A 72,089-nucleotide genomic window follows, 5' to 3' on the forward strand; every position below is an offset into this window, starting at 1 on the left:
CAACAAAGCTCCATACACTAGTCAAAACAGTCTAAGTCTAAAACACACTCCGTTCAATTTTAAAGGCAGAAAAAGTGCCCAATTTTAGGGTTTAACAAAGAGACTATTCACTTTTTAAGGGTAGCTCAAACACAAATCACCTCTTGGGCGAAGAATAAAAGACTTGACTCAAGCTGGATGTTGGGCACGCTCCTATACTTTTTTAGGTAGTGAATCTAGGCATTGTTTTGAAATGATAAAAAACACAACATGATAAACTAAAGAAATACTAGAGGAAAACAACTTTAACCGAAAGGAGGTGACTATGCAACACTCATACAACCTAAGTGATTTCTTTTTTCCTTTTTGAAAAATTGGGGAGACTATGATGGTAGAACTTAATGAAATTGACTAAGTATAACTTTTTTGGGGTGGCCACAATTTTTCGGCATTAACTATGCGAAAGATACACAACCAAATAAAAAAAACGCAAAACTTGAAAACAACATTGAAACAAGATATTGCATATCTTGAATGAGCACATAATGGAGTGATTAAGTCTAACAAAAACTCTATAATAAGAAGATAAATCTGGCTAAAAAACTTAGATTTTAGGCAAAAAAAAAAAAAACTCAATTCACGTCAAAGCATTGAGAGATAGTAGAAGAGAAAATAGGAAAAAAAAGATTATTTGCGGAACTGACCATTGGTATTTCTGATATCAATATCCCAAAAAATATAGCTCAAGCCAAAAAGGTTTGTTGCTCAAGAAACTACACTCAAATATATTTAAATTTATATATAATTTGAAATAAAAATCTTTGATCTTGAATCATTGATGACCTCTTGATTTTCTTCATTCTATAGCTTAACCCTTGTCGACTCCATTGTGAATATCTCCTTTAATATAGATCGTACTGACATGAAAATTTCTTCTTCTGAAACTAGAATTTGATACCTTTCGTCAAAGTATAATTTTTTTCTTAAAATATACTTCTTTTGAGAGAAATAATCTAATAGATTTTGGACCCTATAATCTAACTGAACTGAGTACTCTTTCTTACCTTTTTGAAATTTATATCTCCCTTTAGAAAATTCATATTGATAAGATAAGGTATAAAATAGACTTACAAATATGTTTTTTGACATATAGTCTCCATATAAAATCTTAAAAGGACTCAAAATGTGGAGCTTTCTGCTGCTTATCGAACCTCTTTTGTTGTTTGACATTTGCTACTTTAAATATCGATTTCTCTTTGTAGAAAAATCTGATTTAAAAATTATTTTTGAGGTTGAAAGTAGACTCAAAGATATTTCCTTCAATGTATAATTTTTAAAATGAAAAGGGAGGATTATAGATAGATAGATCAGAAAATGATCACATTATCTCTATGGGTTGGCCGAGTAAACTCATATAACCCAATCGGATACCATGTTGAATTTTTGGAAAAGAGAAAAACTTCACTGACTTGATGTAATTTGAGTGCGTGAGCTTCTATTTATAAGAGAGGAAACAAGTAGAATCCAATTACAATTAAACTACCCTTGTCCCAATTACACCCAAAGCTAAATACTAAAAGATAAGTCCTAGAATAATTGAACAATTGAGGTTAAATATATGACTAAAATAACTAAAACACCTTTAACTGAGACTCTTCTATGAGACCTCCCCCTCTAATACTCCTATATGATTACACCATATTAATTCTAGCTTTGTGAGACTTCTTACTGTGAGAGTCATGTAAGACTCTTCCATATATGCTCTTGAATAATAGTAAAACTTAATAGAGTTGACAATTTTTAAAACTAAGTATTTCATATACCTTACCTTCAAGAGACATGCATCTCAAGGTCTAAAGCTTCAAAATGAATTGAGCCAACTCAAGACCACAAACATCATGGAAAGTCTACTCTTGAAGAAATACCCTTGAAGAAGAAGGCAATGTGAAGAGTAGAGTTTAGGAGTCATTGATGTATATCAAAACTCAATCCATGTAAGAGAGAGTCATCCAAACTCCTATTTAAGGTACAATGTTAAACATAGAGCTTCAGGACATTCATTGCATCTGTACATATTTCAAAACATTATATACATTTTTTTAAACTATTTGAGCACTTAGGATTATTCATTTTCATACTTTCAAAGTTAAATTAAATGAATTGACATTGGAATGATCGATCAACCTCTAAAAATAATTGATCATCCAGAAGTGCATAAGCCAAGTTTATAAAGCATGATCGATCAACCTAACTCGATTGATCGATCATCTAGAACATGGCTATTTCATGCTATAAAGCATGATCGATTAGTCCAAGTGGGATGATCACCTTGCATTATGCAATAGGAAGATTTTGATCTATCAATCCATCGATCAATAAAGCATGATTACCTTGCATTACAAAGCATGATCAATCATCCTACTTAGACTGATCGATCATCTCACTTGGATTGATTGATCAATACTATCTAGCCAAGCAAATTATGTATTGAAGGATTGATCATCCCACATGACTAATCAATCGGACATAAGCTTCCAAGTCAGAGACATAAAGCATGATTGATCATAGGAAGTTCACTGATCAATCATATTTGCATTGCACTGCCATAGGGAATTTTGATTGATCGATCATACCATGGCCCTAATCGATCAACTTAACATGTCAGGCCCAACGGGAATATTTTGATCGATCAATCCATCGATCAATAAGTTACATCCAGACAGAAAAATAGTTGTTATACACAATTGATCAATCAACCCAAACACTAACTTTTGCAAATAGATAAAAACAACTAGTTTGGCTTGGGGAAGTTATAAATACCCCACCAAACCTCACATAGAGAAGTTAACGATCATTTATTGGAAAATCTTTAAGCCTTTATTCTCAAATTTTTGTAATTCTTATCTAAAGTGCTTTTGAGTGAAAGAGAGTCATCATCTTGCAAAATTTTCTATTATTTCCTTACATATCATTTAGACAAGCTCTCATACACACATTGTGTTGCAAAAGAGTGGATTCTTAGATCTCTCAAGGAGAAGATACTCTCCAAGTGAGGGTGTAAGTGATTTTTCCTTTCTTTGATTTTATTGTGTGAAAGGTTCATCTAGAATATGTTTAATCTAGATAGAAAGGGTCAGCTAGAACTAGAATCTAGTCAATCTCTTGGGGAGAATGTATTTGTAAAAGTGTGTATTTGAGCTACGCGTGACTTAAAGAAAGCCAAAATCTCTTTGGGTAAATTCAACCTATTAGAGCTTCCATAGTGGAATTTTTCATGCAAGGGTTTGTGGGTGGTAAATACCAATAAGGGAACATAGATAACAAATTTTTTTGCGTCTCTTATGGTATGTCATTGATTATTTACATTGAAATTGCTATATTGCATGTTTTACATTACATGCCTTACTTAAGTTTTTAATTTTTAATTCTTAATTCACCTTCCTCTTGAGAAGCCACCTAGGTCAACATTCACTACAAAAACAAAATCTCATTTCCTCTCTTCTTGTCACACTTGAGCTTCTCCTTTCACCACCTTCCTTCTCTCTTTTCTTCTTCTTTCACAACACACTTTCTATCTCTTTTTCTCCCCTCTCTCTTAATCAAAGGTTGTGTTAGTGGCATCATAAGATTCAACATGGTATCAAGCAGAGGTCTTAAGATTCTAAGTTGTTTTCCTGCTTGGTTTACATAGAAAGCTGCATGGGACAAGTTATTGCTGAGTTACTGAAATTGATCAAAACAAATAATTGTTTCAACTCGGTTTTTTGTGATCTTCTATATCTGAAGTCTAAAACACATAGTATACACGTGTAACACTTTATTTAGCAACATGCCTCATGGGTTTTCATCAGAATTTAGTCTGATTCATTAACCCATGAATGCACATTATCATTTGCTTAAAGATTCTTACGTATCTTGCACTACCTGAGAGCTATAGAAGTTAAAGCTCACCGTTACTCCTTCCAACATGGGTAGATTAAACTAAGAAAGTGTCTGGCTTCATCTGCTTGATGTTTAATCTAAATCTACTGCATCTCTTTTAATGAATTGGCTGTGAAATCGTATAAGTGCAGTTGAAGTTGTTCCATACATTGCTGCTAAGGTTCTCATCAAAGACTGCTAAATTCAAGTGCCATTGCTGTTCTGAAATCTGAGAAAGAACCTCAAGGAGTTTTGGAAAACTCCTGCACAGTGTAATGGTGTTTTGAGGATCGGATCAATCTAAGTCTTCTTAAATTTTGTTTACCTTGCTCTCCGGCTTAGCCTACTCGAGCTTCAGTTTGAGTCCTACTTGAATAAGGACACTACATTGAGTATTGAGTTGAGTCTCTTCTTGGACAAGATTTTCCGGTTTTTAATCTTATCGTGATGGTGTCCCTCTTGACTTAGGACACAGCACTTCATCACTTAAATTACTGTTATTGCATTCAGGCAATCAAGTTGTAGTGTTTTGGTTTGGTTCGAAACTTTAAGCCTTGTTAAAGGCTTTGGTGAAATTTTGGTTGGGTGCTGCATAGGTCTCAGTCAAGGTTCATAATTTTTTTATTAGTCAAGGCTGTAACTCATGGCTGAAGAGAATTTTTTCACATATGTTTGATAAAATTGAGTTGCATAAGATTACCTCCTTCCCATTGAAAGGATTGACAAATTACTTGAGCTGGTCTCAATCTTTCAAGCGATTTCTTGTTACCTGAGACTTACCTAATCATCTAATTAAGCCACCTCCTATTGGGGATAAACATTATATTCTATATCATAAATGGCTTAAAGAACACACTCTTGTGATTAGCTGGTTGATTAATACTACGGAAGAACATGTGACAAATAATGTTGTCCATCTTGAAACAACGAAACTTGCTTGGGACACTTATTCAAAACTTTACTCCAGTGTTGATAGTTAACAAAAGTTGTATGATGTTTTTCATACCATGTATAATACCAGATAGGAAGAGAATTTGCATGAATATTTTGCTAGATTCAAAGAACTTATGCAAGAATGGAAGCTTGCACAACCATAATCTATTGATATTGTAGTTCATGAGAAACAAAGAGAAGCATTATTGGCTACCATTTGCCTTGCAAATTTGAAACCATACTTTGAAGTGGCTAAAACTCAGATTCTTAGCTCTATTACATTATCCTCATTGGGACATATGTGCTATGATTGTTCGATCCTAACAGTAGCCTCCACAACCTCAGTCATCCCAGTAGATAGGTCCACAACCATGTACACCCAAAGAATTAGACCAATTGTACAATTTGATGATAACAAATTGGGTACCTTCAAAATATGCTACTAATGGTCTCGTCAGTGTATTTTAGGCACAAGGCTTCTAGTATAAATATTATGAGAACGATAATAAAAGCTTAAGACAAAAGAATGATAAATCAACTTTCCAAATCAAGACACCAAGAAAAACTACATTGAAGATCATTTCTTTGAAAAAGAACTTACTCAAAGAATAAAAACAAAGACTTGAAGACCTAGAGTCAAAGACAAATAGGAAATCTCAAGAACTCTAGTTACGTAGGTAGATAGCCAACCAAATTTCGATTCTTAAGCAATATATGTTATGGAGTTTTAGGGCATGCAACATTTCAAAACCAAGTTTAACCTAATGCATATGAATGTTTATAATTGTAAATCCCTCATAATAGCATACATCATGATTAAATATAAAAATAGTATATTGACATATGGCTTGATCGATCAACCTACATAGGCTTGATCGATCAATTATGCCATGTCAAGCAAATTTCACATGGAATGATTGATCATCCCATTTGACTGATCGATCAGACAGAACCTTGCCAGTAAGAGACCTAAAACATAATCGATCATAGAAAAAATATATTGATCAATCATACATGTATTGCACAGCCAGAGGGAATTTCAATTGATCGATCAACCACTGGTAATGATTGATCAACTTAACTTTTCTAGACCAATGGTATTATATTGATCGATCAGTCCATCAATCAATAATTCACTGTCTGATAGAAAAATAGTCGTTATGATCGATTGATTGATCAATTACTTTTTAGTGATCGATCAAATAATGTACTTTTTTGAAAACAGGCAAATAATGGCTAACTTGAGTTGAAAAACTTATTAATAGCACTTCAAGCATCTTGATGACAAGAGTTGAGCTTTAACTTGCATATCCAAACTCTGCAGAATTAATTTGAGCACCAAAGTTCCAATTTTACCCTTTTGGAGAGAATAACCTTCATTTTTTCTAATCTTCCTACATCTCTCAAAAATTCCAAAGCATGCTTAGTTCCATCAAACTCCTTCACTTCAATCATACATGCTTAAACATCTAGAAGCTTGGTTCTTATTTGGAGAAGGGTTGTCTCCCATATTAAGGAGAGATTGTAAGTTTATATTCTATTTTTTATTTTTATTTCTTTTACAGGTTCTCTAGTGCCTAGAAAGCTAGAGAAATTGGTTTCTAGAACCAGTAAGCTAGAAGGGGAGTGCTTGACTAGAGCCAAAATCTAGTCCTTTGTATTGAATCTAATGGGAGATTAGAAATCGTGTAATCGGGATTACATGTGGCTTAAGAGTACCAAAAACTCTTTGTAATTTTCAACTATTAGAGCATATAGTGAAAATTTTCCAAGCAAGGGTTCTTGGGTGGTGACTACCAATAGGGGATAAAAAATCTTGTGTCACTTGGTTGTGTGCATGTGTGTTGAATGTGTTTATCTATATCGCCTTTATATGGAAAATGAGACTGATGCATTTAAATTGATCACAACTTGTATGAACATTTAGCTTAGTTAAAATTTTAATTTATAATCTCAAATTCAACCCCTTCTTGAGAAGCCACTTGGGCTAACTAGCTCTAGTCTATCTTCTGATGTTGTGTTTGGTCCACCATATGATACTAGACTTATAGTCATCCGTTAGGAGTCCCCCTCCTCTAGCTCTTAGCCTCTTGCACATCTCAAAGATTGTCTTCTACTTGTGTCACCTTTTTGGCAGTCTTGTCTGCCTCAAGTTTCCCTACCACTTATGAATAGGCTTCCCGTGATCTAAGGTGAAAAATTATCATGGATGATATGCAAGCTATGTATCACAATAACACTTAGGAACATCTTTTTAATGTTGCAACTCTTGTTAACCACGTTCATCATTTCAACAATATGACACCTGCAATAACACCATATTCTCAAAGAATACTACAAAGTACATGAGAATATAAAACATATTGAAGGGTCTATTATCATATGTCCTTCCTTCTAATCTACATACTTATACACATCTCCTAGTATCTTAAGGTACAAATTCTCCAACTGCATGAACATAAAATAGCCCAAACATACTTTGTCCCTTATACTACCCAAATCTCCCATATGTGACTCCATATGTGGTTCTGCTCATGTATGAAGTAAGCTATCTAGCTCCCCTATTCCTCTAAAAATAATATCCACATAGATGGGTGAGCTTTTGCCCAAGAAGTCCTACTCATAGTCATTAATGAATTAAAGTAAAATAAACAAATAAAAAATCGAGGGAACTCATGTTTACAAGGTTCAATACTATCTTTTTTTGTAACCAAGCCATACAATTGAATTTACTTATATTCTTACTATTAACATAAGTCATTCATCACAAGGACTAAAAATCATTACGCAATATCCAAATAGGGAATTGATACCTCACAACAACAATCCATTTACAAGTAAAAACTTGATACAAAAAATGAATAACTTATTCACTTAAATACAATACCCACATTTTTTTTTCACAATACAAAGATCAATGTAATAGTTCGTGTACACGAACATACCCTTGTTGGTTACTTGACAAGGTCCTTTTTCCTCACTGTAGATGAGATGCAATATTTTCATAACTAGATTTAATAAGTCCACATTTATAGTACTAGCTAGTTGCATAATCTTATCCCTCAATCGGCATCCTGAAAGAGGTCTTGATTCATTCCCCACTTAGCATCCCAAGTGAAGTCCACATCATCTTGTCATTGTCCTGATTAGGTCATATAATCCCCTTCTGGTTACCCAGTTGAGGCCAACACTCCTCACTCTAGTGGGGCACACTTTTCCTATTTTGGTCGAGGCCAAGACTCCATAAATGGGCACAACAATCTTCTTTTGGTCACCACATTGAGGCCCAAACTTCCTACTACAGATGGTGCACAATTATCCTCACTGGGTCACCCTATTGATGCCCTAACTCCCCACTATAGAATTGGTACAATTAACATATTAACTATTTTTTATATATAAGCACACACATAACCCCACATACTAACGGGCCAAATACTTACAGTCTTACAAAAGAATGCCCACAATTCCACACTCTTGAGTTAGTTGAGGTCAAATAAGACTGTCCATTCAAGTCCCTTAATAAGACTCTTAGCCCAAAATCCCATATTGTGAAAAGGAAAATTTAATCATTATCTCATTTTTATTAACTAGTTTTTTGAATAATAATAGTCAAATTTTCATTTTCATTTTTTTTCTTTTATTTTCCAAGGGTTCCAAATGGACCTTAAGGGATTATAGTCTCTCATTCTAATGAATCAAAACCATTTAATCAAAATATGAGTTTTCTTCCCACTATCACCATCTTTGGGGTCAAATTTCTAGCAAAGCACATGTCGTGTCACCAAGAGGAGACCATCGATGGAATCCTCTCCCTTTAGTGAACATTTTCAAACAATTCGTTGTTGTGTTTTCAATGTCATTTGGAGTTTATTTTTGTACTTTTTTGGCAATTTCCAGCAATTAATCAACTTTTTCGGTAATTTTTGGCAAGCTTCATTTTCATATTAAACCCAGTTAAGAGTGAAAGTTGCCCTACCATGATTGTAAAGGCATCTTAGATAATACAAAACTGGCCTTGATAATTTTTTTAGCGGTATCTGCACTCTCATCCGGGAGCCCCATCCTTCGCCAGAAGAAATAATCTGTAGTTCGCAGAAACTATACGATCAGAACTGTTTTGCTCTCTTAAAAGGTATGGTTATGACACTTCTCGATGCGGGAATTGGAGAATTGTTCCTCTGTTCTCAACCCACTATGCTGCGAAAATCACTAAAAATATTTGTCCCTTTTACAGAAAATTAATACGTTGTCGGTCAACACTTTCCTTCATCGCCAACTTCTGTCTTAACCACAGGGATGCTGCCTGCGATTAGGCCTGTCGTTCTTCGTTCTTACACTGCAAATCTTTCGTTACTTTCTGTTTTGTTAACCCAAAGCAGCTATCCTATATGTATTACTTATGATTCGGTTCAATCAGTAGATGAAAGTCTGCAAATTCCAGTATTCTGCCAGAGACGGCAAATCGGTATCGTTTTGACATCCATCCATTAAAGTCTACCATCGTGAGCTTCCAGAAGTTCGAACTACCATCTACGTTACGTAACTCGCTTTTATTTTCTAGATGATGCCTTCGAGAGATGATTAAGGCGGCAAGGTGAATGACTGACACAAGAAACGCATCATTTCATAATTTCGTGCGGTAGGGTTAGTTGGGGTAGATGGTCTGCGAAAGCTACCGGCGTAACTTAAGGAGCAATTCTGACTAAGACATTTTGAATTCCCCGACAGAGCTCCCAGGTCTGTCAAGCTGTTCTTTATTGTAAAGCCTTGGACTATTTCCTTTCATTTGGCGGGGAAGACGATGCAACTTCATGTTTGCACTGCAAGTAAAACGTTTGAAGAAAATAGTTCACAGCAGTCAAAAATTACAACGACTCGGAAAAGCATTTGGAAAACCTCATTTCTGGATTGTGTGTGAGGATGCTAAGACGAGGAATTCCTGAAATTTTCTTGAATATGCTTCCCTCTTCCTATTCCTGATGAACCTGGTTTGAACAGGCTAACGGTCAACCATAGCACATAGCCAAGTACCACCAGCTTAACTACTTCAAGAATTCAAGACATTCCATGGAGGAAACATTGAATTCAAGACATTCTTCCCTAGAAGGCAAAGGTGAGAAACATTATCTCCAATAATCAAGGAGTATCAAAGGAAAGAACATAAGGAAATCTCTACAATTAAGGATTCTTCAAACAAAAAAGGAAACAATTTGAAGTCCTCTTTAAACTCAAAAGTGTAAACAAGAGTGATTTAGCTTTATGATATAAAGACATTCCATGGATAGAAAATGGACAAATCAATCAAGTAATCAATTACATTTCTTACATTTAGCAACATTTTGAATTCAAATTTTTTTGTATTAATCACCTCAAACCTGGTTGAACAAGTCTTTTAGTACCACTTCTAGTGTCCTACAAGACATGTTCACTAGAATATCAAGCAGACAAGCAATGGAGACTTACCTACACAGGAACCCTTTGGTTGGAAAAGAAGTGACAGAAAATATGAAAAAGAAAAGAAAATGGGGCACCTAGAAAGCAATGAAAATTTCCAAATTAACACCTTTAATGTCTCTCATTTTGTTACAGCAAATGAAATTCTAAATATAAATTTAATTTTAGGAAACAAATCAAAATGAGAAAGTATAGATTTATATGGCTTAAATATAAGATATGGGAAAACATCTAAAATTTGGTACTGCAACCTCAGTAGCCAACAAGCTTCCCAGTTCCAAATTATCCAACAAAAACAAAAGCATGGAAAATAGCACACTTAATGCATCAATCAGCTCCATAAGTCCTCAAATCCATCAAATATTATAGTTGAATTAGTCCAAAGACACCACAAAGGAAAAAGCCATGTCCCATTATGCGACTAATCTTGAACAATCGTCTCCTTGAAATTAAACTTTACTCCAACAACCTGGAAGATAAGAGGCAAGGAAACAAGGCACCATCTCCTCTAATTAACAACTACCAATTCCAAGTACCCAAGTAACCATTTGTGTAAAGGATGGTCTCTTGTTTATTTACTCAACTCGACTGTAATCGGGTAAAAACATGTCTAGAGTAAGGTCCAAGAGATAAACCATAAATTTTTAAGATTCATTAAAAATAACACTTACGACCACTGACACCTGCACAAATGTAAAACAAAAAACATAAAATGAGTAGAGTTTAATCAAAGGTTTTCCTGAACTAAACTATTTATTGCATTGAGAAGTGTTGGGTTGAATTATAAAGCCTATCTTCTCACATCACTGATAAAGATTTTTATCCTATATCAGTGTAAAAACATAAATGGAATTTTCTAGATGGATAATTGGGTAAAGTCACCAGTTCTATTTCCAACTCCTGTAAAGAGACAAGTGATGATACTTTTACTCTCACTGTGAGTCTCCCTCTTTACACCCCAATGGCAGAACAATAGATCCAAATTGTCTGCAAAATAGTTGATGGCTACACTATCTCAAACTTTTCATCAAAATATAGTGAAAAAATTATCCTAGACCATGATGAAAGAATACTTAGAACAACATTTTGATGTTTAAGATATGATTAGATGTATTTCCAGTCCAACTGCAATTATCAAACCTCAACCTTGGCAACATTTGCATGATCATTAAGTTAGCCACTACTAATGAATGAAGTACACCTCTTTGACTTAATCTGGGTGAACCTCATGGAAGCCAATCTTGTCACACGATTGTGAGACTACTCAAAATCCCTTGATCAATCAGCTCAAACTTATTCCAAGTCCTGCATGAAGTTGCTGCCACAAGAACCGTTCATTACCTAGCAGAACACAAAACCTAGCCTTTTCCAAAATCCCTGAGCTCTCCTAGAAATAGGAATTAGTGATCAACCTCTCCCCAACAAAACCTTGTACAATGGAAATGATCACAACCTTTCACTAAATTAAACTCTACATCTCGGAGTTCAATCGCAGTTTAGGCACCAGGCTTTACATTGGATCCAGAAGATCATTAAGGGCCACACCAAGTATGTGATTGATGAATTTGAGTGTTGCTACAGCTATATCAATTCTTCTAACTGAGTCAATTATCCTGGCATCTGAATTGCCTTCAATATTGCTGGAAATAATTGGCAGTTATATTACCTTTCCATCTTTAAGTACTGAAATTAAAGTTTGTTATTGTACAGATCCAAATAGGAACCGATATTCTACTAGCAGCAAGAAACAATGGAGCTAAGATTTCTGTAGGACAGTTCCACCATGAGCAACTAACGCAAGAGTGTTACATTAACCAGGGATAAACTGTTGTTCAAGTGAAAAAAATCTGTAAAACATTAACAATGGCAATAAGTCTGTACAGCTAGATTATAGGGTCTATTCATCTCTAATTTGGTGGGAATTAAGGGAAAACACAGGTGTTATTTTCCTTTCAAGAAGGAAGATTGAAATGCAGTATGACCTCCCTTTTGGCAACCTGGATCATACTTGAAAGGTTGTAATGCAGCATGAGTTCCCTTTGGCGACCTGGATCATAGGCCCCAGAACAGCATGAATTAGTCATTAGATAATTCTATTCAGAAGGTATCTTCTAATTATCAGCCAATAACGAATGATAGGAGAGATCTTATCAGCCATGAAAGAGCCTGAAGGAAGCACTTTCCATAAATCGATCAGATATTTGAAGTGAAATCCTACAATTAGAAAAGATTAATCTGGTATTAAACTTTAACCCATCCTCTAAACACAACAGACTATCCTCAACAGTTGTAGTATAGAGTTGACATCACATGCACTTGGTTCCGCACCTCAGTGTAGCTATTGGCAAGACGAAAAGAGAAGAAACCCACAAGAATTTGGATTCTGCTACTAAAACAAAATGCTAAAGGTTCAAATCCTCAACAGCCTAAAACATACAAATGGGAAACTCTCAACTGATGAATAACAACAACATAACCAAAAGATTTAGTAGTAAGTGGAAAGTAATTCATAAGGAGTATAAAGGAGTCGAATGTAAGGAAAAACTTTACTCATGACAAAACATTTGCTTCATTATGAAATTCTGAATCATCTCAAACCTTTACAGATCAAAGACTCCATTAATAGAAAGGTTTCCAAAAGCAACATAGAAACAAAATGAAACATGAGGGCATCCATCCTTCTTTGGTGCAAGACCATCCTGGATTTGACTCCACAAAAGGCCTCCAATCATGTGGTCCGCAAAAACCATCCAAAGTGTTTTTTAGGTTTCAAGTGGATGGATGAAGACAGGTCTCGTCACCGTCTTCCCAAGAGAGAGTTGCAGGAAATCACTCAGTTTTAGTCTTTAATGGAAGTATTAAGAGTACGTGAGATTATTAAATGATAAAAAAATCCAGTCCTTAACTGTTATATCTTCAGACTAATCTCCTTATCCAAGTTGAAGAGACAAAATAAAACTCCCAGTTCATCTGTCAAGATTCACTATTCTATTTGAAAACAAGATTCACTTTAGTTGGAGGAGACCCCCATCATATTTCTACAAGGACGATAATGCCCCTTTCATCTTTTAGTCAACAATCAAGAACTTTCAGACTTTGGCTTGAGAGGACTCGTTGAGGATAGATTCAGATGAACTTACAGTAGTAGCTTTAAGTTCCTACTTACCCACAAAGGCAGTATACAGAAACCAAAGCACCTCGAAGAACTCTCTAGTATTATCTCTTCTAGAGAAACCTAGTTACGTTTAGCTCTACAACTGGTTCTGTCATTTGTTCCGCTAGATAACTAAAATCCATATCCACATTTATTAAAAAGCAAATACATGGAGAGAGAAGAACGGATAAGCCTTACCAGCCAGTTTTGACTCATGACGATGCTCATTTTTTTTTCCGGAAATCTGCGAACATGGATGCTCCTGCATCTCTTGGAGTTTATGTTGGTCTCTCATGGAAGACACTTGGAATGAAGATTTCTTCTCAAAAGTTCAGAAAAGAAGAGAACAAAACAATCCAAGTAATGTAAAGGGTTAAAAAACAAACATATATAACAAAAGTGAAGCAGAAAGAGAAAGAAACTTCTAATTCACAAGAACTGTCTCTACCTTTCTTCGTGTACAACCGAGATGAAATAACGTAAACAATCCAGTCAAAGTAGACCGATAGAAAGAGCAAATGGAAAGAAAGAAGAAGAAAAACAACAAAGAGTGGAAGAGAAAAAGGACAATGGACACTAAAACGCTCAAGGAGGAGCTGGTGGAGACGTTATTTGTTATAACGAAGAAGAGAGTGTCATTGGCTCCCTCTCAGTAAGAAGGTGGAGGCCGAGGAGCTTGAGCCCAACCGTAAACGTCGTGAGGTAACTGGCCGCCGTTGGGTAGTAAATTAGGAGGCAAATTGTAGATTGGCAACGATGAAGGATCCGCCAAACCGTGAGATTGCGATGCCGAAATGCCACTGGTTCCTGAATTCAAACCAGGCGATTGTTGTAATTGCATGCCATCGCTGGATTCTTCGTCGAGCGGCAGCCTCTCGTATGTTGCATTGGTGAAGGTGGCAGCAATCACCATTACGGGACCCGAAGCCATGAGAGCGCCTACTACGCTGCCTCCTACAACTTGCCCCTGCCCGCCGGCCAAATAAACCGTCAAACCGGTAGCTCCGGGAGGCGAGGGCGCCGGCAAGAAGGCCCCCGACAAGGATAGGATTTCGAACCGCCCATGTAAGGTGATAACGGCGCCGGGCGACGCCGGCTGCCGAAGGGTCACATTCGTCACAATTCCGCTCCCGCTCAGTACACATACCCCTCTTTGCCGCCGCCTGGCAAATATGGCAATACTATCTACCACATCACTTCCGTTGCTGATTTCCAGTACATGGCTTCGCAGAGCGTTGGGGCTTTCACGGGTGATTATAATCGGGGGCTTCGGCTTGTTTTTGGATCCGGGAGGTCGGCCACGGGGCCTGCGCCCAGTTCCGGCTTCTACGATCTCCAGACCTATTGTTTGGTCCTCCCCTTCGTGCTCTCGTTCCCGGCTTTCTTCCTCTTCCTGATTTTGGCTGCTCTGGTTATTGGTGTTGTTGTTGCTGCCCGTGCTGTTCGTAGTCGTGTTGTTACTCTCCATGAGCTCCTGTTCCCTCCTCTGTGCGAGCCGACCGAGGGGGGACGAGTGGTCCTCTGTGGAGTTGCGGAGATGGAGAGATGAGGCCGACGGGTCGACCTCACCGCCCATTCCCACACCTCCGGCCCACCACCTGTTTGCCAGTTCTACTATTTTCTGCAAGAAGCTGAAGATCCGAAACTACTCTACCGGTAGGAAAGCAGATGAAGCTCCACAAGTTGCTCTTTTCTTCACTGTTTGTCCTACCGATTATTTCCAATAGTATTTTCTGCCGATTGAGATCTTACCAGATAAACCCAGCAGGAAAAGTAAAGAGTGCCTTTTTATTTCTCAATCCGATAACGCAGGAGAAGTACCCTCAGGCCGAGCCACACGGTCCTGCTTCACTTGTTGCATGAAATTCTTCCTCAGACCCTCAAGAAGAGACCGCGAAGCACAACATGTTCGTCCATGGGTATAACATCCAACCAAAACAAAACCACAGACCGAAACAGAACCACTGAAACGGAATGAAACCCTTTCTATCTTGTATCAAACCCATTGAAATCACAGGCAACAGCTCGCGTTGAAACGCACTCCATGTTCAGAACCTGCCACGAAACAAACAACAGGAACCACCAGATTTCACACATCCTAAAACCGAAAAACTAAACTCAAATAATGAAGTCCTGCTCAATCGGGTGTCCTAAAGCCGTTAAAGTTTTTTAGTACTACCTTATCACTCGTGTGCTAGAATCCCTCTCCTCCGAAGGAAAGGAAAAAAAAGTACCAGGATCAGAGGTGGGTGTTCCAGGCTTCGGCTCTTTGCAGGACAAGGAATACAATAACTAGTCGTCAGCCTCTGGCGTACGATAAGCAATTGATATCCGGATCTCTGGGGCCCTGAATCTATCTCTCATTAGAAGAGGTGAAGGAAGAGTATACCGTCATCATTTCCTTCTGTATCTGAACCCTCTCGAGTCTCAACCGTGTAATGTGTCTCCGACTCGGTTGCTTTCTATTAGTGGTTTTGGCGTATCTGGTTTTGGAGAATCCTGGTTTTCTCCGTCTCCCCTCGCGATTCAGTATCCTCCGTTCTATCTCTCCCTCACCGCCTATAAAAAACCGAAAAGAAAAATTCGACTCAGAGATCAACTAGGGTTCTCTCTCTCTCTTTCCTCGGTCTCTTTTGTTTCTTTTTCGCGGAAAAACCGAGTTAGTGTGGGGTAACGTGCGCGTGAGAAAGTGGGAAGTGGGAACACGTCACAGTCTCGAGTTCCGACATGGCATCGAATGCCCCAAGGTACCCAGAGCACAACCCTGTGCCTGAATACTAATGCAGACAGACAAATTAAAAGAGTCCGACACCTCGATCACCACCTACTTATCTTAATCACTTCAATTATGACCTTTTTTTACTCTAATCTCCCACTAAACAATCAACCCTTGACCCGAATATCTAGCCAGTTAGATCTTGTTTTTACCACTTCGGTAGCCTCAGCGGAGTCACCGATGAACAGTTCCGATCCTACGACTTTTCCCATTTTCATCTTATATGAACTTCCACTCCAAAGTGTCTGCGGAAATGCCTGAGAGGTTAAGAGCTAGCTCTGTCTACAGCAGGAGTGCCGAGAGTGGAGGGTGGTTTGGTTTTCTAGACTTGGAAATACAAATGGATTCCCATGAACTTCAAGGGTATTTTACTACACGTTTTCTGGTTTCTTTGCTTCTAAAGATTTTGCGAAGTGTAACCTGCGAGTGGTCGCAAGTATTCTTCCACAAAGAAAAAAAAGGAAACAATGATTCCTGTCCTCGTCCAAAACAGGCTCTATCCTGATTCCTCAAACTTTTTTCCTGGACTTGAGTTTTCATGGCTGAAAATCGAGCTTCCATTAAGCGAGGAAAGCAGGCGAAAACAGCGACCCAGAAGTTGTATGGCCATCAGTCGAACTCGCCTGAGGCCCCATTGCCAATGCATGGAAACCTCGCAAATCAAGTAGATGCTATATGAGAGAAGGAAGCCAAGTGATTCAGTACAGTACTCTCGTATTCCAAGCCACTGCTACATTTAAGAGGACTTTACTTTCGAGTGGATTTTATGTAGGCTGATGATCACCATGAGCATCTGCAGGGATTACAGGGATTTCACGTCCAGTTCGTTTTATGTTTCTGCTGCAAACGAAAGGGAGGAGGGGTCAGTAGTAATTAAACTTTCTACTTGGTGGACTGTCGTTTGTTTTATCTATTCCGTGATCGGTGACCCTGAACACTACGGGGACAGTGGATTGTCGGTTACTCTGATTAATTTGTTTTATCTATTCTGTGTGATGTAATTAGAGTGAAGTTTGAGAATAACATCCAACACTTTATTGAAATATTTACTTATGGTCCAGTTCGATCTATCAAACATATCTGTTGTGACACTATAGGCTTGTTATTGACCAACTGTTAGGAGGAAATAGGCAAGTTGTTCTTCCACAGAGATGATCTTTATGGTTGATAAAAACCCTCTGCTATTAAGTATTTTTGCCAATTTGCAAAATACAATTTGATTCATCCTGTAAACTTTTCAAAATTTAACAGGTGATTTGTCTAATGACTTTTGCAAATACAACGGATCATTAATCCCAGAAGAACGTGGTACACGTCTATCGTAATGGCATAGATAGTATCTTCCTATGACGACATTAATACATGTCAATCCAACAATAGTTGCAACCTTTTCTTCTTCTGTCATAATAGCCATAGAAATATGCAAATTTAATCTTCTTAAAAGTCATAAACAAAAATAAACATCAATCTTCAATCATAACTTATTCATCCAAATTCAACAATCGTATTCATAGCAATGAAAACCTTTAATTGACCACATCCATATTCATCCACCATATTATCCACATAATATATTAACAACAATCATATAAAATAAAAAATTTAACTATACTGATAAGTCTTGCAACGTTATAATTCAAACATCGTCTTTAATACATAACAATCTTCCCAAAGAAGATACTGTACTTAAAACGCATTAAAAATATTTTCTTGCACAATATTTAAGCCACCCAACCCACTCTTCCACTGTCATCGCCGTAAACATTGCCTTCTTACTTGGCGTATCCAACCATTTAGCAGTGTCATACTTCATGTCATCCGACAGGTCCGAGATTTCCCTGAGGGCATTGACACAATTTGTTTCGACATTGCGCTCGTTAGGCTTCTTAAAACTATTCATTGCTTGAGCGATTTGGTTAACTGCATCGATGAATTTACTACTGTCATCAGTGGGCAATTCGCTTCTCTTTCTACGACGACTTGAAGATGACCCTTTACTTCTCCGAGATTGCTCCGCAGTCGAATCATTTCCGCTAATGAATTGCGATGGAGTTTCCCTAACTACTTCAACATTCTCGGGCTCATCCATCGGGACAGGATCCAACTCATGGATGAGTTCATCGCCCAGATCTATAGGAGTTGTACTACCAAAGCTAATTTGTTGTAAAGGGGACAACCTTGTTGTTTATACTTTTCAGCATCTTTATGCTCCTACAAGAATAAAACATCATTTAGACGACTTAGAATAGAGTTCTAGTAATGTAAAACAATACAAAATGTTTTACAGTACATCATGATTTACTGACCTTAATATAGTCTTGCCATACATAATGATATGCAATAACTCATTGTGTGGTTGCATCCCAACCGAACGCACTAGTGTTGAGACAGCTCGTTACCGTTCGATATGTTTTCTTCCATGATCTTGTTCGATTCTTGAGCTGCTCAATAGTTTTTTTATTGACTGTGTCTTCATTGAACATATTGACACATTTTGTATATACCCCATGCTTCATAACCCCATTTGGCAACTTGTTCCCTATATTTACCTGCTCGACTAAGAGATCGAGCATTTTGCTGTCTTCTTCGAAGTTTCAAATGTCATATCATTTAGCACTTGGTTGTCTTCTTACAACCATTTATAATCTAAATCCGAGATTGTTCTCATGGAAAACACTTTATCAGACAACCATTACCCGTCACGGAAACAAAAACCACAATTAAGAAAATAGTTGTGGTGGATATTTATAGCACCCGAATCTCCTCACCACATGGCAAAAACATTCTATAGCACATCAAAATTTTTAAACAACATTCTAAAATATTCCAAAATTAATCAACTATTTCCATTGCAGATGCACTAAACAATGCAAAAACACACACACATCAAGTCCAAATTCATCGAACACCCCTGGTAGAGCCCCATATAATTTCACAATCACTATGAATTGTACCTCATTAGTGATTGGGGTGGGGTTTCGTTGGCTAATGGACACCCGTGTAGGTGACTCAGCCTTGTTTGAATTGGACTAAACACGATAAACTCTAAACCCAAATCGAGAACCTTAAAAAAACCCTAATAAACCCTAAACCCTAAACCCCAAACCCTAGACCCTAGACTCTAGACCGCCTAAACCTCCTAAACGCTAATTCCATAACTTAAACAAAAAACCCTAAAAGCCCTAAACCCTATCACCCAATAAATCTAAACTAAAAAAAAAATTGAAAACAAATCTAAACCCTAATTCCATAACCTAAACCCTAACAATACCATAAATCCTTAACCCTAAACACGTAACCCTTAAATACACAGCATCAAACCCTAAAAACACTAAACCCTAACCCTAATCAAGAATCTAGACCCTAAATCTCACAATTATGCACAAATAACCCCAAATTAGGCACTGAAACTAAAATTAAATAAAATACAACACTAATTTAATCGAAAAAAATTAGGGTTTAGTCATACCTTCTAAAATTTGGGAAAAACTGAAGTTGAAGGGTGAAATTGAAGCCAAATGTGGAAATCGATGCCGAATCGAAGTGGAAATTAAGAAATCAAAACCCAAATATCAAAATCGAAACCGAAATAGGAGAAATCGGAAGGTATTTTTGGGAAAAAGAGAATAGAGAAAGGGAGAAGGGAGTGATAGGCCGAAAGGGAGAAGAGAGAGAGAGAAGAGAGAGACGCCGAGAGGGACAAGAGAGAGGGCGAAGCGAGCGGGAGGTTTAGAGGGAGAGCGAGTCCGAGATGGAGAGAAGGACACCGAAAGGATGTTCGTAGCAAGAGATGGAGGCCACAGAGAGGGAGCAGAGAGCTTGGGGGCTGTAGGGAGCAGAGAGGGGGGGGGGGGGGGGGGGGGGGGGGGGGGGGTGGAATCGTTGAGGGTTCGAACCCCAGCGATCACTTCATCCGGATGAAGGGAAAATATGGGTGAAAAAACAAATTCCATCGCTTAAGCCATGGAGATGATTTTTGAAATCATCTTAGTCATCCACATGAATTGAATTCTGGTGCTCCACTAACGACCTCTGGAGATGAATTGAATAATGCAGCTGAAGTTCATCTCCTGTGTCAAGTTGAGTAACCTCACACCCCTAACGGCTTTGAATGATCAGCCCCTTTTAGTAGACATGGAATCCTGTAATGCAAGTTCTTACGATAATCCAAAAGGAATAGTTTCGAATTTTAAAATGATCGTACAACATTTCTCTCATCCATTCCTGCACTTTCCACGGAACCGAGCTTATTTTACCACAGGAAGCGATGCGTGGAGTGGCCGATCCATCAAGGGAAAACTGTTGCTTTACCCGTATAATAATATACACAAAGATTAGAGTCAATAAACGAAAAAATAAAGAATGATCATGCTCTTGCACATGCCACCCTGTAGCAACGAAGCAGAAGATGACTACAATTCTTTAACGCTTTGCAGCCGTCCACTTGTAGTCCTAAAGCATTTTTCAGAATTCAAAACCTCCCAAATGGCTTCCTGGACGTCAGAACGTTTAATTGTAATTTTGGTTTTATCTATCTAATCAAGAACACAGGTGATCAACGATAGAGTAAAGGAGGTGAAATGTTGCTGGCTGGATGGATTTCTAGATTGTCAATGAGAAACATAGGGACCCGCAGGAATGGACGGCGGATCCAATGCTTGGTTCACATCAGATAGAACCAACAAAAGTGTGTCTCCCACTGGCATCTCATGATGTTGCAGAATGTGACGTGACAAGAGATAGCAGGAAGAAGGAGAAAAAATAGAACTGCACAAGAGTACCACGCAAACTCGTTAACAAGGTCAAATTTCTTGCCAAAAAACCCGTTTTTGTCAAAGCTACTGTGGGACGTCACTGGTATCGCATCAATCACAGAAGAGAAAAACGGAGCTCCGGTTTCTGGTAAACGAAGACGAGTTAAAATAACAGCTCATGAACAAATTTAGCTAATTTCAGACTCTTGTTTGTCTCCATTGATTTCGGGTTTCAAGTTTTGATGGTAAGTAAAACCAGACTGATTGCTCTAATCATTTCCATACGTTCCATAATCTTTAACCTTAATCTGTTCAAACAGCTGAACCCCCTATTATCAAAGTTATCTAACTTCCCAACCAAGGTGGTTGGAAACAGTGCTTCGAATATCATCTCGGAAGAGAACAGTGGAGACGACGGAGACACATGAGAAACCCTTTTTCAGTGAGATCATGTCACTGACGATAATAATTTACATACAGAAACGCGGTAACTCGATTCAGTTTATGAGTTCTGATAAAGAAGACGGATCTGGGCTAAGACCCAGAACCCATGACGCCCATCGAATCAGTACCAGTCCCCCGCAGTCGACGATCAGTTTATCAAGTTGCAGTAAAAGATCAAAAATTACAGAGACAGTATCAGAGGAATTCAAAACCAGATTGAGCAACTTGTAACCGTTGTTGTAGTGACAGAGCAGATGCACAAGGGATTTGCAAGGACTTTTGCCCCACCAAAGACGAAGAGGCAGGAGTAGGACAGAGTGCGCAATACGCACCCACCCGGGAATACCGATTCCCCAGGCCGATGTTATGTACTGGAATGACATGATCGGCATAAAAGGGTGGTCCAGTGTCCTTAACATAACACGTGTCGGCGTTGGAGGGTACGTGACCTAGGGGGAATGAAGGGAGGCAAAAAGCATCAAATTGGAGAAACAGGAAAAGTCCAGGTCCATTTTCCCCAAATTCAATACGGGGATCCCACTACACATTCAAGTTCCAAAAGTTGACGGGAGGAAATTGGAGATCATCCATCCGAGGTACTACACATGTCGACATTTTATACTCTTTAATAAAAAAATAAAAAAATTGTCCAAGATGCTCTGTCCTAACCAAAACGGACTACTGGGTTTCAGAATTTTGGTTAATAAAATGTACTAACCAAAGCAATGCTTCACAAGGGTTAGCATGTAGTGGGTATCATAGATTCATCCAATGGCTTTGAAGCATCAAACTCCTTGAGCTTCACTAGGATTTAACATTCATATAGTAAACTAGAGATGGTGGATGTTCAATATCTATTAAGGCTACTTACAATGAAGACATCATGAAGATCAAGTTCATGGTATCTTTGGGTTGTCTTTAATAATTTGAAGAGATTGGCAAATGGTTCAAATTGCTTAGTGGATCATTCTAGCTAAAATATCTAGATGATGAAGATGGGTGATGTCAATGAGTGACTCTGATCCATAGGAGTGTGTTGAGGTACAAGACTCTATTGTGCCCCATAGTAAAAAGATTCTTGTTCATGATTTGTCATATGTAGTGAGTAGCTTTGTTACTAGTGATTGCTTGTTAGCATCATCTGATCCTGGTAAGATAGGAAAAGTTTTATATCTTCAAAGAAAATGGTATCAAAGCAAGTGCTAGTATAGGAGATTCCACCCAAATTGTCCATCTGTTAGAGCCACAAAGAGGACCTTCATGTAAGTGGTGTCAGAGAATGATCCTACACAGACAAATGATTAGAAAGATATTGATTATTTAGTCGAAAAAGTAGTTTCCTAACTTAGTTAGTCGTTTTGGGATATGCTTTCGACCTAACTTCATTATGAGGCACCTAGCTCTTATAACATGTTCAAATTGAACCCATTTCTATCCCAAAATAACTAGCAATTACCAGGTCTTTAAAAAAAAAAACTTTCTTCCAAGAGAGATTTTTGGTCCTTTGACCAACCCTATCATTCTTCAATAGGTTTGTCAATAGTGGAGCATAGCTCGAGTATGGGGTAATGAATCTTCGGTAGTAATTAGCAAGGCCGAGAAAGGCGCGGACCTCCCTCACCCAAGTGGCATTATCTAGCCGCAACAACTTTTTGCACAACTTGATAAACCAACATATGCCCAAGCAACTTTCCAATGTAGAACTAGTATGCACACTCATGACTCTCAATGTTTTTTAAGAGAAAGGTATTTTCTTTTGTTTCTTCTTTTTAGCTGGTGGCAGACATGTACATCTTTTCCTACTAAGACAGACCTTGTTGAGAGCTCTTCTTGGCAAGGCCCCTTTTGGGCAAATAGTGTGTCCTACCATTTTACAATAAAGAAGAAAGAGTTGTGAGTGAGCTAACAACAAGCTAAAGAATGGACAGCGAGAGGATGATGTGTATTTTTGGTGGCTTAACCATAAGGTTGAAAAGTTTCATTGTAGGCCAAACCATACAGTTCATTGTAACCTTTGGCAACAAAGTGCTCTTCAACGAACTTTTCAACCTTAACCATAAGGTTGAAAAGTTCATTGTGGTCCCAAAATGAAAACAAGGTTCAAGTGCACTGAAAAATAGATTCCAGTGTTAATGCACCAAAATGAAAAATATGATGTAAATAATAGAATGAGTAACTTTTTATAATATACTTAAATAGAACATATACCTAAACAGATTATAACCAAAATAAACATGATTTCTACACTAATAAATGATTTAATGTAATATTAAAATATATTAATATATTAATTAATGAAATACTATATTATATTAATTAATGATTATTGTTTATTATAAAATAATATAATAATTATGTGTGACTATAATAAATTATAAAAAAAATAAAAAAAACAAAAAGATGGATTTTTTACGTACTATTAATTAATAATTTATTTTTACATAATTAATTATAAAAATAGGATAATTAAACCAAAATAATTGATCAAATGTTTTCTTTAACAATATTTTAATTACTAGTCTTAAATTTCTAATTTAATATAGTAATAAAATTAATAAATAAATATATTATTTTATACCTATGATAGGTTATTAATAACACACACACACACATATATAATATATATATATATATATATATATATATATATAATTAAAACTTAAAAAACATGCTTAAAATAAACCAAATTATTTCGTAATAGTCCATAATTTACAACTTAAAAGCAAACGTTAACAACGAATTTGTACCTTTAATATTAAAATCATCAACTTGGGGGGGTTAATGGCACGAAAATAGGTTTTATTAAACCAAAATAAAAATAAGTTAATTAAACCAAAATAATTGATCGGATTTAATAATATTTTAAGTATCACTATTAAATAACTAATATAATATAATAATTAAATATTAAATATAATTAATAAATAACGCTGATTTAAACCACCCCCCCCCCCCCCCCCCCCCCCCCCCGCCAATTTCATGAGCAGCTTTTTATTCGAAGGTCATGTTCTTCCCGACGTTGTCATTATTCCCCACTAAGTTTGAGAGACCCATCGACTCTGATGAGGCCCCGCCAAGCAATCAGAGAAAGAAAAGCACCTTTCTCTCTCTCTCTCTCTCTGTATTTCACTCTTTTCCATCCTCTCCAAAAGCCGTTCTTGTACTTCGATACGATGTCTCCATCAACAAAAAGCTGATTCAGCTGCCTTCTCTTTCCATCATTTTCCGCCACAAAACAAAATCAATATATCAGGTATAAAAGCTACTTTTTTTTGGATGTTATGTAATACCTACTCTTACCAGAATTTCTCTCTGTTAAGATCTTGAACCCCTCTGCCTTTGCCAGTGAAGTTGAAAATGGAGCGCCGAAACCTTGGATTACTCATTTTTCATCTCTTATTCTCTCAGTTACAGTGTCCGTTGCTGGAACGATGTAATTAGGGAGAATGAAATTAGCTTTCATTTTAGAGGTTGCTTCTATGGGCTGTCTGCAATCGAATTGGTAGTTTTCCGTGCACAGATTCTCATCAGACTGCTGTGCAAGTGGAATGAGAACCTTGTGCAGTCTAGGTCAGTGAAGTATCCTGTCGATTAAAAAAATTATGTCATCCTCTTTTCTTTTATTGCACAAAGTTTCACCAACCTGGATAGTATCTGCATTTGATAGCTGAAACGCGCAAAAATGATGACAGAGATGAGCTCCATAACCACCGCAAACAAGCCACAATCATTATTCCGTTCCAAATTACATGTTCTTTTCTTTTTTTTTTTCAGGAAACTGTGTTTTAAAGACCGATTGTGAAAGAAGGAACAAGAGCAGCAGCTGAATGCATTTCTTGCAGAATGGCCATGGTTTTTCATACCCCTCACAAGTTTCCCTTGCAAATTACCACAACGTCATCATCTTTGACAAATTGGCCACCATGGTGAAGAGTATGTGATTAGCATCGAAAAACCCATAAAACTTAGATGCTTCGACTTTCCCTCCTTTTTGGATCTTGCCAGTTTGATAGGTGAAATGCACTATATTCTTAGTTAAAAACTGTGTGAAATTTGTAATTTTGGATATGTATATATATTTTTAAAATTCCAATCAGGGATGGGGTGTACTCTACAAGGAGGGATTTTCTGTATGCAATCAAAAGAATACCTTGTTTGTTGTTACTTGTGTCAGTGATGAGCAGCACCTGATTGGTGAACGATTCTCTGTAGTTCTTCTTCCATTTCTCGCAGTATAACTGGTTTGGACACAACACCATGGACTCCGTGTTGCAGACATTTGTCACGGGTTTCTTTATCAGCTTCCGATACCAATGCAACAACCAGCAGCCAACTTCCTGATCGCAACTTTCTTACACGGGATGACATCTCATGGATGTTTTCCTCAAGAAGGTGGAGATCAATCAGAAGAAGCTGAAACTCATCACGGTTCAGGTGAAGTGTTTCCAAACATTGATACCAAGATGAGGCAACTGATAAACGGCAACCCAATTTCTCAAGAAGCTTTCGTATAATAGATTGACTGAAGCCATCACTGTCAGCCAGAAGAATGGTCTTTCTTTGTAATAGGGAGAGGCCACTGTCTTGATTGTATTTTGGCCTATTAAGAGCTTCTTCCGATCTTGTGACTGCCAATCTGATTGTCAAGCTCATTTTTCTATTCTGACTCAAGCTTGGGGAGGCTGATAACTCACCATTCATGAGCTGCATGTAAAAAGAAAACATCAGTGTTAAAATATTTGGCTATGCCAGCAGTGATTTTGAAAAGAAACTAGCATAACAAAAACCATAACACAAATTTTAATATTCTGAGAGACAAACGGTTAAAGACTACCAAAAAGACTATTTAATTCCCATGAATTTGATCTCTTCAATGCTCAACAAATAATATGGGTGCAAAAGAGGTGCTCATCCTGGAACTTAGTTGATATATCTATAATGATAAATCTTCCCGAGTTTCATTGGAGCAACCAGTACTCAACATCTGCAGCACACAAGTATAAAGGCCCCAAAGTTCATCCACAATCTGACAGGTTGGACTAGATTCACACTAGGAGTGTTGCATCCTCATGGAATTGTGTTCCAAAAATATGCTGCACAATTTCTTTTTAACATACTATAATTTATATAAAGCTTCATTTTTTGCTGGATATATTAAACTTACTGATCTGAAGACGTAGTTGTTTTTAATGTATTAAGAAATCTACAATTTTTTAGTAACTAAAGAGAACAATTAAAATTTATTAGTTTGAAAACAAGATGAGCAAACATGAGCTCACCCTAATTTGGTTTTTGGACTTGAGAAATGGGGCTAAGTTTAACACCTATCATAGAATGGGGTAGAGTTGATAGGCAGAAACCACCCTAAACCGGCACTGCTGCCATCCCAAAAAGGAAATAATGAAAGCAAAACAAAAAAGAAGAGTAGGCCCCTGAAGAAAAATGGTAAGAGTGGTCTAGATATGACAACGGCAGAATATCATATTGAAGATCTGGGTAATAGATTGTATATATGTATATAGCTTCTGGCTGACAGTAGGAAATAAGAAAATATAAAGTTGATACACTAATTTAACTTGATGAACTCAAAACTGGTTTTAGCAAGTACCAAAACTCTTGGTGGAGCCATCAATTGAATGTCAGAACTAAGAGCCATAGTAGGGCCAGGAAGAGGAATTCAAAAGGATCGGACTCATCATGGTGGTTAGAATTTAATTTGATGCAATCCTCTAGTTTGAGCAGCATCTGGATTTGCAGATGCTCTTCTACTGGAGGGTCAAATTTGCCTTCCAAGATGACCTTTCCAGTTTACATTTTTTTTTTATGGACCACATATCCTTTGGAAATCAGCACCAAAACACTACAAAACCCTTGTCCAAGGCCAGATGCTTCTAACTTCAATCCTAATTTCCAGCAGTGCAAGGGAAAGAACAGGTATGCAGAAAATCATAGGTTTGAGAACTATGCATTGGATTGACACTTTCACTTGTCACAAATAACAGAGATTACCTATAGATTTCTGCAAATTCCGGTGCACTTTTAACAAATTAACATGCAGGTCATGGCATTGGAAGGTAGCATTTCTAGAGACATATGAATGTAAAAATGATACTATGATATACACACTTCAGCAAACATTTAAAACAAAAAAAATTAAAATATTAAAATAAATGATTAAGAGTTGGCACAAAGAAATTTCTTTGCAGAGGTCTTTTTTTTTTTTTGATAAAGATGTATTTATATATAAACAAGAAAATTACAAAGGAAGAGAGAGCAACTCCCTCACAACCAGAGATTGTAGGGACGCTCCCTGTTTGGCTAACACATCTGCAGCCGAATTTGCAGAGGTCTTAGCTTCTATCTTTATTGTTTCTACACAAAGACACAAATATGCTACACACTTCATGCAATCCTTAATCTATTTGAATCGCCAAAATTAGTTAATAGTCACATTTTTGGTTAGATTAAGCCCAGGAAAGAGACAACTGACAAGAACTACGAAGATATCTGGAAGAGTCAGGATTTGCAGAAAGTACAACAAACAAAGCACAAAATCACACTTTGCAGATCTTCTAAATAATCATTGACATTTAACAAGACCATTGACATTTTCTTTAGCTTTATTTTATGATAAGACTAAATTTTTAAACTAAATGAACATTGTTAGTAGGAATAATCTCAAATCGATTAACATCAACAAAAATCATGTGGTTATTAGTGGGAAAAGGCCTCTTAACTTCGGATAGTCATTTTGGAATGGATATGAACCACACTTGTTAAAGGTATTAAAGTAAGATGTTGTTTCTGTTGGGCTTAGTTTCTGCTTCGCTTAGTTTAGTCTGTTTGTCTTGTTCATGTCTCAATCTAATGTCCATTTGTGTTGTGCATGTCTCAAGTCTATGGTCTTCTCTAAGACTGTACATGAAGGGAAATGATAGTGGGAAGAGTCCCACACAGATTAATGTCAAGAAAAATCCTGTGGTTATTAGTTGAGAAAAGGCATCCTAGTTTGGAATGAACCTGGACCCAACTTTAACAAACATCGATTACTGTAATTATCCTCAATCTTCATGGCTTTCTAAAATTCTATTCCTCACTTCCTATTACTGAAAACCTTTAACACATTCCACCATCCACAAACACTTCACCTATGACCTTCAAATCTATTGACCAATTGTAAAGACTCTCCTCTACTGCTGACCTCACCACTCGTACTATGCCTCGATAAGAACCAATATTCACAGACATATATAGGTGTCAAACAGAGTAATAACTATCTAGCAAGCAAGGCAACTTCATCTCGACCACGTAGCTCCGTTTTCTGCTTAGGAGCATCTCAAAGATTTCTATTTCCCAAAAATTCCACAATGAACATCCTTAAATATATTGATGCATAATTAGAACTATAAAACTACCCAAAAAACACGTACAAAAATACTTCACAATTGCACCTATAAATGAGAAAAATAAGAAATTGAGATGGTTGGACATGTACAACATGGATCTAATAGTGCACCACCTAGAAGGGTTTTATCATAACCAGTTAATGGACCAGTAAAAAGTAAACTAAGGATGATACTAACACGCATAAATGTAGAGTAAAATAATTCAAAAAAGCAATCTAAATCTGGTGTATGATACTCAAGATGGTGGAACAGCTGCCTCCAACAAAGTTGATGATTGCAAGGTAAACAAGCATCTCATGGTGTACAGAACTCACTATTCAGTAAAGCACAAACAACCAAACCTAGGATCACCCAAAACAATGATAGAAAACAACAAGCATGCCACAGGGATGTCTTGCACTATGAAAGTCAGGTATTAGTTATTATGAGCTGATAGGAACAATTGTTGCGGAATGATCATCTACTGAAGACAAAAAGAACCATATAAAAGCATTATCTGCAAATTTTATTCCCAGATAAGTGAAAGAACTGCAGGAAATAATGGTTTTTTCTTTCATGCAAGCAGCTAGGTTCAACCATATAAAAGCATGATCTACAAATTTCATACCCAGATATGTGATAGAATTGCAGGAAAGTAATGGTTTTTCTTTCATGCAAGAAGATAGATCCAGAACTGAATTCATAATGTGCATCCAATTAAAGCTTCAAACCACCAGAACAACCAAAAAAGTAATTTCATAAAGGTCAACAACTTACAGAGAACTAGGGCTTCTCAAGTACTTTACCTGAGCTAGCTTTTGGCACATTAAGAGACTAGGTCCTTCAGTATCACATTTCCTACTCTTTTGCATTGAGGAGTTCGAACTGACTTCTTTTATATCACTTCTTATCTCAAATTTCAAATGAACAAATTCACCAGACACAGCTCTTTGCCAGGGTAACTGCTTATCATGGCCACTCTGAGAACCACTCTCCATATATACACTAAGAAAAACATCACCCTGATCTCCAGAATCCAACAAATTTCTAACCATGTTCAAGAGAAGTTGAAGAATCCTCTTTTCATCCCCAACCACGTGTTCAGGCGCTCCTTCAGAAACTTGAAACTCGAAATTTACTTTGCGAGAAGCACAAAGGAGTTTCAAGATGCTCACTACCTCTTTCATCATAGAATAAACACTAAATGGGTGAAAATCAAGTTCAAATTTACCCTCGTCCAAATTGCAAATACCGGCAACATCTGCAGCAAGAGTAGACAAGAGAAGGCCGAGTTTCACCATGGGTTCTACAATACTTTGCTGTTCAGCTCTTAAATCTTCCTGCTGCAGAATCGATAGAACTGCTGCAACCGAACGGGCAGGCATTGCCACCTCCCTGCTCATCACTCTCTGAAATGAACAACGGGCTCGGCTAGCCATCAAAGCCTCACGCCTTGCTCTTTCAAGAGCCAAATTTTGCTCCATGAGCTTCTCTCTCATATGCAGGGAGTCCTCCAAAACTGCAGCATGGGAGAGAGCAACAGCCACCTGGTCTGCAACAACTTCCACCAGCTCGAGATCATGTGAAGACCATTCACGAGCCCCATCCGAGGGCAGCACCAATACAAGAAGAGCATAGGGAGCATCCACAAACTCAGGCGTCCCACCCTCAAAATTGGACACTCGTAGTAGCGGCATCCGAACAGCCGCAGTGGATCCAGACTCTTCGGACCGAAGCAACCGTGAATTGGAGTCGAGGATCCTAACCCCAGAGCTACCAATCACCTCCATCACATCGGGATCATTGAGCGGGATAAAGGACGGGCAGGACAGGCCGACTGCCTGTTTCAATACGTAGGTAAGAGTGAGTCCAGTGACAGAGTCGTCGGGCATCCACACTGCGCAATTCTCCAGGAAAAAAACCTTGGAGAGCTCAACGAGGGTGGTGTAGAGAATCATGTGTCGATTGAGCGACCGTCGGATCTCCTGCGTGAGCCTGCGGACGTGCAATCTCGCCTCCTCCTGTCGTTTCATCTTTCCAACCTCGCGATTGAGCTCGCGAGTCTTCTTTCTCAACAACCCCTCTCTCACCATCACCCTCAACATTTGGGGAATTAGGGTTAGCAAGGTAATGGAAGTGGCAAAGGAGACCAAGGCGGTGAGGAACTTGAGGACAGTGAGAGAGAGCATAACCTGGAAGGAGTGAAGCTCGTAGGTCCATACCGCGACGAAGTGCGTCAAGCCACAAAGAACGATAAAGGCGCCGAATTGGAGGAGGATCCACCTAAAAGGAAAGATGGTGGAGCAGCTGACAAAGTAGAAGAGCTCGAGGGGTATTGAGAAGTAAGCAAGGGCAATGAGGAAATCGCTAATCTTCTGGCACTGCAAGATGCTCTCGACGCTCCAGAAGCCGATATCCTCGCAGGGGCAGGACGACGACGACGACGACATGCTCGATGAAATGCCGGGGTGTGGTAGAGCGTGAGAAAAGAAGCATGGAAGAAAGAATGCATTCCAAAGTAAGGAGAGAGAGAGAGAGAGAGAGAGAGAGAGAGGAGAAGGGTTGTGTACTTGGTTCAATGCATCCAAGAGACCTACAGGGTAACAGAGGGGGGAAGGGGGCGAAAAATAGAGAGAAAAAAAAAATCCTCGTTTGGGAATTTCCTGGGTTTCGCTACTTCAACACGGCTTTGATTTTTTTTTTTATTTTATTTGGTTGGAATTGGGTACTTTGGATTTGTTTTTGGGCGTCGCTTTGTTAGCTTCTGGCGAATTTTTTGCCTTCCCCCTGCCCACTTTGTATTCCCGACGGACTCCCCAATTAACCCACTAACTCGCGATTAGTCAGTCGCCCTCTTCTTTCCTTTTTTACCACTTCTTTTAAAAAAGGAGAAATTCTTGGTTGCTTTCCCATTTGCACCGGCGCAGTGTCTGAAAAAAATCAGTAAAAATAGCTCGTCAGGACATGAAAACGAACCTGCCGCGAAGCTGCAGCTGCTGCAAATCTTGTGTTACTCTCCATGAATAAATATTTTCTCACCCCAACCACTCTCGTTTCAGAGACGACTCGACTGTAAATTTAAAGTTGAAAAGTTTAAATAAACGAAGAGATTACGGGTTTTGATCCGAGGCTCCGCTTCGGATATGGATTTCAAACAATAGCCTACAATGATGGAATCTTGAGCACATTCCTTGTCAACTACTCAAAGAGGAAACGCCCAAAAGAACATAATAACTCCGCCGTGGACTTGAACGCGCCTCGCCTCGCCTCGCGTCAAGTAAGAGAGAAGAGAACGGAAAATGCAAGTTCATTTATTTGGAATGAATCTGCTTTCTCTTTCTTCCTTAGCTTTTGACCTGCGTTTATGGTGAGAAATAAGGAGTTTGGGAGTATGAAGTTGTCGGAACCGACAAAGATAGGCGTGTTGTTGAGACGTACAAAAATATTACATTTAAGAAGACTAAGTGGGATTAAATTATTTCTAAATCAATTGGGAGTATTCGTTTTTTTCCTGCTTCTCTTTCGTCACCTCAGATTCGTAGGACAAATGCGTTTGAGCCAATTCTTTTGCCCAATTCAGTGACAACAACGACCAAGGACAAATTGCCGGTCTGAAGCAACATTTTTTTTTTTCATTGAAAACTGAGCAAATTATGTGCATATTAACCGTAACCATTTTTGCTTTGAATTTTCGGTTCCAACTTTGACTTCACACTCAGCAGTCGAAAAGCCCAATTGGGCTTTCTTCCATACAGCTCTGAAGTTACCAGGGGAGAGGATCTTACTGGAAAAGATTTCAGTGGGAGGAGTCTGATCAAACAGGACTTTGAAACGGCATGACTTTTGGGTAAAATTGTTACCATATTCCTGCTTGATCTTCGCCACTAGTAGACCACATAGTATAATAAACTTTATTATCTCTCAGTCAATCCTCCATCAAGCCAACTTCAAGGGTGCAAACCCACTGGGTGCTAGTTTCTTTGATGCTGATGTAACACGTATTTTTTTTCACTGCCTCTACTTCAGTTCTAAAGAGTTTCATTAGTCTTATACTGCAGTCTTGTAAGATGTGTAGGTGCTGATCTTTCTGATGCTGATCTAAGAGGAGCAGATTTATCACTGGCAAACATAACAAAGGTGTTGTCAATATCAATGCTTAAGTGACCCCTGACTCGCCTGGAGTCCCATGTCTGGACATGATCTATTTTCAGGGGTCTCTAGTTCAGGTGGCAGAGCCTTGCATTGGATGGTCTTCATGTTTTACCAAAAAAGCTTCCCACTTCTGCAAAGCCATTTTGGCAATGGTCTCTCATCCAGTTACAGAGGTTTCTTAGCTATCGTGGTCTTCCTTGCAAAGAGAACTCTTCAATTTGGGTCCTCCCTTGCCAATGCACTGCTAAGTTCTAATTTAGGGATGAAACATTCTAGTGGATTTTATTCTCTTTGATGTTTGGATTAGTTGCTGTATTGAACTGACATCAATGTCTGGCTTGTTTCTCTGTGGCTTCCTTGTCTTCTAGTGTAAATCCAACTACAGGAAATGCTTCCCGGGATACATTACATTGCTAGTAAGCTTTAACTAATCAGAAAATCACCATTTTGAATGAGAATCGTGAACGATATCAGTCTTAAGACCCACTAGAAACATTCTAGTGGTGCTTGCTCCTTTCTCTAGCTGCTTCTGCCTTTCTAATTCATGAAAAACGCCTCATCCTTCAATTACAGCGTAAATTGGGAGTAAGAACATCTGAAGAGTAATTGGCTTCAGTTGGCTGTAGCTGGAGTACTCTTTATTGGGTATTAGCATTGACTATCCAACATTCCCTTCACAAGGTAAGTCATAAATGAATCCGATTTTGCCAGAAAAGGAGATGCTTTGTCTGGGAGAACCAGAGTGGGAAGAAGGTGATCAGATTTCAATATTAATTTATAGTGCAAGGTAGACACCCAGATGATCTATTAGTAGCTCCGCACAAAAAGGGGAGAGAGTTTATTCCTGGACTTTCCTGGATCCCCGGAGGGAATTCCTTAAATGGGATCTAATTCGACTGCAAGTTGCCGTAATCCTATTCCATCTACAAGGCAATCTAACATGTTCCAGTAGCTGCCTCGTGATTTTTGATTCCCATCTTCCTTCCTTTATTCTATCTTTGTTTACAGTATAGGAAGTCGAATCTACTACTGGTCATGGGTATACGGGTGGCGACATGCTTTGCCCTGCTCTGCACTTTCTGATCCTCATCGTCAAGCTCCGGTTTTTCATTTTCGCGTCCATCTCCGTGCAATACCTTCGCGGACCCTATAACCCACAAGATGTCAAGAAGCTTTAAAACACGATTAATTAGCTGATTTTGAATACGAAATGAAGATCTTACCTTATGCCACTCGTGGGGTCCCATCTTAGGAGCCAAAACCTCGACCCTCTCCGTCTTCAACGCCTCTTTGTACGCTTTACCCTCACACTCCTTCTCCAGTCGTCTTCTCTTGTAAATGCTACGTGTGAGGAGGATTCCACGATCGGTTTCCACCGACTCGGCGCTTTCCAGGAAGTAGAGCAGCGGCTGCTGGCATGGATCAGCCTTCCACGCCCTTGTGTTCAAGGTGAAGGGTCCCGGCTGCCACGATCTCCACGTCTGAAACGTCTGGAATGCTTTCACTATCTCGTGCGGTGGCAACACCCACGGATATATTTGGACTGTGTAACCCCATGATACCGAAACAGACCATTTACGGTTCGAGTCGCCGTAGCCAAAACTCTGCTGCATGGCACGACCCTGGTCCAGGGAGGCGGCCCGGACGATGGATTGGAGTGAGTCGTGTTGTGTCTTCCCTGGAACCAGCGGCTTCAGGTAGTCAAGGTGGTGGAGCGAAACGAGTGGCGCCACCGGATGCGCCGCTAGGATACCATATGCGTCCCCTCGAATATCTAACTAATCACATCACGAACCCACAAAACCAAACTTAGCCGTTTATCGTTTCTACCCAGGGGAGTGCCAGGAGATTGAAATCCTAAAAAAAAGGAGGAAATTTTTATTGCCGGTCGGAGAAACAAAAAAAAAGTACCTGGTGGAAGCCGAGTTCTCTGGTGAGGGGAACGCCGAGTTCGGCCAAACATGCGGCGACTCGCTGATCACTGCCATAAAAGTACCCGTAACGCTCGAGGCAACCGTCCAGTAATGTCGAGAGCTCCTTGGCCAACACATGACTGACGGCGAAGCCGCCTCCGCCAAACGCCATCCCATACGAGTGCATCACGTCTTGCTCTACGCTCTCTGATATGCCACCGATGTAATACATCTCCTCGTGGTCGTATTTCCCCAGAACTGATACCAAATTCTCTGTGAAAAACACTGTATCATCGTCACCCAGTACGTACCACCGCACTCCACTTTCCCATACCCGAACGCACTCCAGCAAGATCCGCGCCAGCCGGACCGCCGATCGGGTGCCGGACCCGCTCTTGTAGGGGAACCGGGACGTGTCCTCCGACACCCGATACGGCGGTCCGACATTGCTCCATGTGTAGTTAGGGCGCTCGTCCAACCAAACGAACCCTTGCGTTTCGCCGGACCACCAGAGGTCGCTGTAGTGCTGGCGCGCCGGCCAAGTTCGCGCTGACCCGCCGAGGCCAAAGAAGATGTGGGACAGATTTGTCGCATTCCCTTCTGTTTCTAGTGGAGCCAGATGTCGGGAGCTGTTGATCGGCTCCTCGAAAAAATTGACACATTCCGGGGATTTCCATGACGGCTGCCCGACAACCACGGCGAAACAGACTAAGAGGAACGACGAGAGGAGAAATATACCTAAAAAGCCTTTAAGGAGTCGCCAAGATAGCTCGCCGTACTTCTCTTCGAAAGAAGCAACAGATTTCGATGCTGTAACAGGCTCATATCCATTTGTTTCTCGACTTGGCAACATCCTGCGATGACAAGATCAGAACTTCAAAATCTGTTGAATTGAAATTAAAAAAAAAAAGAAAAAAGAAAAAAAAAAGGAGGTTAGTTCATGTGTTTTCAACTCAAAAATCGTGGGTTCGAAATTTCGTGCAAGAATCCCTATAAAAAGCCGATTCTGAATCCGAGTCGATCGGAAAATCAAGCTAAAAACCTTGGCTCCGAGCTTCTTAAAAATTTCCCATCTCTGATGATGCAACATGGCAGAATTGTAAGAACAGAGACGAAAAGAACCAATTGGAGAGAGTGAACTTTTCAAAGAACCAATCTAGCTTGGGAAAACTTCGAAATTTTGGAACTCATTACAGGGCAGCAACACGGAAGAGAATTCAGAGTTTTATAATCTGAGCGCATAAGCGTGGAGAAAAAATAAAAAAAAAAATTCCACTGTAGGGTCCGAGCTACTTTTGGGATGTGCGAATCTATGTTCTAGAAGGAGAAACCATAATATAAGTTGAAATAAGCATGGGATTAGAAACTATACTTCTTACCTGACGATCAGGGAGCTCCCTTCTCCTCGTTTACGAACGACGGTTTCTCTGGAGTAGAATCGTGAGAACTGAAAACATTGGGCATACAAGCACCCACCGAACAGAATAAGGAAGCGGGAAGAGAAAAATTGGAGGGAGAAGAGGGTTTGGGAGCGATCGATTGAAAAAGGGAACTCAGAATAGGTGTCGGAGAGAAAATAGGGAGGGAAAGGAGAAAGGGAAACTCGATCGTTTGATCCAGAAAAATATTTTGAAGTACTAAACCAAATCAAAGCATCTGTTACCTTAAAAAATAACCCGGTTAGAAGCCGAAAGATGGGTGATTTTTTACCGAAAAAATGTCGCCAGTGAAGAGGAGAGAGGAAGGGGAAAGAGTTGATCAGAGATGAGAGGAGGAAGAGAAAAGGAAAACATAAAAAAGAGTTGGGGGAAAAAACGTCGAGACACACATTCAGGATGCAGATATTATCAGAATCAGCGCTGGAGATAGATGCGAAACGGTGGATTCTCCGCGGAGTGATCCGGGTAGTATGGAGTAAGGACAGGGAAGCGGAACTGAAAGTTACTTGGTCATGGCGGTGCCAATAATGGAGGCTGGTTAGAAACAGACAAAGAGATAATTCTCGTTCTAATCGGGAAGACGGATGCTGCAAATCAAGCGTTTGGTTCGAATTTGGTTAAATGGGCAGACGACAGGTAAAAACCAAGTTCATGCCATGTGTCCAAGGAAGACGGCAACGATCAGGTTTTATTTTTTTTAAAACGATTCGGTCCCCAGTATCCCTGCAACTATTGTTTGTGGCTACATTGGTCTAACCATATTAAAAGAACATGGTGGGTGCGTTCGAATTTCCAAGCTGATCATAACTCGGTCAAACATCATGGGCCATACTCTCCTTTCCTACTTTTTGACCACTCATCGTGTCTACCAAACTCGCTCGAGATGTTTTCAAATGTTGTATCCCAACCTTATGTCCATGTGTACCAAACAAAACTCTAAAATTTATTTGTTTTATAAATTTAATTTTTTATATATTTTTATTTTTATGATCCAACCCATAAATAATATAATTTATTTTTAATTTTATTATTAATATTTTAATATTTTAAATGACCGATATCAACACTTTGCATAGGGATTGATCTGATCATTCTTGTTTATTAATTGGATGACTCTCTCAGGGTCTCTCATTATAAAACCATGGAAGTTTATCGGTTAACGTAGCGTTTGGAGTGGTTGGCGTGCCTCTTGGGAGCCATAAAGTTCCTCTTTCGACCAAATAGCTACTTCTGGTGCTAAAAAGCTCGTTTGGTGATCTTCCTTATTGAAATAACTTATTTCCTATGCATCTGTAAATCTATATGAGTGGTCATACCCATGTAGGGTTCATCGATCTTATCTTATGCCGGAGTGCAATTTTGAGTTTTAAGAGATAACAAGACTAAAGGTTAGAAACATTCATATGCATCGTTTAAACATGATTTTAGAAAATCAAATATCGTAAAACTCCAATGCTCTATGTACCTTAGATTTGGAGTTTTGGTGGTTTTCCTCATATATTGCTAGAGCTCTTAAGATATTTTTAAGACACTTAGACTCTAGTCTTCGAGTCTTTAATCTTGGCGCATGGGTGTTTCTTCAAGATGACTTAATATGTCGTTTAGTTAGAAGTCTTGTTTTTGACACACAAGGAAGAGTTGAAGTTGAATCAAATCATTGCCCGGCGGGGGGGGGGGGGGGGGGGGGGTTAGTCCACAATGAAGTGGAATGAATTTTCCTCACATTACTTAGTTCATTAAATAATGCGTTAGTATAGAATGAATTACATTGAAGTGAGATTATACCACTTCATTCGCTTAGGAAAAAATCGGGGAAAACTGATTCATACCTATTTTGCGAATCAATCGATTGAAGCGCACGACTCACGTTGCTTCTTCCCCTCTCCCACCGCGATCCTTCAACAAAGTTTTTTTTCTCCTCCTTCCCCCACCCCTATCGCCCTTCCTCCTTCTCGGCCTCCCTCTCCCTCTCAGACTTCTCTTCTCTCTCGGCCTCCCTCTTTTCTCCCTCTCAGCATATCGTCGGAGGGTCGCCTCCGTCGCCGTCGCCGTTGCCCGCTGGCCCGCCGCTGAGGAAGACGATGCGCGCTAAGGAGAACGATGTTTAATTTTTCCTAAGTTAGGAAAAATTAAACTATCGTCATAATTGGTTTAATTATCCAATTAATTAAACCATTAGTTTTTCATTTTTTGTTAATATATTATTAATTAATAATATGTAAAATATATATTATGTTATTGATAAATTAATATATTTATTTATTTATTATGTATTTTTTATTTTGTAATAAAATAGTGAGTTTTAATGTTAAACTATATCTTATGTTATTACAAAATAATTTATTTATTTATTATATTCACTTATGTTATTTTTAACTTTTTTATTTATTTTAAATAATTTATTCTAGTCACATATTATTATTTTAATTTATAATAAACTATAATCATTAAGTAATATAATATAATTTTTCATTAATTATGATATTAATATATTCTAATACTACATGTTAAATCACTTATAAGTATAGTAACTATGCTTATTTTGGTTAATTATCTGTTTAGGTATATATTCTATTTAAGTATATTATAAAATATTATTTATTATCTTCTTTATATCATACTTTTCATGTGGGGCACTAACACTGGAATCTGTTTTCTAGTGTACTTGAACTCGTGTATACTAACGCCCAAAGATGAGTTGAAGTTGAATTAATTCATTTATTTCAATTCAATTTTTCACTTCAATTCAATTTCTTTGTGGACTAACCCCCATTGGAAATATTAACTCAGTTACCAAAGTTTTGTACTCATTAAATATGAATGAAGGTCAATAGAGTCCTACAATAACAAACACTTTCTTGGATCGAGCCTTTACCAAGTCCAAGGGAAGCCGCTGACCAGAAGAATCTGGTTCCACGACTTCATTTTAGATGATGAAGCTTTCTAAAAGCAGAATCCATTCACAGACCATCTTCAAATAAGCCACTTGAAAGAATTTCTCTGAAAATCCTACACCAACATCACATCGCATCTCTACAAAGAACACCAAGGGGAATTCCATTTTCAATAGGATTCTAAGATTCGTCTAATTGGCCGAATTCAATGCAGACTTTAGCCGAATTTCTTGTCTATTTGTTCCCGTTCAGACTCCAAAAACTCGTGCTTGTCTCTTCAATTTTATGAGACTAGGAGATCTTATGGTGATGAAGGGAAGAAGACTTGAAAGGTCTTCTAGTAACAGGGAATGTCGCGGTCGTGATTATTATTCAGTGTCAGGATCCAAGCACCCTTAGTATTGGATGAGGATCCAACCCCCTCGCCCGCTGCTCCTACGAGAGAGCAAGACAGGTGCAGGTGTTTGGATTGTAGACGATGTTGTGTAATCCCTACAGCAAACGGCGTTGTCGAGCTAGGTCCATTGTGCTCCTCTTTCAGAACGCCGAATCCTCTGTAGTACATCAGAGACAATTCAGACATGGGTCCAGACAAAGCAGCCGATGCGAGAGGATTCCCGCTGCAACCGCCTCTTGCGGAGTCGATTTCTCTTCTCTTCTATTTTCTCTTCGATTTTGAGGAGGAGCTCCGACAGACTTTCTACTCAACAGTGATCAATTCCCTTCCAGTGGCATCATAGTCAAACGTCAGATCGACCACTTCTGATTATCAGCTCTCGGCCCCTGTACCTCCACCAACGTCAGATCGACCACTTCTGGGCACTTCTGAGAAGAACTCCGGGGGCAGCTTGGCGTCATGAGAGTGGCGGGACTCCCTTGTCTGAGCAACGCCTGCTAATCAATCAAGCTGTCACTGCTCCACGAATGAAAGACCCACTAGCAGTATCAGTAAAAGAGGATTAGCGAATTCTCACGCAGTGCCCACAACATAAAACCAAAACTCTTCTGGAGGCTTTTCTCTGAAGGAAAGGAGCTAGAAGAAGAAATACCAGAAATCCAGGGGAGTTGATGTTCGTGTTCTGCTTGCTCTCTCTGCTTTCTCCTTCTATTTCATCAGCAAGTTGAATCTGGCAAGTTCCAGAGCATATGCATCAGACCCAAAGTCTTCTTCTCAGCAATAATCTTTTCAATTAAGGGTTTTTTGAATTAAATTGAGATAAAGATAGTCTTACCAACACAAGGCTTGGCCTATGCTTGCAAGGGTTTTACTTCAAAATAAAGCCTCTTTAATAGGTAGATTTCACAACAATCCTAAGTACTCATGTGTAATAATAGTTGAAGTAGTGCTTAATCACTCGGCTTCAAAATCTAGGCTCAAGTTAAATCTAGGATTGGTTTTACTAATTAGGGGGGAAACATATAAAACAACTTTCTAGAATATATGATTTTAACAAGTAGCAACCTGAACTTTAGCTAATGGTTTCTCAGTTTAATAACACTAATTCACTTTATGAACCAAATATAATCAATAGTTTTCAAATTAGACACATATAGATACTTGGATTTTTTTTTTTTTAAATTCTACCCCGAAACTCGTATTCTAAGCAAAGCCCCATTTAAATGCCCCAATAAGTCAGCAAGATAGAATATATAATATGATTTATAAATAAAATGCCCAAATAAAGGACTGCAAAACTACTTTTAAGTTTGAAGTCATTCAAACAAGTATTCAAACTTCAAATGTTGAATCAAATATGATCTTAAAGTCACTTGGCACACATCCAACAATCCATTTTCATCCACATTCCCATATTCTTACCTTCAATCACAACCATACACAGCTATATCGATTCATTTGTCCACATCCATACTCATCCACACAATAAGAACCCAACAATCATGAAAACCCAAATCTTAACCATAATTCATAATCTATCAATAATAAGTTTTACAATATTATAATTGCAAAAAAAATCATTAAAATGCAAAACACTCGTCCCAAAATAGATAGTGTACTTAAAACTCATTACTATATTTCACCAGAACAATATTTAAGCCACCGGAGCTACTCTTCCATTGTCAGCTTCTTAAACATGTCCCTCTTAATTTGCAAATCCAACCATTCAGGAGACGAAACTTCAACTGTATCGGTAGGTCCAAGATTTCCAGGAGGGCTTTGAACCAATCATTCCCAGTTTTACCATCTTTAGACTTGACGACATCCCTAAATGCCGTGACGATATCCTTCATTGCATCAATGAATCTACTAGTGTCATCAGTGGACATTTCGGTTCTCTTTCTATGACGAGTTGAAGGTGACATATTACCACTTCAAGACTACTCAGGTGTCAACTTATTCCTACTATGGAATGGTGATGGAGTATCCCTACCTAAATCTACATCTTCAAGCATGTCCAAGGGTGCACGTTCTAACTCACGTTGGACATCATCGCACATGTCTACGCAAGTTTGACTTATTGTCCCCATGGTTATTGAGTTTCCCACTGCCAAAACCAATTTTTCGTAAAGCAGGCACCCTTCACGTCTATACTTCTCCACATCTTTATGTTCCTAAAAAAAAAAACATCTTTTAGACGTCTTGGAATAGAGTTTTAGTAATGTGGAAAACATTCAAAATGTTTTGTGTTTATTTTCAGGGCTCCATAGATTTAGCTCATGGAGAAAAAGGGAGAGAGACTTATTGGGAGAAAACCAGAGGAAGAAGAGGTTATGGACTTGATGTCCTAACCCTCCCCCTGAAGCTCTATTTATAGATTAATGAAACTACTGTATTAAAATAATACCCCTGAACTTAGGGTTTAGGGTTTTAACCCTGGAACTTTAACCTAATTACATCAATGTCATCTCTATGAGATGACTCTTTATTTACCATCTTGCCATCATAGTATGTGGGCCTATGGGCCTTCTTCTTGATCTGTGGGCCTTGAGCCCGTCTTCTATATCTCTTGGATGTATGGGTCTTCTTTGGTCTTATGGGCTTGAGCCCATCTTCCAATACACTTGGATATGTGGGCCTTCCTGGGTGGTGTGAGCTCTGGCCCTATCTTCTAACACTCCTCCTCAAGCTGGGGTTGAGAGAACAATATGAACTCCTAGCTTGCAGCAAATGATGTATAAAATATTTTTTTGTATGAAATGTCACATCTTCTAATATGCCTTCATCTTCCAGCTCTCCCCCTCACGCTAGTGCTCTCGTTCATGAGGCCTAGGTGGTATAATATAAGTGAGAGTAAATCACTCCTAGCTGCTAAAACATTGCTCCATACTCTAGTCTTAACTCATGCTAGATGTAGGGCACACTCCGTTTTCTGTAGGTAGTGTGTCTATCGACATTGCTCTGAAGTGTCCACCTTCACCACCGTGTCCCTCCATAGGACAATGACTCTTAAGTGGTATACTAATAAATTACATTAATAGGAGGGGGGGAAGGTTAAATTAGCTTATTTATCATGGTGTCCCAATCCGGACATTGACTCTCATGGTGTCTCAACTGTGATATTTTTTAGAAGTAAATAAATGATGGTGTCCCAATCCGGGCACCAACTCTCATGGTGTCTTAACCGTGATATTTTTTAGAGTCAAATAAATTATGGTATGAGAAAAGGTATCGATGCCACCTTTTATTTAATAATAATATCTCATTCAAATAGACACAACAACAATAGCTAAAATGGATTTGGGCCCATATAACTAAACCAAAAATCCTTGCAAAGTTGACCCATGAAATAATCTAATACAAATATCTGTACCAAATAATATGCTGACCAAGGAATAATCTGTCAATTTCTCAAAATAATAATCTAGCCATAGAAAAATTTACCGAGTCTCTACGAGTCAAATAGTAGAACAATATATCTGAGTCGTTGCAGAAATATGTATAGGCTTTGGTTTAGACACATATACCGAGGTAGGAAATAAGTGGACCATGTCTAAGTTTTCCCCTGCCAAGTTGACTCGGTAAGGAACAGAAGTCACACTTGGTTGGCAAGTTTTCTGGGTTAACTCGTTCGGTCTGGGTTGCGACAGAACAGGCGCGGGCCGGATCAATTTACATTTTCTAACTTACGAAACAATTAATAAGCCAACAACCTTCTTCTTCCTCTTGGCCCCCGAAGGTCTCTCGACGGAAATAGTCCAGAAATGGCAACAAGATGGCGGAGAGATTGTAGTAGCAACCGAAGAATCAAGTGATTCCAGCAAAGAAAATCTTGAATACGGAAACGGAAACGGAAGCTTTCCAAACAGAAAATTTCCAGTAGTGACCGAATACGAAGAAATAACAGCGGTGAAGGAAACTTTCCTCTGTTAATTGAGAAGTAAAAACGACAGGAAATATAATCTCAGACGGCAATCATGGCAGAAACGCTGGGTGACTTCCTCTCCATGAGTAGTCATCGTCTTCGACGCCGAACATAGATACTATGCTATTAATCAGAGATAGCTGAGATAATCAGGAATTTGCAAGCAAACAGAGCATAATCTCGGAAATAAAATAATCTGACAAGCTTCCGATCAAATTCAAGCCAATGTCGCACAGAAAATCAAACCAATGTCGGCGCAATGTAGGTCTCCGATATTTCTCTTTTCCCACTGTCCACCGTCGACCAAGAGGAGACGCCAAAACTCGCTCAAGCTCGCTCTCTCGCTTCGGTGAAACTCTCCTTCGGACCAAACAAAGAGCTTACATGAACAGAAAATTCTCTCGCCTCCATGTTGAAGCGAGAGAGAAGAAACTAAAAAGCATCGATCTGGTGATATGTTGGCTCGAAGTAAGTGGCCTTGGAATGTATCAAAATTTAAGAAGGTATCAAAATTTTAATTGATGGCAGAGATAACAACGAGGAAGACAATACGATTTAATCAAAGGAAGCAAAAAAAAATAATGCACTAAACAAAGAGGATAAAAGAAAAAAATTCTAACCCTAAACGGAGGATAATGAAACTTGAAAAACCATAGTCCTAATCCAAAAAATCAAATCTCTGATTCCATGTAGATTTTCAGGACTCCATGGATTTAGCTCACGAAGAAAAAGGGAGAGAGACCCGTTGGGAGAAAACTAGAGGAAGAAGAGGTTATGGATTTGATGTCATAACCCTCCCCCTGAAGCTCTAGATTGATGAAACTATTATATTACAATAATACCCCTGAAATTGGGGTTTAGAGTTTAGGGTTTTAACCCTGGAACTTTAACCTAATTACATCAATGCAATATCTATGATATGACTCTTTATTTACCATCCTACCATCATTGTATGTGGGCCTATGGGCCTTCTCCTTGATATGTGGGCCTTGTGCCCATCTTCTATATCTCTTGGATTAATGGGCCTTCCTTAGTCTTATGGGCTTGAACCCATCTTCTAACACACTTGGATATGTGGGCCTTCCTTGGTCGTGTGGGCTTGGGCGCCCAAGCCCACACGACCATAGATGAGAACCATAGATGAGATTCCTGAAAATTAAAGCTCTGATACCATGTTGATTTTCATGACTCTAAGGATTTAGCTCATGGAGAAAAAGGAAAAGGGACTCATTGAGAGAAAACTAGAGGAAGAAGTTATGGAATTGATGTCCTAACCCTCTCCCAGAAGCTCTATTTATAGATTAATGAAACTACTGTATTACAATAATACTCTTAAACTTAGGGTTTAGGGTTTTAACCCTGGAACTTTAACCTAATTACATCAATGCCATCTCTATGAGATGACCCTTTATTTACCATCATGTCATCATTGTATGTGGGCCTATGGGCCTTCTCCTTGATATGAGGGCCTTGAGCCCGTCTTCTATATCTCTTGCGTACATGGGTCTTTCTTGGTCTTATGGGTTTGGGCCTATCTTCTAATACACTTGGATATGTGGTTCTTCCTTGGTCGTATGGGCTTGGGCCCTATCTTCCAACAACATTTTGCAGTTTAGCATGATTTATTGACCTTGATGTAGTCTTGCTATACAAGATGACATGTAGTAACTCATTGTGTGGTTGCATCCCAGCCGAACCCACTAGTGTTGAGATAGCTCGTTACTGTTTGGTAAGTTTTTTTTCATGATCTTGTTCGATTCTTAAGCTGCTCAACAGTTTTTTTTATTGTCTGCGTCTTCATTGAACCTATTAACATAGTTCATATACACCTCATGCTTCCATACCCCATTGGGTAAATTGTTCCCCATATTGGCCTACTCAACCAAGAGATCGAGCATTTTGTGGTCATCTTCAAATGTCATATGATCAAGCAGTTTGTTGTCTTATACCAACCATTTATAATCTAAATCCGAGATGGTCCTCATGGAAAAAACTGTATTAGACAACCTTTACCCGTCCTAGTGATTAGAGACGCATGAAAACACAAATAACCACTTAAAAAAAAAATACCACGTGGTGGATATTTATAACACATCTGAATCTCCTCACCACATGGCAAGATCATTCCATAGCACTGGTAGAGCCCAATATGATTTCACAGTCACTACGAATCGTACCTTGTCAGTGATGGGGATTAGGTTTCGTTGACTAATGAATGCCCGTGTAGGCGACTCAACCTAGTTTGAATTGGACTCAACCCACCCACCATTAGCCCCTAAACCCACCATTAAATAGCCCCTAAACCCTAAACCCACCATCCATTAGCCCCTAAACCCTAAACCCATCCTCCATTAGCCCCTAAACCCTAAACCTAACTTTTATTAAACCTAAACCCTAACTCCATTAGCCCCTACATCCTAAACCCATAACCCTAACTTTAATTCTAGAACCTAAACCTAAACTTTTTACACTAAACACCCAAAAAGCCCCAAACCCTAAAACCTATAACCGCAAACTCTAAACCCCTCAACCCTAATTTACACTCGTTGTAGTAACTAGGGACACATGGAAACACAAATAACCACTTAAAAAATAACTACGTGGTGGATATTTATAACACATCCGGATCTCCTCACCACATGGCAAGATCATTCCATAGCACTTCAAAATTATACAACATTCTATAACATTTAGTAATTAATCAAACTAATTCCATTGCAGATGACTAGAACAATGCAAAACACACTCATCAAGTCCAAATTCACCGAACACCCCTGGTTGAGACCCATATGTCTTTGAAGTCACTACGAACTATACCTCTTCAGTGATGAGGGTCGGGTATCGTTGGCTAATGGACACCAGTGTAGGCGACTCAACCTTGTTTGAACTAGACTCAACCCACCCTCCATTAACCCTTAAACCCTAAACCCTAAACCCACCCTTCATTATCCCATAAACCCTAAACCCTAAACCCATCCTCCATTAGCCCCTAAACCCTAAAACCTTAACCCTAACCCTAATTCCAGAACCTAAACCCTAAACCTTTTACACTAAACCCCTTAAAAGCCCCAAACCCTAAACCCTAGAACCCCAAAATCTAAACCCCTAAACCCTAATTTCTATTAACCCTACCTTGACCGCGCTTAAAAAAAATATAAACCCTAAATACCCTAAACCCAAATTATACCCTATAAAGACGAAATTGAGCCCTAAATACCATAAACTCTAACCCTATTTGGGGAAATCAAGGGAAATCGAAGAAATTGATACTGAAATTGGGAAAATCGAAGGAAAATGAAATCGAAATGGGTGAAATCGATGGAAATTGGGAGGACTTTTAGGGTAAAAGAGAATAGCCAGAGGGAGAAGGGAGAGGGAGTAGAGAGAGGGAGAGGAGATGTGAAGATGATAAAAAAGGAGAAGAGATACGAAGACAACAAAGGGAGAAGAAGCCCAAGTGAGTGCGAAGACAAGAAGGAGAAAAAAAATGGGGGGGGGGGGGGGGGGGGGGGGGGGGCTGAAGGGGCTCGTCCTGAACGATGACTTCAAGTGGATGATTACCTATATATTTCAGACGAAGCTAGCACTGGTGCACCACTAACGACTTCATTGAATGACCTAAGTAATCGAGATGAATTTCATCTCTTGATTCTTTTGTTGGAAGGGCCACTAGGATGTGTTGATGAGCACAATTCCTGTTTGATTGCACCATGGTCATAGTATATCTTTTCCATTTTACAAATAATGCTTATGGTGGAGGAAGTTTTACCAGTGAAACATTTTATGACAATACAAAGGTTCCAAAACATATTGCCTTTTCTAGGAAATGTTGGAAAGGTATTTCTAAGGACAATTAGTGCCTCATGTTTCCCAAAAATATTTTTTAACTGGAAATTCTTATAAAAATCATATAATTTTTTAAGTAACATTTTCTAGCCAAGATGGCCCTGAAAACTATATGGAAAATTTTTGAATAAGTATTTGACGATTGATGTTGTAATACTTTTACTATAATACTATTTTTTATGGCAATTTTGTGTTTGAAAATTTATTTTACTAAAAATTTATTGGATAAGTATGGTAATGTATGAGAATGTTAAATTTTATTTATTTCCTTGGAAATGACACTAATAGGTCAATTTAATTTTCCTTGGAAATTTTTAAAATTTTCATGTAATTTCCTAGTAAGGCACTGATAGGATTTTATAAGGTTTCTTGGAAATGTCTATCCTAGGAAAAATATTTATAGATTTTCTTTACATATTAATTCCAACCAAAGCCATTAACAAGGTCTAGCTCTTTCCTGAGAACAACTTTTACTTTCGAATTTGCATTTCACCTACAAAGGACTTTCTATTTCTCAAAAACGAGTAGAAAATCGATAGAGGAATTGACTATAGCCAACAGAAACCTTGTTTGCTAGTTATTTTTTGTTTCCTTTGACAACAATGGTTCTCAAAATTTTTTTTTCCCAGGAAAACATTTTCTAGCTTCAATGAGGGAAAAGTGAAAGTGAATTACTTTTTTGTGTCAGTATGCCCAATGGAAAGTGCAGTGTAAAGTATTTTCTTGTGATAGTGTACACAATGAAAATATAGAAAAGTGGAGAATGTGTTTATTAATAAAATACTCTGATATATTTAATCTTATTAAGAAAGTTTTATTTAACTTTTCAATTAATAAAATAAGATAAACAATATACAAATTAAAATAAAAAATTAATTTAATTAAATATAAAAAATAATATAACTAAACAAACAGGTTACTTTTATATTGTCTAGATACTTAATCAAATTCTTACATTTACGGTATCTAAATTATCACTCTGAAATTAGTATTTTAATATAATATTAAAAGTATGAATATATATATATATATATATATATATATATATACACACACACACACATAAATAGGTTATTTTATTATATAAAATTACTTTGATAGATTTAAATTTTATAAGATGGTTTTATTTAAATTTATTAATAAAATAAAATTAAAAATTTAATTAATTATAAAATAGAATACTTAAACAAAAATGTTTAATTTTATAATGTCTAGATACTTGATCAAAGTATTACTTTTAAAATATCTTAATTATCACTCTTATATTAGTAATTTAATATAATATTAAAATTTATGAATATAATAAATAAATAAATAGGGTATTTTATTAATAAAATTATATAGTTTTTAGATTTGTCTAAATTAATAAAATATTAACAAAATAAAATAAAAATATAATTTAATTAATTTAATTAGTATAAAAAAAATACCCAAACAAAGATATTTACTTTCATAATGTCCAGTAGTATCTAAATTATCGCTCTTAGATTATTAATTTTATAGAATATTGAAAGTTGAGAATATATATAAATACATAAATGAGGTATTTTATTATATAAAAGTACTTTGATAGATTTAACTTATGTAAGATGGTTTTATTTAATTTTTTATTAATAAAAGAAGATAGATTTTAGTTTAGTCCAAATAAATAAAATAATGACAATGTAAAATAAAAAAATAATTTAATTATTTTAAAAAATTAAAAATAAAATACCCAAACAAAGATGTTTACTTTTATAATGTCTAGATCCTTGATCAAATCTTTACTTTTAAAATATCTAAATTATCACTCTTAAATTAATAATTAAATATAATATTAAAAGTCAAGAATTTATATAAATAAATAAATAGGGTACTTTATTATAAATACATTTTGATAGAGGGTATTCTAGGTTAATACTTTTAAAGTCATGAAAATTTTCCTTCGTAAAAATACTTAATCATGAATTGATAGATTTGAAAAAGAGAAAAATTCATAATATAAAAGTAAACGTAAATTGTTGACCGTTGGTTTAGTTCCACATTATTTTTTATGATAATAAAATTAATTGACCTAATAATTTATAAATCTAGCATTTCAGATACTTAACCTTTAAGAGCATTTCAAGGTCTAAAGCTTCAAAGCCAAAATGAAGACCTTAAACAAAATTGAAGAACAACTCTTGATGAAACACCCACAAGGAAGAAGACAACGAGAAAGACTCGAGTTCAAGCATCAAGACATTTGTTTAAACTCAGTCAATTTGTATAAGAGAGTATTTTAAACTCCTATTCTTTAATTACTTGTGAGATCGGAGCTTTATGATATAAATTGTATATCAACATGTTTAGAATTATCATATACATCACTTAGGAACATGTTAAAACACTTAAAGAGAAATTCTCATGCTTTATAAAATATACATTTTTAATCTGGCTTTGGAATGATTGATTAGGCACTGGCTATGATCAATCATCCAAAACTAAGCAAGCAAGAAATATAAAGCATGATCGATCAACCATAGTCGATTGATCAATCATCCAAACTATAAATACCCCACCAAACTATGAGTAAAGATGTGAATGAACATTAATTTCCATATTATCAAGACACAAAGCTTTACCTTGAAAATTCCCACCAAAAGTGTTTTAGAGAGAGAGAGAGAGAGACCATATCTTTGAAAACATTCTCTCTTTTTCAATCATCCTTGCATGCATAATAGTAAAAGCTCTTTGATCACTCCACAATGTGCTACAAAGGAGGAGGCAATTTGAATCTCTCAAGTAAAAGCATCTCTCCAAGTAAAGGTGTAAAATTTACCCTTTCTAGAACATGATAATCTAGATACAAAAGGCCTATCTAGAGCTAAAATGTAGCAACAATATCTTGGAGAGGTTGGTTGATGTAAAAATCGTGCATTGAGCTACACGTGGCCAAAGAGAGCCGGAATCTCTTTGTATTTTTCTAGCTATTAGAACCTAATAGTGGAAATTTTTCCAAGAAAGGATTCTTGGGTGGTGACTACCACGAGGGGAACATCGATAACAAAAAATCTTTTTGTCCCTATGGTGTGTGCATGTTTTTGCTTATATTGAATTGCTTTTATACATAATATTGTGATTACAAGCACAAATTGTTTTTAATTTAAATAACTCAAATCACCTCCTCTTGTGAAGTCACCTGGGCCAACATAAATAACAACACGTTTAAATATTTAATTTAAAAAAATCAATTCATGATCAAGTAACACAAGTACAACACTTTTTAATGTTTAATATTAAAAATTCAGTTAGTACCTGTGGAATACAACCTAAATAATCATATTCATTAAAATACAATAATCAATAACTATGCCACATCTAAGTTGCTAAAAAATCACGGAAATATGATGCTCTTACGAATTGTATTACATGCTCCCTCTGAATATTTCTGTGTAGGTTGTCATCATCTACAAAACCATCACTACCATTACTATCTTCAACATCATCTACACCATCACCCTCATCATCTTCTCCACGAGACTCATCACTTGAATCATCCTCTTCATTTTCAAAAATATCCATGTAATCCTTCGTGTGTATATAATTATGTATCATGCAACAAGTAATTATATCAAAATTAAATGGAAGAAGATCTTTCAATATTACAAATTGAACTTTTAAAGCCCCAAAAGTACACTCAATAGTAGTCCTCAAGGATGAGTGACTTCGATTGAAAAATTCTCTCTCATTTGTAGGAGGGTCATCTCCAAATTCTTGCAAATGATAACTAGTACTTCGATAGGGAGCCAACAATCCTGGAAGATTTACATAACCAACATCCACTAAATAATATAGAAGATATATTCCACATAAATTAATTAAAAATAATAATAGATAAAAATACTAAGTAAAGAAATGTTATTTGCCTTCAGGTACCCAGAGTTTATCTTGTCTCATCAATGCTGACTTTAGTACATGTGAATCAATTGCTGATCCCTCCTACCCAGCAAGTACATAAGTGAAGTGTATGTCAAATGCACATGTTGCCATTACATTCTATGAGAGAAAACCCTTTATGTTCTAGAGACTTTCTTGTTGATTAAATGGGATGTAGGTTTTCATATGAGTTCCATCAATAACCCCAATACAATCCTAATGATACAATTTCAATTAATAAAAATATATATTTGATATGAACCTAAAATTATTCATCAGATGGCTTTGTTTTTAACTTAAAGTAAGGATAAAACATTGGACTTTTCAAAATCTTCGAATGAGTATGTCTTGAAGACCGTTTTATGTAATCAGAATGTAGTCTAACAATAGCATCTAACACCTTATTGAAATATTTGCTGATAGTCCAATTTGATTTATCAAACATTTCTAATGTGACACTGTATGATTGTTGTTGACCAACAGTGAGGAAAAAATATGCAAGTTGTTCTTCCACTGAGATGGTCCTTGTATCTAATAGGAATGCTCTACTCTTTATTATCTCAACCAATTTGAGAAAGACATTTTGATTCATCCTGTAATTTTTTTCAAAATATCATAGGTGATTTTTATGATGCCTTTTTCAAATACAGTGGACCGCCAATTCCATAAGAATGTTGTACTCGCTCATTACAGTGAAATAGATAATATCTTGCCATAGAGAATACAATTGTGGTGAAGGCAAACATAATGGCAAAAAGCCAATTTGTATCAACACAAAAAACACAACATATACCAACACATTCATATCATTATTTGAAACACATATTGTATCAACACAAAAATAAAACCTGTATCAACACATTCATATCATTATTTGAAATACAACCTATATCAACGCAAAAACCTAAACACAAACACAACCTTATCTTCAGCACAAACACATCTCTGTCTTAACCACATCTATATCTACAACTACATCCATAACTACAATTACATTCATAGGTATTCATACACTACCACAATCACAAACACATATTCATCTACAAACACACATAGGTATTAAAAAAAATAATGAGGTTGATAATAATTTCATCCAAGTCATACAATGTCATAATTACAAAAAAAACATAATTAATGAAGATCACATGTCACAAAGTCAATACAACCATCAAACAGTCAATACAATCAATCATCGATGATTACAATTCACAATAGTTAAAATCAAGCCAATCACGTCGCTCTTTCACTATTATCCTAATAAGCACGTCCTTCTTATCTACTATGTCCAACCATTGATGAGCCTGATATTTTAATTCTCTCGATAGATTAGGGATTTCTAAGAGGGTTTCGTACCATGGAAGTCTTGCATTGGCATCTTTAGGTTTGAAGACATCCACGAAGGATAATGTGATAATGGTCATCACTTCAAATAACCTACCAATGTCATCAAGGGACAGTTGGGATGTCTTCCTACGACGAGTAGAAGATGATCTAGACTTGGATTGCGATGGTGTCTTGCCTCTTCATTGCTCATCATGTGCAGATTTATTTCCACTAAGGAGTGGCAAAGGAATCTCCCTAATCACATCAAACTTGTCTATGAGGGAGGTCATCACTTAGTTCGACTCATGTATGACTAGTTATCCCCATGGCTATGGAGTTTCCAACAACCAAAGCCAAATTTTCATATAGTGGACACCCTTCCTGTCCAGATTTATTAACATCCTTTTGTACCTACAAGAAAAAAAAATCTTTTAGAACACTTGCAATGGTGATTAGTAATGCAATAAATATTTTTTCCTATATTAGATTTACTGACCTTGACATAATCTTGCAAGACTAAATTACTTGTAGTGACTCTTTATGTTGTTGGATCCCAACCGAAGCCACTGGTATTGAGACAACTTGTCACAATTTGGTAGGTTTTATTCCACATCCTAGTGCAGTTTTTCAACTGCTCACAGGTTTTTTTGTTCACTGTGTCTCCATTGAACTTACTAACGCACTCGATGAAAACCTAATGTTTCCATACTCCATTGGGCAACTTGTTTCCCATTATTGAATTTCTGGAAAGGAAATTTTTTTCATTGACTTGATGTAATCTAAGTACATGAGCTCCTATTTATAGTAGAGGAAAGTAGTAGAGTCCAATTGCAATTAAACTACCCTTGTTCCAATTACACCCAAAGTCTAACACTTGAGGATAAGTCCTAACATAAATAAACAAGTAAACTTAAATAGGACTAACATAACTAAAGCAACTTTTTAATTGAAACTCCTTTGTGAGACCTCCTTCCATAATAATTTTAGCTCTATAAGACTTCTCATTGTCCGAGTCATGTAAGACTCTTCCATATCCGCTCTTCAACACTCCCATCAAGTTGGAGTTTATAACTTCAACTTGCAATGCCTCCTTCCATAATAATTTTGGCTCAGTAAGACTTCTCATTGTCAGAGTCATGTAAGACTCTTCCGTATCCGCTCTTCAACACTCCCCCTCAAGTTGGAGTTCATAACTTCAACTTGTAATGAAAAGGATTCTTGGTCTTCAATTTTCTGTTTTTCTGAAAAAAAAAATCTTCACAGATGAAATTCTTTATAGATGCAAAAAACTTCATCTTTTGTGTTGCTCCTTTCTTGAATATTTTGCTGACATAAAAATTACCACAACATATGGAATAAAGTACCTCTTTCTTGTAGATCTTCTTCTACTTCTCCACCTCAAGTTGGAAGGTATTGGTGTAATCCATGATTGAAACAAAAACATAACTCTATTTGTCATCGCCTCCATCAAGGTGTCCCGAGGATAAGAGCTCAATCAGACACAAACTCTCAAACAATAAGATTGGTGATGTATGTATAAAAAAGATTGAAACCAACCTCTTAGGATATAAAAAAAAGTGATAACACCCATCAATCAAAGGAGGACGATAAAAACCCACTTAAAGGTACTCATAAAAAAGTCTCAATGGACTTAAAACACCCATATATATATAAAAAGAGAAACCAACCGAAGCAAGGCACAAGAGGTTGGGTCAAAGGGGGTATGAAAGAGTAAAAAAGGATGGTAGGAGAAAGGTAACCGATAAAAAGGGGTATGTGGGGAATGTAACCAAGGAAAAACCTATATAATAAGAAGGAGACTGTAATGATAGAAAATTAACTTAACAAATTTGACCACGTATGACCTAAAGATAATTTCATGAGGTGAGCAAATGTTTTTAGATTTGACAATGCAGAAGATATATAATTAAGTAAAAAAACACAAAACTTGAAAATAACATTGACTATGAGAACTCTGATAATTGCATTACTTAACTTACAAGTTTCTGTTTCCAAATAGATTAGTCCATATGAGGACAGTTTCTAATAAAATATTCAATGAATTCCTATCTGGAATACTTTCCAAATTCTGCAAAATCAAAACAGAAAATTTTCAATGATATACTTTTGTAAATTATCAGCACTTTTCTAAATTAGATTTTCTAAAGATAAGAGAATTTTGGGATCAAAGAGGCTTCAAAAAAGAAGATAGTATTGAAGTCAGATCAAAACTCTCTAATTAGAAGACAAATTTGGTTAAAAAACTTGGATTTTATGAGAAAATAAAATTCAATTCACGTCAATACCTGGAGAGATAATAGGAGAGAAAATAGGAAAAAAGAGAGATTTTTTGTCAAAACCGATATTTGGTTCTTCTGATATTAATATCTCCAAAAATAAAAATCATAATCACAAACTATTTTTTCTCAAAAAATTAGACTCGAAGAGCTTTAATTTTATAACTAATTTGACACAAAAATATTCGTTCTTGAATCTTTTATGACATCTTGATTCTCTTCATTTTGTAATTTGACCTTTGCCGACTCCAATGCAAATATATCCTTAAATATAGATCAGATTGACATGCAATTTTCTCCTTATGAAACTAGAATTCAATAAATTTCATCAAAGTATAACTTCACTTTATTAAATATAATTATTTTAAGATTAATAATTTGATACATTTCGGATTCTGTAATCTGGTGGAACTTAGTACTCTTTCTTCTTTGGCTAGTATGACTATCAAGTCTTCCAAGATCGATACCTCCCTCTAAAAAAACTCGGATTAAGAATTGGTTGAATAGGTAAGAAAGTAGACTTAAAGATATTTATTTTTTATATAATTTTCCATATACAATCTAGTTCTTGATGGCATAAAATAGCTCAAAAGTTGAAGCTTTATGCTACTTCTCGAAGTTCTCTTGCAGTCGAACCTTTGTATATAACTCTGATTGCCAAAATTATTTTTGAAAGTAAACTCATAGATAATTCTGTTTATAGAGATTTTGATTTATAGCAACAAAACATAAATACAAGAGATCTCAAGGGAAGGAGCGAGGAGAGGAATTCTAGCTTTTGGGAGCGAGGAGAGAAGAAACCAAGGGAGAGAAGGAAGAGCAAAAAAGAGAGAGGTGTATGGATGAATTTCAGCCAAGAGGAAGAGACTTGAATGCTCTACCCAATGCATTAAGGTTGTTTTTATAGTTGTGGGAAGGTATTTACAATGACTATAATGTTCTTAGGGCTACATGCTTCAAAAGGAAAATGACATACGAGAACATACACCAGCTTGCTTAAGTAAAATTCTATGTCATCTCTATGAAAGTTTCCCTTATTTACTAGCCATACCACCCCTACACACATGTGTGTCTCTTAACACTCCCTCTCAAGCTGGTGTTTTTAACTTCACTTGCAAATAATCTTGGTAAAAAAACTTGTGTGCTTGAAAAAGAAATTTTCATTGCCTTGCTTTGACTCATCTTGTTTTTGTTCACATCTTGCTTATAGTCTTCCTTTTTTTCTCATCTTGTCTCCCCTTTACTTGGATATTCTAGTCACATAAAATTTGATTACCACAACATGTAAAATTCTTCATTATTAGTTACATTTTTCTTGTACATCTTCTTCTACTTCTCCCTCTCAACTTGTGGATCGCTTTGTTTTTTACCAAGAGACCCAACTTGCACAACATAATGGTGAGAGAATAAAAATCACTTCTAGCCATATGGAAATGCTCCATATACTAGTCAAAATGGTCATAGTCTGAAACACACTCCACTCAATTTCAATGGTGAAAGAACAACCAACTTTAGGGCACAACAAAGAGACTACTCACTTTTTAAGGGTAGATCAAACACAAATCACCTCTTGGGTGAAGAATGAAGGACTTGACTCAAGCAGGATGTTAGACACACTCCTATACTTTTTAGGTAGTGGGTCTATATGCATTGATCTTAAATGATTTTAACAAAAATAAATTGAAGAAAAAACTTTGAGGAATTAAGGGTGTGAATAAAAAGATAGCAGCTCCCATACTTCAAAAGGAAGGAGGTACATAATGCAACTCTTCATACTTCCAAGTAAGAAATAGGCACTTTTAGACCAGCAGATGGATAAAAAGTGACCATGTTTGACTCTAGAGGGAGATAAAAATAATTCATGTATAAACATGATGATTAAGAAAATTTTAAAGAAATCTCAAATAAGAAACTTATGAGATGGAACATAATAATAGAAACTTTCTAAACATGGACTTCTCATATAAAGCAATTACTTTTTTACGCCCCTTGACCAATTTGGAAAAAAAATATTCAAGAGATAAATTCTAGAAAATTGGAGATTTAGGACACTAATATTTTTGAAATTTAGAATGAGGAAAAAAATATTTCTAAAAGTTTTCAGACTTCATAAAAAAGAAAACTAAACTCATCATGGGAAAAACATCTCTTAAGAAAGCTAATGTAAAGTAAGATCAAACAAAAGAAAATTTTAAGAAAGGAAAGATACTCGAGTTGGTAAAATCTTTACTAGAATTAGAGAAAAAAAAAGAGAAAATCAACCAACATTAGCAACTCAAAAAGTGAAGCAAAAAAATTGGCTTAAATTCGGATCTTTGCATGCAACAAGATACTAGTACCACCTTTGATTCTTCCAATGTAGATATTTATCTCTAGAAAGATCAAATTGAGAAATGGTTTATTATGATAGAAAGTAGAGTCACATAGATTTTTTTTTTAAATATAATTCTCAATATAAATCCTCAATAATGTTGAACCATTCAAGAAGTTGAGGCTTTTTGCTGCTACATGAAACTTTTCAGCTACTTGACCTTTGCTACTTCAGATGTCGGGGGAGAGGTAGAGGGTTCTTGCGGCGTCCACTATAGCTGCGACCAAACAATGTGAATTGGCCATCCAATGAGAGACCAAGTTTTCTCCCAACCGACACTAACATAGCCTACACAAAAGCCGTCGGTGAGGCGGAATTCAATTTCCAAATAGAGCCCATCATTGGAAAAAAAAATTTCTCCAAAGCACGTCTATTGCTAGACTAATTTATTTTGGGAAGTCTTTGCTGGCTCGTCTTCTTGCACCAACTTCCTTGCCATTTACATAGACTCATCGATTGCTGCTGTTGTCTCAATTTTTTGTAAAGTCTCAAGGTTGTCACACCGAACTTTCGTGTTGCCAAACAATATCTACTTATCTGCCATACCTACCTAGGAAACTCAGTTGAAAACCACTTTGTGATAGGTATTCTCCCAAGCCACGGAAGCTTCTTCACTGGCGTTTCCTTTTCCAGCTGCTACTCCGGGATCTTCGGTTCAGTCGCTGTTGTCCCGCTCTATTCGGTAGCAAAGAAGAAGACACATCGTTGCCAAATTAAATGTTTTTCTAAGTTAGGAAACTTGGTTTAATTGAGTGCAGGTTTTTGACCAAAACCCAGAGTAGGACAAGTTAACCCAGCGACCCTTGGTTAGCTGCTTCTACTTCTGCCTCTCTTGGGTTAACTCAAGCCAACTTGGTCCTGGTCAACCTGACTTGACTCACTTTTTGCCTCAATTATACGTGTGCAGGTCCCAAGTTCTATACCTATTTCTTTCGTGACTCGACTATATTGGTCTACTATTTGACTAGGCCCTACTCAACTCCTTGTCTCTGGCTGGATTATTATTTTAAAGTATTGGCAACTTATTCCTTAGTCAACATATTATTTGGTGCACGGCCTTCTGATGGACTCACATCAAATTAATTTATGGGTCCTTTTTTTAAGGATTTTCATTATTTAGTACGTGTTATTGAGCCTAGGCCCATTTCAACTAGTGCTATAGTGTCTCTTTGACTGAGACATCTTTACTCTTACCATTTGAGAGTCGATGCCCTATGGAGGGACACTGTAATGGAGGAGTTTATTACTACACTTTTAAGTAATACCTATAAACTCACTACCTACAGAGGTTAGAAGTGTGCCCAACATCCAACATGAGAGTCATTTGACTGGACTATGGAGCGATGTCTTACAGCTAGGAGTGATTTTACTCTCATTTATATTATGCCAACTGGACCTCTTGGAAGAGACCACCAACTTGAAAGGGAATGTTGGAAGATATGGTGGAATTGCCATTTTATACGGGAAGATCCTATACACCATTTGTAGCAACTTGGGCGTTCATGATGTTCTATCATCTCCAGCTTGAGGAGGAGTGTTATAAGATGTGCCCAAGCCCACAAGTCCAAGTGTGTTAGAAGATGGAGTCAAGCCCATAAGACTACGAAGGCTCACACATTCAAGAGATGTGGAAGATGGGCTCAAGGCCCACAGACCAAGGAGAAGACCCCCATGCCCACAAGTGATGGCATTATGGTTGTTAGAAGATAAGTTCAAGTCCACACGACCAAGGAAGGCCCACATATCTAAGATTATTATAAGATGGGTCACACGACTAAGGAAGGCTCACAAGATGAGTCCAAGCCTATAAGAAGTAGGACCCACAATTATTACCATGAGTTGTCATCCTTATCACATCAGTTGGAAGATCAAACTCACAAAAGTATCTAATCTTATGGTCACGTCAAAGAAGAGTTTTAGTTTGAGTTATGTTTGTCTTTTATCTATATTGAGTTATTTAATTATGTTAGGACTTATCTTTAAGTGTTAGAGTTTGGGTGTAATTGGGACAAGGATAGTTTTATTGTAATTGGACTCTACTACCTTCCTCTATTATAAATAGAGGTTCATGTACTCTGATTACAACAAGTTATTGATGTCAATGAAGTATTTCACTTTTTCATAAATTCAACAATGGTAAATAAGGAGTCATCTCATAAAGATGACATTGATGTAATTTGTTTAAGTTCTAGGGGTATAATTATAATATTATAGTTTTATCAATCTATAAATTGAGCTTCAGCATGAGGGTTAGGACATAAGTCCATAACCTATTTTCTCACCTCTATCCCATGCCTTGAGGCTATATTTATAGTTGTAGGGAGGTGTTTAAATTAACTACAAAACCTTTAGGACTACATGATTCAAAAGGAAAAATACATAAGAGGACATACATCAACTTGTATAATTACAATTTTATGCCATATATATGGAAGTTCTCCTTATTTACTAGCCATGCCACCCTACACAAATGAGTGTCTTTTATTATCTTATTTTTATTTATAGAGACATTTCTGAGTAAATATTGAAAATGTTAGAAAACAAAATGTTCGACATACCATGAGATCAAAATATTTTATGTGTATATGAGAGGAGATGGTATGTATATTTATTTTAGAGTTTATATTATTAAATGTACTATTATTCTAACATATTTTCATTTTTGTAATGCAGAGTACAAGTTGCTTTGATATAGAGCAATTTTGGTGTACTCATTGGTCCGATGAAGGTGGGTGGACTGATAGATCTAAAGAACAATATGTAAGTATGATTTTCTTATAAATATTATTTTATACCATATTTAAATAATTTAATGATTACCTCTTGTTATTTTTTCACATGATGAGATGTAGCGGTTGGTACGAGAGGCATAGGAGGCTGGTGAGTTAGTTGTAGAGAGTACCATCATGAGACGGGTTCGTAAATATCTGTCAGGCTACATTAAGGGGTTGGGTTTGTCTCAACCGCTTGTACCCAGGGCGGCCCAACCAACTTAGTCCCAACCGTCTGCACAATTAGAGTAAGAGTTGCGAGAAATTAAGGAGTTGAGTCAAACTGGAGAGCAAGAGAATAAGATGAAAAATTAGAGATACAGATGTAGATATTCTTTTAGACTTAGAGCTAGCAACCTTCATAACGCCCTCCCATTGACAAACTTTAGTTTTTGGTAAATTTTTAAAAATTTTGAATTTTTTTAATATTTTAAATAATTTTGTAATTTTTTTAATATTTTTTAAGATAAATTTTGCTTGAATAAGATCTCTTTGCCCATCTAAATTTTGTATTTTTATAAATCATTAAATAGGGAATAAAAAATAAAATTATATAATTATAAATTAATACATTTTTCTAGATAAATTTTGCTGGCAAAAATACCTCGACCAGTGAAAATAATTTTGCCGGTAGACTTTTTTTTCACATACCAAATATAAGTTTCATTGGAATATGGATTTTTTTTCAAAGAAATTTAGTTTTTCATTGGCAAAACCCCCTACCAACAATAATTAGCCAACAAAATTTTCACTGGCTAAAGGTTCTACCACTATTCAGCCAGTGAAATTTTTTAGTTCTACCAGCAAAACAAATCGCCGAAAAAAGTAGTTTTCGTTGTTGTACGACACATGGTAGAGCAAAGTCTTCTCCCCTTAAGATCACGACATGTGGTAGGACCAAAATTCCTATCATGTGTTGGATGATGTAGGCCATGTTATGCTATGTGGAGCTCTTGTTGGTGCCACATGTCATTCATGTACCAACCTCTTCGCTTGTATGGTGTCTAAGTGGCATCCAAGTGGCATTTTTGCTTAATTTGATTTTGGTGGTGGCTCGATACCATTGACATGATCTAGCTTTGATCTCGATAATTGATCCAGATATTGACCAAAATTTTAATTTTGACAATTGAAAAAAAAATTTGATTATCCTTCCGTACTTAAACTGTTGAGACCTTCAATTTTGACCATCGGCTAACTGGTAACCAAGTTCCTTTAATTTGGATCCTTGACTGAGATTGATAATCTAGACCATTGTTTTTAATTTTGGCGATCAAATTTCCATGTTTACATATATTATACATTAGAGAGGAAATTTATAAAAGTGATATTTTAACTTTAGATTAGTTACATTTGCTCGCGTAAAAATAGGGAAGATTAAACTTTTTGAATGGAAATAAACATAATAACGATGAAACTATCATTTAGAATCAAATGAAACTTCGTATTGTCCTTCTCTTTTACCTGTTTTATGGAGGGGTTTGCCCTTCTCTCTCCTTTCATCCCTAATATCTATAGAGAGAAGGGAGGGGCCACGAGAGATGAGCCCCTCCCTTTCCTAAAAGGTAAGTTGTTTTCTTTCTTTAGATATAAAATAACTTGTAAATGAATGGTATATTTATCATTGAAAAATACATGAGATCAAGTGGTGAGACCATTTACTAGACCCATCTATTCGTCAAAACGAGTTAAAAGTCATAACCATGTTAGATTACACCAAATCGATAAGAGTCCATCTAATCGAGTCAAACACTTTGAACTAGATCAACCACAATGAAATCAAAGTTAACTCATTAACTCATCTAAGTTGTGAGTCAACTTGGTGAGACATGGGACCATGGTGTATTGACCATTATGTGTTTATTTACTATTTCATTATTTACTTTCCAATAAAAGACATGAATTGGTGTTAAGAGCATAATTGTGAAACATCAATTCTACCTTGGTTCATAGATATTTTATTTTTTAAAATTATACATTATATCACTATGAATGAATTTTGAAATGCAACAATCACCTTTTATATATTAGTATTTCCTTGATCCTGTAGTTCATATAATTATTCTATTCCTTTCAATTCATTTAATGTTTTACCATTAATTTATTTAATAAAATTAATTTTAAAAATAATTAATTTAATGCACCTATGTCAGTTCTTTTTCTTTTTCTTGTGGAGGGGGATTGCATGTTCCTTTTTTATAATTCAAAAAAATTATTGATTTGAGACAACATTGCCTATACAAAAAAGCCAATGATGGAAAAACTAAGAAATTGTGTTCACATGAATTTATAGATGAAGGTCAAGAAGAATCAGGAGCAAAAATATATATAAATATTATTATATTTATATATAGTCATACATTAAAAAGTATTTTGTCATAACTCATTTATATTCATATTATTAATTTCAAGATAATACAATTATTTAATATATAATATATAATAAATGGTAGTATTTTATTAGGTAGTGATATAGGCCAAGTTGTGGGAAAAAAAAAATAGAATGAAGCAAGAGCAGAAGACCAAGTTGGCCGTCTTCCTTCTTAAATTTAATAAAATAGTCTATTAAGTATTCTAGAGCTGACCTTCCCATTCCACAACAATGGTTTACTGGGCATATTTGCATGATCTAAGAAGGAATTCTAATTTCAGATTTCTTCTCTGAGAATAAGAACTAAGTTAATTATGGTTTCACTGTTAAATTTGCAAAGCGATCAGAAGAATGTCCTTATCTTTTTGCTCTGTCTATCGTGAACATCGTTATCGATGATCTTCTGATCACATTAAGGTTGGAATGATGTAACTTTGTCAAAATTTCGTTAAGTAAATCAATGCTAAATTCAACGAACAGGCCAACGCTACGGCATCTAATTCAGTGGCAAAGCGTATTGTTTAGAAGAAATCAGACAGTCTTCTTGTCTTTTCCCTTGAAAGCTTGCTTCCATTGCAAATATTGCTGACAGTTAACAATGAAATATACTTCTAATCGGTTTCACATTAACTACAAGGATTTCCTTATACACTATCATAGTGTTGTTACAAAGACAAGCTTTTCTCCCATTACGAAATAAACCAGATGGAGACAGATAAGTTTTTCACATTGTAAGGGTTTGTTTGGAACCCCTTGAAAAGAAAATGAGAAATTAACCATTATTAATCCCAAGAAAAGTTAGTAAAAATGAGATAATGATCAAATTCATGTATTAAATGCTGTTAAAATTAGGGAGGCAAAGAGTTATGATATCTCATTCTGTATTTTTAGGTTTTGTTTGGAACCCCATAGAAAAGGAAAGAAATGAAAAGAAAAAATCCCAAAAATAGTTAGTGAAACTGAGATAATGATTAGATTCTCCTTTTCACTAACTATTTTTGGGAATAATAATGATCAAATTCTCATTTTTGTTTTTTTTTTCCACAGGGTTCTAAACAAACCCTAAAAGTACAGACCGAGAGATCATAACTCGTTGCCTCCCTAATTTCATCTGCATTTTAATACATAGTAGCCAGTTAACACTTGACATTATATTAAATGTTTCAGATTACAACCTTTGCTTAATCTACAATTATAATTTGTCTCATTCTATGTCTCTTTTATAGTGTCAGCTAATTGCAGCAAATCATGTGTTGGGAGTTACCTGCCTCCAGGCATCAAATGTAATGTTTGAATTGATGGGTACTAGTTTAGTTAAAATAATGTGTGGGAGTCAAAGTAGGCCAAGGTAAAGGAGGGTATTACAGAAAAAAATGATGTTAGTGATGAAGGCCCTTTCCTCATACATTATCCTGAAGTCTTCATTGATGAACAGTGACCCCAATAGATTTGTATTATATGTTGTTGAGTAGCCCAGTGTCATATCAAAACTATTATTCTTCTCTGTGTCCTTCTCTAACGAATAAACATATCATATTTTCACAAATCACTAGAAGATCTTCCATTTTCACCTGTTCTGGGCAATCAAGTAGAAAGATCAAACAAGTCCTGCCTTCATTTCAAAAGCAAGTGGGGGCAAGAAGACATTTTATGTGGAATATGAACAGAAAGGACAATATCACTTGTTTTCTTGTGATTAATAAAAACTGGTCTTTTATTCAAGCCTGGGTTTTGTAAACTTACAGAAGGTGTGGAGTCCTTCTCTTTTGTCTAATTCTTTCAAATCGATTGCTTGTGGATTTTGGCTACGGATGAAATAATGGTATCAATCCTCTGCTAGCAATTAGTTTAAGACTTGGAAGTAGTTTCTGAATCGTTTGCTTTAGTTTAAGGGACAGACTTGTTTTCCATGCATTTGGCCTATTGAGATTCCATGAAGAATGCTGTTTGTATAAAGACTAGGAATTCGAGCGCATATATAGTTCAAAGTCCTAATGAAACCAAAGAATCCTAACTAGACAAAAGGGTGAGGCTCTGGACCTAATCTTATCCATTGAAGAGATGGGTCCGACATCCTTAGCTTGTCGGCAGCTCTGATCTAACTTAATTTAGTTTTTAAAATTAGGGTTTCATTAGATTTTCATGACTTTCAGGTCAAGGTCCCCATGCTTATGATTTGTTAAACTGAAAAATTCCCTATAGGAAATCAATCAAAGACTCTGGGTTTAAAGGCCTAGTATTTTTTTTATGAATAGTCCCACATGGATTGGGAATACAAATATCTTGCGTTTATTAGTTGATCCCAACTTTACAGTTTTGATTTGGATATATTAGGCTGTGTGGACTAAGTTGATCGCTAGTTTAACCGACTTGAAGGGGCACATGAGTGCTTGACATAGGAGAGGGGGCTTCTCCCCTTCTCGTGTCCAACATGTGACAGCCGTTGATCATAATCAAATGGTTGAGATAACGTTTCTCATGTTTTGCACTAAATGGTTTTTCGTATTGGATCAACCCTATCTATCTATATGTATAAATTTCAAATATTTTTGAGGTTATCAAAATCCTCCCTTGGGTTCACAAGGATATTCTCACTGAGGTCATGATTTGGAGGATGGGAGGGGACGTAGGGTTTTGTTGGAGATTGTCCTACAGTGGGGGATTTATGGTATCATTTAGTGGACACCATTTTGCCAATGGCCACAAGCAATTAGAATGATTCAGTTTAAAAGAGAATGCACATCTCGAATGAACTGCATTAATTGACCCATCTTGAGAACATGGCTTAAGGTTTCTGCCTTATTTCCGAGGCAGACAAAAGACACGACTAATCAAGCTTGCCTTGGACAACTGAAAACCATTTCTTTATTGAAGCTACGTGGTCACTGCAACAACTGAATGATTGAAGCGTTTATATATATACACGGTGATCTCTTCTGGTTGTGCAAATCGTTCAGTGAATAAAACGACGCCAACCCTGCAACTATTTTAATCTAAGTTCGTCAATTAAATTAATGCCAGAGGTCTTGATCTCGTCCACGCGCATGGACAGTTTCCACACTCAGGACCACCACTGCAACCAACTGTGGGCCACCACCGGTCTCCGACCATCTTAGCCTTCCAGTCCTTTCCGTTCTGATTGGAGCAGTCCCACGTAACCACCTCCTGCGATGGTCCTGTCTAACAGAGAAGATGACTCAGGAAACCAAACTGCATTACGGCAAAGAACTGAGTAAATTACTTGGATTGTATATATAGATGAGCATGAACTAGGCAGTGACTTCAACTGGGATATTAGAAGCCAAGCAGCAGTTGAAGAAGAAGAAGAAGAACACATTGAACTGGACCTAGATATGACTGCTCTGATCCCTGAGTTTTCTTAGTGAACCTTCCATTTCCTCAAAACAATTGGGAGATAAACCCTGCAATGGTGATGCCAACTGGTCCACTTCATTTGAGTGTTCTTATTGGTAAGGTTGTCATGTACCTCCAAGCACCTTCAGATGCATGGACTTTAGTTCCAGAAGCATACGGCTACATGTACGTATATATAATATAGTTATATAATGTATACAGCCTTTTGCATTGTATCCAATTTCTGACGAAATCCGATGTGCTCTTGATTATTTAATTTTATTTTATGAGGAGGTTGCTCACCTCTCTGAGTAGAAGAACTGTAGAGGGAGAAATCCCAGCTCAAACCAAAACTAGAAAAAAGCCAAACTCAAATGCCAACCTTCCAAATTCCAAAGGTAGCAGAGAGACTTTTCTCAGCAAGACGTTTCTCTCTCTACTAGATTCGCATGTAGCTTTCAGAGTCATCAACTTGTACACAGATGCTTTTCTTCAACCTATATCCATCTTCCTCTCCTAACCTAAGACTCCTCTCATGAACTTGCATCTGTAGCCGAAATGGAGCAAGCAAGGTATTGGATGTGGACTAGAAGAAAGCTCACCGGCGATTCTCATGTTCAAGCCCCCTTTGGTGATTCATGGGAAGAGCAGGCATTCGCGGAAGACTCAGCAGGTGCCTTGGGAGGCTGCATATGGCCTCCCAGGTCTTATTCTTGCAGCTTCTGCAGAAGAGAATTCAGGTCAGCTCAAGCCCTTGGTGGTCATATGAATGTTCATAGAAGAGATAGAGCGAGACTCAAACAATCTCCTACTCCCCACAGAGAAAATCATCACCAGACCTCTTGCACTCCTTTGGGTCTTCAGTACTCGTCTCAGGTTTGCAACTTGACTTGTAACAATCGACCTAATGCTAACCCTAATTCTCCTTCTAGGGTTTCAGCTCCGTCTACGCTCGAGAATTGTAGCGAGCAAACCCTGGTTTCTCCTTCTTATTCTTCTTCGATTGCTCAACAACCCCAAAAAGGGTCCCTTAGTTTCCCTTCGCCTTCACCGTCTACGAAGTTCTTCAGCATCTTAGATTCAAAGATTGAGAGCGAGATTTCGAGATTTAGAGAGACGGGTTCCCAAGTGCAAAGGAATTATGACAAGCCTGATGTGGCAGTGGATTCAGGAGATTTTGTTAGGCGCCGGAGCCACCCTTCAGATGCTGGTGACGATGAAGAGGAAACAATTAGTAGCAAACGGCGGAGAGTAGATGTTTGTTTCTCTCCAATATTCAGCAAAGCCATTCCAAACGAACGAAACGGGATTAGTTCATCTTTGCCTTTCTTCATCAAACCTGATATCCAACCTGAGGGAATTGGATTTGGCTCTAGCGCCATGGAGGACTTAGATCTTGAGCTTAGGCTGGGAGATCGGCCGAAAGTCAAGTAAATCTGCAGATACACAATGCTTGAGTGAACATACTTGTACTTTTTATTCATTTTGGTTCTTTCTTTCCTTTCACGGTTTTTATCATCTGGCAAATCCTCTTATCTTCTGAGATAGATTGTATGACTTTTTTTCTGTTTTCTTTGATTCCAATGATGAAACAACGACAATATTGTTGACCACATAAAACAGTTGAAAGAACATCTTTCTGAAATGCTTGACTTAAATTTTTCTGTTCTTTTTTCTGCTACTCCTTGGCTCGTTTGTGTTGATCTCAAAGAAGTTTGGTGCTTATCAAGTGTCGTTTGATCTAAAATGGAAATAATGTTTGCATTTCTAACAAGTTCCATACTGTTTGACGATAATCAACCAAGTGTCGTTGGCCAGACATAAATTTAGGCTCCTTCAAGAGAAAATTTTCAGTGTTTGAGATTTCAGACAGCTAAAAACTTGAAAGGATTCAGTAAGAAAGATGTTGGCTCCCGATCCAATGAAGTAGCTGGTGCCTGACACAGCAACAACTAAAAGTGATTGTATGCTGGAGGAAAAAACCTGAATTTTCGTGACTAAATGATTTGTCATCTTTATCATCGTCCTCATTGGAAATCAATAAGAGGTTAATACACTTAAGCCGATTCCAAGCCCAAGATTTTCCCTGCACTTAAAATGGTTTTCTTTCTGACAGTACTGGTGGGTAAGCGTTTAACGGTCTGCTTGGAGAGAATCAAGATTTTCACTAGATGACTATAAACCTGTACTTTTATGGTGCAATAACTAATCTGCAGTCTTCAGTAGCTATAATCATCCATGGAAGCGTAAATTCAAGAGTATAAAGTTGGTGTAAATCTCAGGAACTTCCGGCTTCCTTGTCCTCGTTCATTTCATATGGTTCTTTGAAATGGTTTCAGGCAGAGGAGAGAGAGAGACAGAGAGAAGGATGGCCAGGAGAACGTGGCTTCGCTTCTGGGTTTATGTGAGAGGTAACACTGCATGGGAATGTGTTAAACCTTTACTGGTGACTGACATTACACCAGTGAGAACTAAATTAATGCATATGAACCTGTGGAGATGCTGTTAGATACACCACAACATGGATTCCCTTTTTCTTGTATTTTAGCCTTTCATCAGATCTGCAGCGCTGCAACTACTCCAATCCAATTCCGTCCCAGAGTCTTTTATACACCAAATCCAGCAGCTTTCCATTCTCTCTTTCACCATTCTCGCGCTTCAAAACCTCCAAACTCTCCACCAACTCTGGGAATCATTTCATTTTACTATTATCCCGAAAGGCTTTTCTTTAACCCGGAGGGAATATTATTGCATCACAAGCATGATCTTTTTCCATAGCCCTTTTTGTCGCTTGCACGGTACTTATTAACTCTCTGCCTCTTGAGAAACCCTAGATGCCTATCATAACCAAAAAAAGACCCACTGCGGATCTGTCTGACAAACTTTAAACCCTAACCCTTGTTTGACTCTGCCCGAAATCTCGCAGGACATAAGGCGATCATTCAGTGCATGTTCTGTACAAGGGAAGCTGATGAAACATCGCTTTTGACTTAAAGGGGGGAATTTAAGACATATCCATTAAAGGCCTTTTGTGAAAGGGAGGTAACTGAAGATTGGTTTCATGATTTGGGTTCTTTTTGAGGAGGCTTCTATGTGGGATTTGGAAAGGAGTGAGTTCTAGATCAGTGTAAAGTACTGCAGGGAAAGTCTTAAGCCAGTAAGAGAGATAATTCGCGTTGGTTGGGACGAAGTTTCTATATCTGTGTAAAGCTAATTGGATGAGCATTTCTGTTTGTTTTTGTATTGATGCAACAGCTAGCGACTTTATGTCCTGAGAGAGATTTCTGTCGCAGAGACAAAGCAGCACATGGGAGGTTTATGTCGTTTCTCTCTCAAAATTATAGAATTCAGCAAGGGAATGAGGACTTATTCCTTCAAGGGGTGGTGGCTTCCTTTGTTTTGGGTTTTCTGGGAGGCCGCGCAAGCAATAAATAATGGACGATCAGATTATCAGTGATCGCCACTCCTGTGTTTCGAAATCTTAGAGAAATGCTGCCAAGCAGTGAAAGCTTTTCCAATCTCAGTAGCGGACCCCCTTCTGTATCAGCCATGGTAGCTGTTGGGCTGGTAGACGATTTTGAGATCAGGCGGACCCCAGAGCTGGGACCTCCCCCCTCGTTCCGCATCTCTCTTTCAAGCATAAAAAAGAACATCAATCAGGCCGAAGCATGAGAATACAACGAACAATGAGCTGTACATAGTACACAGAAGCCTAGAAAGTAGAGACTGAAACATACCACATTCAGAAGCTAAAAACTAAAATCTATTTAATGCACTGGACAGCATGTTAACGTTTGTCCGGTGCTACTTACATCCGAGGATGAAGCTTAGAAATGATCTGAACATATATCTGCTACAGAAACCAAACAAAAAACAAGGTGGAATTAATAGTGCTGGACGGCCACGGCCATACATTAGGAATTGAAAAATGAAGACTTCATCAGTCCACATGCAAGTTCTCTTGAGAAAATGATTGGATTTTCCGTTTAGAGATTCAACCTGTTAAAATATTACTCAATCAGACACTCACGCAGTACACCAACATTTGTCCTTCCACATGCATTTTCAGTATTAAACTCTCTTTTTAAAATCCAGAACAAACGTCAAAGTCTGAGTTGTACATGATTAACAAGGCCTCCGAAACTAGACCATGAAAGAAAAATAAAAGTAAAAATACAAGAGGCAACAAGCCAATGGTCTCACTTAGTGTAACTGCCTAGAAATGGAATGGCTAATGTTTTACAATATGTAGGACAAAGGCCATATGATATTCTCTAATGTATGTTTAATACCAAACAAGGAGAAAATATATATGAGTACTTGGCTAGATTCATAGGTCTTCTTCAATAATGGAAGTTAGCTTAGCCTAACTCCACTGATGTCTCTGTCCAAGGCAAGCAAAAGGAAGCGTTAGCAACTGCTATTTATCTATCAAATATTAAGCCGTATCTCGAGGTTGCTAAAACTCAACTCCTTAGCTCCTCTGTTATTCCCACCTTTATGATGTATGTGCCACATTACTCCGCATTTCAGACTCTTCTACCCCTTTGCCTACGAAAGTATCATTAGCAATGTAGTCAAGCAATAGGGGCACATCCACCGATCGCAGTCGAGGCCGTGGAAGAAATTATAGAGGTTGAGGAAGAGGAGGAAGGATCGGTTCCTCCAGAACATATGGAAAGGAATGCTCCCACTGTTGGAGATATGGTCACACCATCGATCAGTGCTGAAAAAATCATGGCAAGCCAGAATGGGCCACGACTAATCAAGCCTCAGCTAGTGGAACAAAGGAAGACAAGTCTGCTCAACTAACAGATAGAAAACCCATACCGATGATGAGTATGACTTATTTTAGAAAATGAAAACTCTGGTGGTCTCTCCTCCAAGTTCTTCCTCCAATGCTACTGGCACTACCGCTTTAGGTATGCTCTCTGCCACTTCCTCTTCTTCATCCTAGATAATTAATTCAGGGGCCTTCGAGCATCTCATAGGTAACAAAGATTTACTCCACTTTGTCTCTCCTTGTCTCTCGGATAAATTTGTGACCATAGCTGATGGATCCTAGCCTAAAGTTCTCAGGAAAGGATTCACCTCTGTTATGCCATCGCTTCTGATCAGTTATCATTTTTCTTCCTACCTCTCCCTTGAAACTTTTATTTGTTAGCCATCTACTAAGCATTTCAATTGCTCCATCACCTTCTCACCCACTTCCTATGTATTTCAGGATTTTACAACGAAGCAAGTGATTGGTGGAAGTCGTGAACAAGGGGAGCTCTACTACCTGGATGTGCTTCAAATACATGTTGTCTCAACCAAGCATACCGAGTCGAGTCTATGGCACAATTGGTTGGTACATTCCTCCACACAATCACTTCATCTTTTTTTTCCTACATTTCAAATATTTCAAATTTAAATTGTGAAGTATGTAAATTGAGCAAACACTAGAAGATCACATATTTTCCTCGACCTGGACTTAAAGGTGTTGCTCCTTTTTTGTTGATTCATACAGGTGTATGAGGACCTTGAGAGTATCAAACATTTCCCGAATAAAGTATTTTATTACCTTCATTGATGATTTTACTCGTACCACATGGATATTTCTTTTTAAAGAGCGATCTAAAATTTCATCAATCTTTAAATCCATTCATGCTATGGTGGTCATTCAATTTGTCAGAAAATAAAAGTACTTCGGTATGATAATGCCAAAGAACATCTCTCTACCGACCTTGACTTTTTTTTTCAAGAAAATGGCATTATCCATCAAACATCTTGCATCTACACCCCCTCACTAGAACGATGTAATAGAATGGAAGAACCGTCATCTTCTAGAGGTAGCTCACGGCTTATTATATACCATGAAAGTATCATACTTCTATTGGCCACATGTCATCCTTATTGCGTGTTTTCTTATAAATAGGCTACACTCTTCCATTCTCAGTCATAAATCCTCATATTCATTATTGTTTCCACATGGTAATCCTTTTTTCGCTTCCCTTGAAAGTTTTCGGGTGTACATGTTTTGCTCATGTTACCTCACCACAGTATAGTAAACTTGATTCGAAATCTATCAAGTGTATCTTCTTAGGATACTCTCTCACGCATAAGAGTTATGTTTGCTACAATCTTACTCTCGAAAGGTTACTTGTGTCTAGGGATGTGACCTTTTTCGAAGACTCTTCATACTACTCAGAAAATGCCCCTCTAGGTCTCTCCTCTGTACAAGCCTCTCCTTGATCAGTTGTGCCCCGTGTTGTGAAAACTATTCAACCCCCTAAAGCATTTGCCGACACCACACCTGCGGAGTTTGCAGATCCCATCGAGGTAAGTTCATCTCCT

General features: G+C 37.3%; 4 protein-coding genes across 5 annotated transcripts; 1 reads left to right on the forward strand and 3 right to left on the reverse strand.

Moving 5' to 3' along the window:
• Positions 1-13,914: 13,914 nt before the first annotated feature.
• On the reverse strand, positions 13,915-15,047 carry LOC137941966 (AT-hook motif nuclear-localized protein 20-like). Its single transcript, XM_068787612.1, has one exon. The coding sequence runs from the start codon at positions 15,018-15,020 to the stop codon at positions 14,094-14,096; it is 927 nt and encodes a 308-aa protein (XP_068643713.1). The 5' UTR covers positions 15,021-15,047; the 3' UTR covers positions 13,915-14,093.
• Positions 15,048-25,183: 10,136 nt separating this feature from the next.
• On the reverse strand, positions 25,184-31,534 carry LOC137941974 (ethylene receptor 2-like). Its single transcript, XM_068787623.1, has 2 exons — positions 29,610-31,534; positions 25,184-26,122 (listed from the first exon to the last, which is right to left on the reverse strand). The coding sequence occupies exons 1-2, from the start codon at positions 31,251-31,253 to the stop codon at positions 25,589-25,591; spliced, it is 2,178 nt and encodes a 725-aa protein (XP_068643724.1). The 5' UTR covers positions 31,254-31,534; the 3' UTR covers positions 25,184-25,588.
• A 2,234-nt stretch (positions 31,535-33,768) lies between these two features.
• On the reverse strand, positions 33,769-36,869 carry LOC137941981 (uncharacterized). 2 transcript variants are annotated; one of them, XM_068787635.1, is made up of 4 exons: positions 36,248-36,869; positions 34,867-35,722; positions 34,179-34,733; positions 33,769-34,102 (listed from the first exon to the last, which is right to left on the reverse strand). In XM_068787635.1, the coding sequence occupies exons 2-4, from the start codon at positions 35,719-35,721 to the stop codon at positions 33,989-33,991; spliced, it is 1,524 nt and encodes a 507-aa protein (XP_068643736.1). In that variant the 5' UTR covers position 35,722; positions 36,248-36,869; the 3' UTR covers positions 33,769-33,988. The 2 variants fall into 2 exon arrangements, with proteins under 2 accessions (XP_068643736.1, XP_068643745.1); XM_068787644.1 differs by having other exon boundaries at positions 34,867-35,751.
• Positions 36,870-66,311: 29,442 nt separating this feature from the next.
• Positions 66,312-67,187, forward strand: LOC137943048 (zinc finger protein 10-like). Its single transcript, XM_068788745.1, has one exon. It carries the CDS (start codon positions 66,312-66,314, stop codon positions 67,185-67,187), a length of 876 nt encoding a protein of 291 aa, XP_068644846.1.
• Positions 67,188-72,089: the final 4,902 nt, after the last annotated feature.

This window comes from Aristolochia californica, unplaced genomic scaffold (assembly GCF_029961685.1).
Source record: "Aristolochia californica isolate CCGP_79_NKW_82.1479 unplaced genomic scaffold, dmAriCali1.0.hap1 SCAF_10, whole genome shotgun sequence".
NCBI lineage: Eukaryota > Viridiplantae > Streptophyta > Magnoliopsida > Piperales > Aristolochiaceae > Aristolochia > Aristolochia californica.

Bases quoted from the DNA above. Each gene is read 5' to 3' on its own strand.
- LOC137941966 (XM_068787612.1), bottom strand. From the start codon at position 15,020: ATGGGCGGTGAGGTCGACCCGTCGGCCTCATCTCTCCATCTCCGCAAC.
- LOC137941974 (XM_068787623.1), bottom strand. From the start codon at position 31,253: ATGTCGTCGTCGTCGTCGTCCTGCCCCTGCGAGGATATCGGCTTCTGG. The intron at 26,123-29,609 runs GTAAAGTACTTG...TTTTACATGCAG, and splicing joins TGTGCCAAAAGCTAGCTCAG to CTCATGAATGGTGAGTTATC.
- LOC137941981 (XM_068787635.1), bottom strand. From the start codon at position 35,721: ATGTTGCCAAGTCGAGAAACAAATGGATATGAGCCTGTTACAGCATCG. The intron at 34,734-34,866 runs GTACTTTTTTTT...TGATGTGATTAG, and splicing joins GAGAACTCGGCTTCCACCAG to TTAGATATTCGAGGGGACGC. The intron at 34,103-34,178 runs GTAAGATCTTCA...TGTGGGTTATAG, and splicing joins GACCCCACGAGTGGCATAAG to GGTCCGCGAAGGTATTGCAC.
- LOC137943048 (XM_068788745.1), top strand. From the start codon at position 66,312: ATGGAGCAAGCAAGGTATTGGATGTGGACTAGAAGAAAGCTCACCGGC.